We start from the raw sequence: 72089 nt of genomic DNA on the forward strand, positions 1-72089 counted from the left end.
TTCTTTTGTCTTATAAAAAAATAAAAAAAGTACCTGTTCCTTTTTTCAAAGCGATTTAAAATGAGTACACTAATTAATTATGGCACCTAATTTGAGAAGTTTATCAGATTAGTTTTATCTTTTTCTTATTCCCGTATAGAAGAATGTATAACGATTTTATTTTTTGAATTATTTATTTTAAAACAGTAGTTTTCTCGAGCTCTCAAATCTAAGCAAAAAATGGTTTTTCTAGAAAATCAGGTAAAATGTCATTAATTTTTTTGTTTCATTTCGTGTTTAAACTAATTGCTATTTCATGATTCAAAAAAATGCATTAAAAAAAGGGAAGATAAAACTTTTATAAAGCTATTTGGAAAATATTAGATATGACGTGAAGAAAATATATTAATATGCTAAGAAAAATAAGTATTTTCTATAATTTGCTTCAGTATGCTGTAAATACTGTTAAAATAATAAATGATCTTTTAAATAATAGGATATATATACAAGGTGCGGCAAAAAACTCGGACAAAGTTATTGCATCATAGAATAGAAGTTAACTAATTTCTTTTAAATTTGTGTTCATTTCTTTTTGTCTGCCACTTCAATTACAAGATGTTTTATAATGTATCTTTTAGTTTACATATTGTTTTTTTGGCTTTTTTACAATGTCAAGCAAAATATCTGCTATTTTAGAACAAGGAAAAAGACAGTACGAGATCGTTCGTTTGCTTAATGTGTCTCGGCAAATGGAGTCAGAGGCAATCTGTCGTTTCAAAGAACTTGGTAATGATGGTCGGAGTCCAGGAAGTGAACGAAAACTGACGGTAGGTGCTTTCAGTAGCCACAAGGCCATTTAAAGGCGAGTTCAATCAAATTCGAGGGTTTCCCTGAGAAAGATCATTCGTAAAATGGAAATAAGTGACCGATCAGTGTGACGAAAGGCAAAAACAGAGCTTCGACTATAGCCTTACAAGTTCCAAAATGTTCAGCTTCTCACTAAAGAAAACAAACTGGTTAGACTCCAAAAATGCCGAAACTTTTTGAGACGAGCAGCATGTCAGAGCTGGGAGAGATTTCTTTTCATTAATGAGAAACTCTTTATTGTCCAATGAACTCATAACTCCCAAAACGATAGGATCTGATCTGTAGACACTCCAAGCACCTCGGCAATTGTTGAACTTCCGAAGTCGATCTTTGTCAGGGGCAGAATCTGAGCAAGCGGCAAAACACCTCTGGTTTTTTGTGGATGACGGCGTTATAATAAATAAAAAAAGTGCACTATCAGGGCATTCTAGAACCGATTGTACTTCCATGAGAAAAAATGCACTTAAGCAAAGTAAAGTGGACGTTTCAACAAGACTCCTCACCAGATCACAAGGCCAAAAAGACACAAGAGTGGTGCAAGGCGCATTTTACAGACGAGGTATCATCTGGAAAGTGGGCACAAAACACGCCAAATCTCAATCTTATGAATTACAGTGTATGATCCATTTCGGAGTCTAAGGCTTGAACTAAACCACATAAAAGTTTGGAAATTTGGACTTTCTAGAGCAATCGCTTCGATAAGAATGTTGTAAATTATATATATATATTACATATATATTTTATATTATTATTTATATTTTTATTAATATTACTTATTTATTTTAATTTAGGAACTATACTTATTCAAAATTAAGGGAATGCAAATAGTAAAAAGCATTTCAGAAATTAAATTCATACTTTTCGTTTATAAAGTGGGTTTCAAAAAGGAGCATTGAGGGATTTACCATAATTTTCTATTCAATTAATTTATTTTCTTATTCTTTTTTACATCAGATGTATTTATTTTGGAATATTTTAAACTAAATAAATTCATATAATGTATCCTTGTTTCAACAGCTTTCATAATACATAAAAGAAAAAAAAATTAGAAATATATATATAGTATTTTCATATATCCTTTTATAAAACAATTCTTAACAATTCGTGATTATATTGAAAACCGACGCTAATATTTTACTAGCTTAATCTCTATAATAATTAATCTAGAATATTATTAGACTCAGAAATCTAAAGTAATCAAGTATTTCGGTAATTCCTTTTGAAATATGGAGTTTAATATAAATCAATTCCATCTACTGAGTTCCTGTATAAATCCTGGAAAATAAATCTCACTGCCAGAGTCATATTAATTTCGTAAATCTTTTCACGGTTGCTTTCGGCTTGCTACACCTTTCGCGCCTGCGTCACAATAGCAATATAGACGGTTGCTATTATAATATTTATAGATTGCATTGACTTCTAAATTATTATTAAGAAGAGATGAATTATTTTCATCCAATATTTAGGAGTTCCCAAGAAATGATAATTATATAGAGTTAATTCTGTAGAGATGATGAATTTTGTAGAGATTCTATGATTTTCATTTATGTAGAATGAATTACAGGATTTATATAGCTTGATTTGCTATAAAGCTTAATATTATTTAAATTTATATAATATTTATTATTAAAATAAGTAAGTAGGCATGGCTGCATAATAAAATCGAGAAAAATTAGGGCTGAGCGATTAAGACCAGAAGGACAATGCTTTCTTTATATGTATAAAAAATGATTCGAAAAATAGACCGAAAGAAGACGCTAACACGGCATATTCAGAAGCCTTTTGTTTATCAGACTAGAAATTAAAATTTTGGCTGGAAATTAATTCGTCAATCTACCCCAGCACCATGCTATTGTTACCAGATCATGCATTGGTGGTTGTACCTTTTTACAAAAACGGTGAATTCAAAATTGCACTGCGAAGATTTTGAAGAGAAATGGATTGAAGATGGAAAAAAAACAACAACTTATTTTTGTTGAATGAGATACTGAATTTAGCACGAAGCTCTCTGAGAAACAGGGGAATTTGCAGAATCGACCACGAAGTGGCAAGCCATCTTTTAGAACGAACGGCGTCTATGTTGCATAAATTATCATGGAATTGGCAGCCATGCCTTAAGGTGAAGTAGCAATGCTCGTGAAGCTAGGAAAATAACATAGATTTTGGAATCTTTGATTCGGCATATTCTGCACTGAATCTTGGATTTGGAATTGTACACAGATGAAAGAATAAATTTTGCTACGAGGCCGTAAGCACAAATGGAACGTGACTCACAATGGTTGCTGAATGTCCCTGTTTCCTGAGCTGACGTAGACTTTTCACTAAATGGTGACTTTAATACGTAAAGCTGTGGTATTTAGGCGATGTTAGTCCCTTGTGAATATTTGACCAAGCCACTACGTTTTCTTCATGCAGTTTTTCTGCCTTTTCTTTTCTGGACTTTTCTTTTTTGAAGAGCATAGTCTTGTACCCAAAGAGAAAACTTGTGCATTCACTGCAGAATGGTTTGTTTTGCTTTTCTATGACCTCGTTGTGCATGTATTGGAAGAAAGACATGCATTTCCTATCTTCCCCTTCATGCAGGATGTACTCTATCTCACTTTACACGCATATTTCTTTTGGATTCTTTCACTGAAGACGAAGTGATAAACTTAGGTTGTAAGTTTAAATGGTTTTCACGATCACCAAATTTGACCTCGGCACATTTATTTCGGTTGCGGGAATACTTAATGCCTGGGTGTACCGGGACTACCCAGTCACTTTGATGGACAGAAAAATGCTATTCGATGGACCGTCGGAGGCATTGTTGCCAACATCAGCGTTTCTCAACCTTTCAATATTCACGGCCCAGTTTTCAATCATATTTTTCATCGCCACCCCCGCTTACAATAAAATTTATACAACAATAAAATATATTGAGTATTTTAGATTCTGTTTTTAAATTATTTTTAACTAACTGCCAAAACAAGAGTAAAAGTGAGCCAACGTTGGCGAGAAACCACATTTGGCATTTTGCCATGCGGGCGGTTAACAGATAAAGCGAATGAAAGCTGGGAAAATTTAAATATTATATTTGAAAAGAAAGCCAAACAGGGAGATAACGTTTAAAGAATATGAAAGTAGAAAAATTCGCTAATGAAAGTTAACTTAGACGGGGTGAGCTAAATTTAGAAATACATTTTTTTCGAATAATAAATAATAAAAGAAATAAAACAGAAGCATGACTAAACAAAAGAGAAAAAAATCAAGCAATGTTTGTGGAAGGGAATCCACATGACCGATGCCGTCTCGAGCATGCGCAGAGAAAATATTTTCTCATATGAGTAAAGAAAATGTTCGATAACGCAAGTTTCAATTCCAGCCAGTGGATCCTTCTATCGCTATCGAATCTATCGTGAATGTGTATGTTATATATGTTTTCGTGTTAATTGCAACTCACCATATTAAATATTCACGGCAGTAGATTTATGCAGACTCATGGATAAATTTTTAAGCGGAAGTAAGTGAGCATTAAACAACAATCAAGCATCAACAAGTACACAGATGAGCGTGGTTCCGAAAATAAAATCAAGAAAATATTCTCAAGCATATTTAAATTTTGGATTTACCAGTACTGAAGTAAATAAAGATGAAATACCCCTGTGTACAATTTGCCCAAAAATGTTGGTCGCAGACAGCATGAAACCTAATAAACTTAAACGATATTTGGAAACGCTTTATAGTGAGTACGTCAACAAACCCAGAGAATTCTTCGAATTAAAATTAAAATCATATAAAAAGCAAAAATCATTTTTTAAAGAAACTTTGTCTGTGAATAAAAAAGGTTTAATTACATCTTACGAAATTTCATATAAATTGGCCAGATGTAAAAAAACCTCACACCATTGGTGAAGAGCTTATTTTGCCATCAGCAATTGAGATTGTAGAAACTATGTTCGGAGATAATTTTTCAAAACAATTGCAGTCCATACCTCTTTCAAATGCTACTGTTGCTCGTCGAGTTGGTTATATAACTGAAGATGTATAGTGTCAGCTTTTCTCGAAGTTGGGTGACAAATTGTTTTCATTACAGCTTGATGAAGCATTAGATAGTAATAAAGACGCTCTTTTAAGTGCCTATGTTAGATTTTGTGATAACATGTCAGTAGTAGAACTACTTTTCTGCAAACCAATAGAACTCAAAACAACAGCGCTTCCATTATTTGCTATTTTAAATGATTTCATGAAAGAGGTAAACATAGAATGGAAAAACTGCGTCGGAATATGCACAGATGGGGCTCGTTCAATGCCTGGAAGATTCCAAGGTATACAAGCACTTGTAAAACTAAAATCGCCTCTGTGCGTCTGGACACATTGCATGATCCACAGAGAAGCTTTGGCTTCGAAAAAATGAGGTCTGAATATTGTGTTAACTACGGTTGTAAGCGTAGTAAATTATATAAAAATGAGACCATTGAAATCGATAACCTTTTCCGCACTTTTAAAGACATGGGTTCAGTACATTCAGCGTTACTATTTTATAGTGAGGCAAGATGGTTATCACGTGGGAAATTTTTACAACGTGTTTATGAATTAAGAGAAGAAATCGTCATTTTCCTAGAAGTAAACAGACCGGAGGCCGAGAATTTTCACGATGGTTTATTTGTGATGAAATTGAGCTATTTGGTCGACGTATTCGAGAAATTAAATAACTTGAATCTTCAACTCCAAGGAGCAAATACATATATGATGGATACGAGTGAAAAAGTTAATGCTTTTTGTAGAAAATTGGAATTATGGAGCAGAAATTTAAAGCAAAAAAAAACAAAAACATAACAATGTTTGCAAATGTGAATGATTGTGCTAAAATTTACAACGCTGAAGAAGAACATGTAAAAGTTGTTTTGTAATCATTGAAAATTATTTAGCCATGCTGACAAAGAATTTTAAAAAAGTATTTTCTTGCTGACGACAAACTGATAGAAAGTTACGAGTGGGTTAGGGATCTATTTCATAAGACTGCCGAAGACTCTCAATTGATGAGGAAGAAAAATTCATAGACTTCACGACAAGTGGAGGAACTAAAAGGTAATTTAGTAATAAATCACTATTTGAATTTTGGGCAGGAATAGAGGATGATTTTTCTGCACTAATCACAGGGGCATTTCGCATTCTATTACCATTTTCAACATCCTACCTTTCTGAAACTGGATTTTCTGCTGTGGTTTCTTTGAAGACAAAATGTAGATCTCGGCTAAATATATAAACATAACTGAGAGTGGCTATTTGTAATATTAAGCCTTCCTTCGAAAAACTTTGCTCTGTAAGACAGGCCCAAGGAAGTCACTAATAATTATTAAATTTGTTTTTAATTTAGTATGTTTTGATTAAGTAAGTTTTGATTTAGTAAGTTGTTTTACTTTAATAAGTTATAAAATATGTCAAAATGTATTTTGCTTTCTATGTGTATGTGTGCTTTCCTTTCAATCAGTTAATCAATTTTTTAAATGATATTTTCTCTTGGATATTCTCACGCCCCCTTCTAGTATGCTCGCGTCCCCCTAGGGGGCGCGCCCCACAGGTTGAGAGTCGCTTGTCTACATGATGGACTCAGCTATAAGAATCGTAGTGAGGTGCCTCACTTGTCTGGTTCCTTATGGTGATGGTCATGTTGAAGATCTTTTACCTTAAAGTAAATGCACAGTGTCATATTATTGTGATTTGTTTCATTGCCTGTTTGTGTTAGCCTGATTTGCATAAAAATACTTCAGTATGACTTGAGAGCACCTTTTTTCGATTACCTCTGCCTCTGGTCAAATTTTCTCAAATATACATTCTATCCTAGCAATATTTCTTTATTACGAATTTTTGAAGTTTGCGCGAATTTATGTATATTGAACTTTGTATATTGAATGAATTATATGATTTATCCATCTTTGATTACAATAAAACTTAATATTATTCAATTAAAAAATGAAACACAATATAACAAACGCTAAGAGAATAAAGTAAAAGAATCTAAAAAATAAAAGATAGATAAAGATATAGTAATACCTAGCAAATTAGTGAGTGAGTCAAGAAGTAACTCAGTGAAGACGCTCCTTAAACTTTATAGGTACGGGTTTCCTTTTTTGTTTATATATATATTTATTTATATATAAAATTCGGGAAGATAAAAATACAGTATAGTATCATCGATTTATAGTATATTCAAGATCATGTCAATACTTTCTAATAATTTTCATGCACAGGTTACGAAGGAAAAAAGATCTTTTAACTCTGCAAAGTAATTGTTTATGATAGAACTGCATCAATTATATAATGCTTATTAGATGACCTGCTTTTTTTTATTTAATTAGAAATTGTTCCACATCGTTTGAAAACAACTAAAATCAGTTCCACACCCTCTTTTTTTATCTTCTTGCAACAATTTTTAAGATGATAGGAAAAATCATATATGATATTTACTTTCTCCTTCGATTACTAACTGAGCTGGAATATTATGTTTACTTTATTAGGTTAGATTCTGCTTTATAAATAGTTACTTTCTCATTTTATTACAATTTTGTTATTTTTTTAAATCTTTAGTGTTGTAATTACTTATCAGTATTAATTAGTAAGGACTTGTTTCCTGTTTTGTTATAATTAATAAATATGCAAATACTGTGTACCGAAGTATCCTGTTATTTTTTTTTATGTTTGTTTTTATACCAAAAGGAATGAAATATATTTTGGGAACAAAAATATAATTATTCACATTTTGCGGCAAGTGAAAATAATATATTTTATTTGCTTCAAAACGTGCTTACTCAAAAAGAGTTTCAGATAAGGATGAATATCTCTTAATATATTTTCGAGCGCTTTTCATTCGATAGAAATACTAAAAAAATAAATAAATAAAAAGGAGACGGTTTTATAGCATAAAATAATACAAACTGTTCATTCTGAAATACTTACGGTTTAAAAAAATCAACATTTAAATTAATTACATTACAATTTATTAAATAGTCATTTTAATTCATCATTTAAATTTATTCAGAAATTTAATGAGTTCTTTTAAATTAAATCCAATTTATTTCATAAAAATTATTTTCAACATTTTTTTAAAGTTAAATGAAATAGTATTATAGGAAAAATAAACGAAAATATATTTTAGAACGACTAAAAATTTTGTAAGGACAATGTGTATCTACTCCTCAAGTAATATATACTGCACATAATTCAATTAATCTCTCAATTAATTTTCTTCTTCAAATTTTTTTGAAAATATTTTTAAAAGGAAGTAATGAGATTCATCTTCTACAATTTAATACATTGTTTTTATTAGTATTCTGTGACTTTCACTGAATATTTAATATTGTACTTTTATTAAAGCCTTATAATTTTCTATATGAAAAAAGGTCGAGTTCCGTTTAATTTAAGACTGCTAAAAATATCTTATTCGAATGAAATTTTGTTATATTTAAATGGGAATGAGATAAATTTTAACTACATTTTAGTTCTTTTAAAGGAAGTTTTCTAACGTTCTAAAGGCGAAAATGATGATTTCTAAATAGAAAAAAAAGATTTTAAATATTGAAAAAATATAAAAAATTAAAACTTCAGTTTTAATGTTTTATATTTTTTATATTTAATGTTATATATTTTTTATAATGTAATAAAGTCTGTTTTTTTTCGATTGTAGAGTTGCCGAGAAGAATTCTTATATTGAAACTTGTCATAAATTTAAATTTTATACATCCCTTAATTTCAAAAGTTTGAAAAACACTATAGTAAAAAGTACACTATACAAAACTGCATTTGTAGTCACTAAATCCCATACCAAATTTGATATATTTAAGTCATTGCGTTTTTGAATTATTGTGTTTAAATGTTTCTGAAAGCACAGACCGAAAGATAGTCAATCGTAGCTGAATTTGGCTACACTATATTTTTTACACTATAGATGTTAAATCTCTATACCAAATTTAATCTATATAGCTTTCATCATTTTGTAATTATTGTGTTAACTTATATTTGAACAGTCGGACAGATGGACTTCTTCTGAACAGATTTGACTTTAAATTTGATAGAAATCTGCATATTTCATGTAAAGACCGTGTACCAAATTTCAACAATCTAACTCAAAGACTTTTTGAGTTATCTTTCACAGACAGACAGACGGACGGATATTTCCTGAAAATGTATTTTTCGAATGCAGGGAAGTCTGAAAGAGAGATTAGTCAAAATCTCGTGTTCGAATTTTTTGACGATTGCTGTACTTTCTTAATACTACGTAAAAGAGAAAGTAAAAAGTGGTTCACTTTAAAAAGGTTTTCATTTATTTTATTCATTGTGCAGTTATTTATTCATTATGCATTTTTATATAATATATGATAAATCACAAATCTCACATATTTCAAAGTTTATTTACATTTGTCCAACATGTTTCTATAGCATTTTTTATCTGTTTTGTCTTAAAATGCAGTATTTGTGTAAATGAAATATTTTGATTTAAAGGAAAATTACTCTTAAGATTTCTATTTATATCACGTGGTCTATGCAGATTACTAATATGTGAGGGCAATAAATAAAATGAATGGTACATCTCAGTTGTGAAGAACAAGTCTCGAAACTTATTTTTTTGATTTTCTTTTTAAATCTAATAACTAACTTTTAAATATAACAATTTCCAAGCTTTTTTTCCACTAAGTGAAAAATTTTGTAAAATACTGCAATAAAAATAAAAATTTCTTTAAAAATATGTACGTTGATAATAAGGCACTCATAATCTTTTTTATTTTATCCAAGTTGTTTTCTGCCCTGTAAATTTGGTTTAATAATTTTATTAATAAGAAAACTTTATTTCGGAAAAAGAAAAGAACGCAAGATACTACTTTTAATCCAATATACTAATAATAAAACTATATAATTGATTGTGATATTCTCGTTGGTTAATGCTTAACGTTAGTAATATGACTTTCATAGTTACATTTTGTCAATAAAACTTATATTGCGTTAGCTACATCAACATTATTTATAGAAATAAACACATTTATGTCCGCATACATGAGAAAGTTGTCAGATAAAATGCTATTAAGATAGCAACAGTTTTATGCAATTGGTTTGTTTTAATGATGTTTATACGATAGTAATGTTTATGTAGAATCATATTATTATTGGAAAATCACATCATGAAACTTATTTGTAGAATGTGATTATTATGCATTTTACTATTGATAAAATACAAAGTTCTGCTTTTTTTGTATAATATAAAAGCCAGAAAATCATACTTGACATTAAATTTTTTTTCATTTTGTATCCATCAAGAAATCTATCTTCTCAGAGCTAGAAAAACAATATATTGAATACACTTTGATAATGTTTATCAAATTTTTATGTGAAAAATAGATCAGACGGAATTATTTAGCTTGATAATGAAATAAAAAAAGTTTTACAGATTTAAACATTAAATTTTCAAATTAGACAGTCTAGTTTTTTCATTTGTTAGACCAAAAACAAATTTTTAATGAGGAAAAGCAACATTAATAAATGTAGATTCATGTCCGGTTGTATGCACCATCAGTATATATAATTTTCTAGCGATGTTTGTGACGCTCCTTAGCGTCTAACCAACTTCTGTTTTGGCGTTTAGCAAGTGACTTACATAGGTTTGTGCGCGAATGAAAAATAATTAATTATAGGATCGTAAACTTCACGTTTTATTTCATTTTACTTAGAAGAGTTTATAATAGCTCTATTACAGGACTTAATATAACCTTACTTGCTACTCCGACCCCCCTGAAGGCACAAGGGAAAATCTGAATGACCGGGCCACCGCAACAGCAAGGGCCGTCAACGGTCACTGTACGACTCTTCCCGTGGGAAGTGCATCCTGTCATCGGTAGGAGATAGCCGACCACGACTATTTCTGCACGCGTCAGGGCGGCGAGAACCACCCACCACACCGGAAACTTTTCATTCTCATTTCTGAAGTGCCCCGCGGTGGGAGAAGGACTTAATATAAGACAAGCGATGAAATTTCCAATTGGTATGAATGTTATTAGATTGCGGTTCCATATTGCAACTTATTAGATTCTCGTTTCATGGAGCAAATTTAAGTTATTTCGATTATTTGTCACAAAAGTTTATGAACTGAGATCTTTTGATTCATATTATTTTAATGTTTTCTTTCAGCATTATTTTTATTTTTTTGTTTGTCACTGCTTTTATTTCTGTTAATTGATCACAATTTGTTTCAAATCTATTTTAATAATTAGTTTTGATTCGGGTATTCTTGAACATCACTCCAAAAATAACCAAATTTTTAATGTAGCTATATGTTTGCGTGTTAACTTACTGCAAATTATATTCTTATTTTATTTTGTAAGCACTCTATCAATGTGTATGATATTTTCTATCGCAACTTTCGTTATTCAATGTATGTCCACCATATACGAGACATTGTTAACAATATAACATATCGTCTAGACGGGATCATCGTCTAGTCCATAAAAAAATATCCTAGCACATTTTCAAAAAAAAAAAAAAAGTGAATGCAGTGTTAAAGGGAAATATATATTTGTTTATTTTTCTTTATATTCTTAGATCATTTTTAAATTTCGAGGACTAATAAAAAATAAACTATTTTGAGTTGGCTTCATTCACGCTCAACAGCCATTTACCACTGAATAAATTTACAAAGTTGACTGTGGATACTTGATTTTCCCGAGATATATGATAAAACTATATAAAGATATGATTTCATGATGTTATTCCAAGTTTATTTAGGTCAGAACAGACTAAAAGGAAACATAAATCTAAATCTAAAATTTAAGAAAAAAGCAGACTTACCACTTGACATCAAATTAACTTGACATGAAATTTTACTCCCTTTTATGACCTCTATTATGAAATTTTGCTCTCTTTTATATAATATAATGAAAAAAATTATTTATACCTCACAAAGATAATTTTTGACATAGTACAATATCTGATGTACTTAAAAGATAAATTTAGGCTTCAATCAATTTAACAAAGAATTTAACAAATTTTTATCTTGCAATCAGAACTTTTGTTCAGTGCATGCTGTGTGACTCACGAAAAGTTCTTAAATATTTTGTAAGCAAAAGAATACATTAACAGACAATATAATAAAAAGAATCTTAAATGCATTAAGTTAATTTTGAGGTAAAGGACAGCATATATTTTACTAATTGGCAGTCTACATTAGTAACGAAATCATTTTCATGATTAATTTATGTAAGTAAGAGCTTATCGCTGAAAGAAAGACTAACGTTATAAGGAATTAAAAAAAATTCTTTGCACACGTAGTAATCGAAAGGTTTGTAAAATAGGCAACAGAAGCGTTTAAGCACGTTTGGTATTTTAAACAATTAGATAGGTTCGTTAAATCAAGATTGCTGAGAAGAAAATACTTTCCAAGAATTGAAATGAAAAGTCTCTACAAATCTGCAACAACAATCAGGAATAAAAGACTAATTAGACTACTTTCTAATACAGTATTTTGATTTATTAAGTCACGATTTTAATCAATCAAGTTTGTATTTACACTTTTGCTTTAATATTTTACAAAAATTGTATGAGTTTTAGAATGGGAATAGAATTTAAAATGTTCATTTTCTTGTTTTAATCATGAAATGTCTTCCTCCTTCGACATTATCGAATATTTCCATAACATGGAGCATTTTGCATTTAGTTTCACTGTTTAGTATGGGGATTCAAATATGTATTTTGGAAATGTATCTTTGCTCATTCATTGATTAGCGACAAATTTTGACACAAATCAATGATTTAGGTATCAAAACAGTATATGAAACATCCGATTCCACAAAAGAATCGGATCTGGTGCAATCAGTCGGTGTCAAATATCCTTCCGCTGGTGTGGCGTGGAAGTTTGGAGAGGGGGTTGCCTGCTCAGGTATCGTCCCCGTCATTTGATTGAGGCTCAAAATTATGAGGTCTGTTACAAAATAGTCCTGTGTTGCTTTAAAAACGAGACGTTAATATAACTAAACTAAATATAATTTCTTTAGACCCAAGAAATCGGGATTAATTATAATCTGTCTTAGTGTTTTTTTAAGCTCACAGTACTTTCCTTTATTTATAAGCAAAGCGCGAAGAAATTGCGAGAGAGTGTTCCAATCCCATCAACACTGATCATTCCATCAATCATTGATAATAGTGAAAAAAATCGTTTTTTTTTTTTTTTTTCTACAGAAAAAAAATTGAACTATAAATTGAATTAATTTTGGATATTAATAATAAGTGCGTACATTATAACATGGATATGATTTTAATATAATAAAATTAGCTAAGGCTTCGGATCTAATTAACTCACGTACTGGAGTTAATTGACCTATAATTAAAAATGGTTCAATTAACTACTTCTTATCATTCACAAAAGTACCTCATAAAAAATATAAGAATATGATATATGCTAACTACGAAAAAAATTTTATCGTTGAAAGAACTTTACAAGTCTTTTACAGGCAAAAAATAATATTCTTCTAAATTACTGCATTTTTTTTTCAACTAGAAGTATTTTTCGCAAATTTTTTTTTCTTGTGGTCTCTTCTTTATTTTCATTACTTTTACGTAAGTCTTTTATTCACATTTTTACTTCTGAAATAATTTACTTCATTAAAGTTCGATAATTAAAATTTCCTACGCAACGCTTTTTAATCCCTAATTGGAAACTGTGCTTTACTCTATATTGAGTATAAGGACTTTAAAACAAACGATCATTCTGTGTATTGTAGTAAATATTCTTTATCTTCATTTTTAAAATAATGATTATTTTGTGTTTTATTTTTCGATGATTTTGCTAGATTTATTTACAATTATTTTTTTAAATTAAAATTTTAATAACAGTTTAGTTTGTGTTTTTCGTGCATGATTATATATCTTATGCTATAACCAACATTATTTTTTTGTTTGTTTTGCAAGTCAATGTTAAGGAATCTCAATCAATTTTATTTAAAATTATTTGGGAACTAAATTAACTATAGTTGCTGCATTCTCAGAGGAAACTATTACTTTAAAAATAAAAGGAAATGCGTTTGATCATTTGTTACTAATGGAATAAATATGAACGAAAGTTTATTTTTATCTCTTAGCATTTTTTTTTATCTTTATAAAATTGACAAAAATGCCACAAAACTTATTAGTTAATTCTACTGAAAGAGCAAATATTCAATTAAGTATTCTTTTTCATTTGAGCTGAATGAAAGAATTCTGACAAAAAGTTTAAACTGTTAAAATGCCAAACAGGTTTCATGAAAGAATGACTACAGATAAATTTATGTTATAGATTACTAATTTATTTAAATGTAAGTTAATAACGCATAAGTTGAAATGGAAGTTTCCTTACATTACTCAAATACAGTAAATTATAAACTAAATAAATATATATAACAATATTAATTCTTTTTTATTAAAATGTTCACTTAATATAAGTTTGGTTTTTTTTTTTAAATTTAAATCAAAACATCGAATAAATGACAAGACAAGTAAATTTCAACAAAATAAACTCGAAATAGTGAAATAATTTAATTAACTTCATGAATCTTACTCGAATATTATAATACATATAATCCAGACATTAGACAGCATTTTTGAAATGTACTCGCTTTAAAATTGTATCAAATTGTTTTGCGATAACCTATTCACTATTTTCCTGATGTGTTAGGAGATGGGCATGATAGTTATTTGACAGAGCTCGATAGGCAGTTTAAATATGACTTAGTTTTTACATTCTGAATTATTTTCAAGGTGACCACATAAAACAATATTGATTAAAATATGAGATTGATCATTATTGACGAAAAACATTTTTTGTTGAAAGCAAATTCTAGAATTTGAAATTCAAGCAAATCTTTTTCATTTATATTTCATAATAAATTTTTTCATACTTTGATAATAAGTATATGAAATGATTGAAAATTTTTATTACGGTTTTAATTTTGCACCTACATCTATCATCTGGCGAATTCAGAACAAGGTATTGTATAGGTATTAAAAAGAGAATAAATCAGAGCAAGGTACTAACATATTAATAAACCAGCTAGAGTGGTCTCACGAAAACTTTCTCGCATGCCCTCTAATAAATAGGTTATCTCAGAGAATGCCTTGCATGGCACTAACTACAATAATTACGAAATATTAACCTTTGGTGTGAATTTTGAATTTTTACAAAATCTGTCGTATTATCCTTGGTGAGTTTTTTGGCGATTAATCCCTGGCTGCTGTTATAGTATTCAAAAATCAAATTTCTATTTTATACGTGTTTCGCCAATCGATTAACCCAAAAATTTGACATAAAATTACATTTATAGTAACAAAATCACATACAAAATGTGATATATTGAAGTCTTTTGTTATTATCGCGTTTACGTATTTCTGAAAATACAGATCGACAGACGGTCAAAATGTTGAGGTACCCCGATAATTTAATATTATATAGGTGTCTGCTCTATAAATATTAAATCTGCGACCGGATTTTATTTATATGGTTTTCTTTGTTTTGTGATTATCGTATTAAAGTATATTTGAGGATCGACAACAGACTTCATCTGAATGGATTTTGTGCAATGAAAATTTACTTTGTCCGTCATAAATTGATAGATCAGTGAGACCTTATAAAAATGAAACAAAATTTTTACTGAAATTTTATTTATATAGATGCCTCTGCAAGGCTTAAATAATGAAAGTTATTTTACTCTGCATTTAATTAACGAAAGGAATAGCAAATCAAAATTGAAGCTATTGAGATTTATTGATGAATGGAACTGCTGTCTGGAGATTGGTTCCTTTTCAGGAATAAATTAAAGGGGATTTAACTCAAAGAGATTTTGCTCTGCATTAATCAAATTATGTTTCTTAGAAATTAAGGATTTCTGCTTGTTTCGTTAAATCTACGTCGGAAGCACAGATGGGACTGGAATTCATTATAAATTTATGTGTTAAATTCAATCCCCTATGGATAAACTTAATTAATTTTCGCACAATAAACTTATAAAAATGAAACTTTTATTATGCTTGATATTAAGTAATATTTTGCTTAACAGCATTTATTTGATGATTAAAAAAATAGAAATATGAGAACATTAATGTTTACATGATTCAAGGTGTTATATTAAGAAGTGATTTTAAATCTGAAATACATTTATATAAAGAAGGTTTTGTGTAATCTCAAAATATCTGGACATTAGTTAGAAATATAAGGGATTTTTTTTGGAACTTTTATTGAATGAAGAAGGAATTCAAAAATTACCTTTTTCGTTTAATATATAATAAATTTAATCATAATAATTCAATTTTCTTTAATTAATAGTTCCTTCACTTAAGAAAAATTTCGAAATTTGCCAAACAGCCAACTAAATAACGGTTTTTAAAGACATTACTGAATGGTTGGTCGATTTTTCATCAGTTCTGTCTAGCATATATACTGGGAGTAGGGATTGCAATACCGGACCAAAATTTCAGTACCGGTATTCGGTATTTTTTAAATCTTAATACCGGGATACCGGTTTTAATACCGGTATTAGAAATTTTAGAAAAAGAAAGAAAACACAGGTGTTTCTTTGTTTTATTTGCCAGTTTTGTTAGAGAGTGTAAATGTCACAAAAAATAATTTATAACTTATAAATTATAGCAGTATATAATTACAAAAAAGTAAAGAAACATCTTATTTATTTAAATCTCAAAAAAAGTGTAAATATCACTATTCAATCTGTGGTACTTTTACAAAGTTTTGAAATGTGATCTTAAAAAACATAATGCATCAATTGTACTGTCATTAAGCCTGGAAACTAATTTTGAGTAAAAATTACCAGCTGTCGAAAACGCTCTTTCGGCATCTACGCTAGTTTGTGGTACTGTTAGCAAGGCGCGATATATTTCCAAGTATTTATCTCTAAATCCCTTATCTTCAAATAAAATAAATCGATTTATCGTCGGATGATTTTGGATATAGCTGATTTCTGTATTGTATTTTGGTTCGTTAAAATTTTTTTATTTATCGCTAATTCTAATTTTTGTTCAAGAGACAATTCCTTTTCACTATCGACAGTAGTGACATCATAATCTTCAATCATTGAACCGAATTCTTCTGAATCTGGATAGGTTTGTGTGTAAAAAATTTTAAGAAAATTTACTCTAAACTTAATCAGATTTGAATTGGTTATTTTCTTTTCTTCATTTTCATTTTTAAAATCATTATAATTATGTAAATACCATAAGACATTTTCTATTTCGGTATGCCTATCTTCTGTGCGATTTTTCAATGTAATATATAATTCTTCAGATAGTGATGTGTGCTGTTCTTTCAATGACTGCAACATGAAATTTATTGTTGCATTAGATGTTAATAAATTAGAATCTCTCAGACATAATGCCTCAATAGTCAGTTTTATTACAAATAGAGCTGATATAGTTCTGGATATTAAGTCGAATTCACTATCTGAAAAATTAATTTACATGTTTAAGTCGATTATTGGATATTTGGATTGGATTTCTCAGTTTCAAAAATCGTTCCATCATTAGGAGTAAACTGTTCCAACGTGTTTTAGAATCTAATATTAACATATATTCTGTTTTATTTTCAGTTAGTATATATTTAAGTAATATATCTTTTTTATAGGGGAACGTTTAAATGTCTTAACAATTTTTCGAACTTTATAAATTATAGGAAGCATTTCTTGATAGGTTAATATTTCATCCTCATTAGCAATATCTTCTTCAACAATTACATTGTCATTATCTTCATTGTCAATATCACTCTCACTCTTACTATTTTCAAAGTTGGAATCCGAAATTTCTATATCCACAGTATTTGGATTCTTCTGTTCTTTATTTTTTTGATATAATACATCTATTACTCCTAAACTTTTTTCATAATTGTTGCCCCATCAGTCGTTATGGTCGTTACAATATTTTCTTGTAGGGATAATCAATGTTTCACTAATTTAGATTTAAGCAATTTATTAAGCCATTAATTAGCTAATTAATTTTGACAGTTAGGGAGACATAAAAACAAAAACGTATACTATTTTGCTATGTTTCGCGATACCTGAACATATAGTGAAGACCATTTTAAAAATTTCTAGTAAATACCGAAAAACCGGTATTTAAACTTGTGAATACCGGTTTTACGAAATTGTACAAATGGCTCGAAATACCGGTATACCGGTATTGCAATCCCTAAACACATCTATTACTCCTAATTGAATTCCATGTGCATAGCACAACTGCTGATTTGCACCAATCAACTTTCCAACTTTTTTCATAATTGTTGCTCCATCAGTCGTTATGGATACAATATTTTCTTTCAGGGATAATCCATGTTTCGCTCATTTAGATTTAAGCAATTAATTAAGCCGTTAATTAACTAATTAATTTCGCCCGTTATGGAGACATAAAAACAAAAACGTATACTATTTTGCTATGTTCGCGATACCTGAACATATAGTGGAGACCATTTTAAAAATTTCTAGTAAATACCGAAAATCCGGTATTTAAACTTGTGAATACCGGTATCACGAAATTGTACAAATAGCTCATAATACCGGTATTCGGTATCCCGGTATACCGGTATTGCAATCCCTAACTGGGAGTTATATTGGCTTTTTTTGGTCATCCATTAATTTAGTATATGAATAAGTAGCCTAAAGTATCAGGTAGAATTACTTCTAATCTCCGAAAGAAAAAGATCAATAGTTAATACATATTAAAACCTCCAGATTTAAATTATGTCTATATGTATTTATTATTTTCGAAAGACATTTATTCCCTTTTTCAATTTTACAATTTCTGATTTATTGTCTCTTTATCTTTTATTTTTAATTTAATTCGGATATGAATTGAAGTTTTTAATTTCCTTTACCACTAATTTTAATCTTACTCAAATTTCTCGCATAGAAATAATTGAAGCAATCATTTTATAAGGCTGATTTATAATTAGCCTCTTGAAATTTAAATGTTAAGAAAGAGTTCTTAATTAGAAAAATAAAAATCTATTATTGTGGTAAAGCATATGCGTAGGTTACAACCGTGGCGAACATCGACAACCAAACATCTGTTGCCAACATTCGTTTTCACAAGTTAACATAAGCTAAACGATTACAATTCTTTCATCGATACACAAAGTGAACCTTACATTCGGCCCCGCTCAATATAAAATTTAGACAGACAGAAGAAATTTTAAATTGAAGCGTAAAAATAAAAGAAACAAAGTTTTTGATGAAATCATAGTTCAAGTCTCTGGGGAACACAGACAAGTTAATATCTTTTTGATGATGGCTCAGTTTCTCTCATTCTCTTCGTCTGTGCTGCTTTCCTCGATGGTTGGTGAATTTCGTTTAAAGTAAGGGCGAAGATGTTGTACGTGGACAACCTTGATAAATTTGTTCTGCTGTGTTGTAGACTTGATCTCGTAGCACACGGCCCCGACTGGACGTATAATCACAAATGGTCCTTTGAAAATAGGAGAAAGTTTGTGATCTCCTTTTTTCGGCCAGTCGTACAATACGAGATCTCCTGCCTTGAAGGAATGGGATCTGCGATGGAGATCAAATCGTTTCTTGTTCTCCAAATGTGTTTCATACACATTATTTGCTGCTTCGGCCCTGGCCAAAGTTAAAAGGTCTAGTTGGTCTTCACGTGGCGTGTCATCTATGAAGCTACCAATGTGAAGTTCCCGTGGAAGGCGTGGCTCATATCCATGAAGTAAATAAAATGGCGATTTCTTAGTAGAATTTTGTTTTGTGGTGTTAATTGCGAGTAAGGCATTTGGAAGTAATTCGTCCCATTTATTCGGGTTTTTGTCAATCATTTTTTTCAAAGAGGACACAATGATGCCGTTGGCTCGTTCAACGATACTATTAGCTTGTGGTGAATAAGGTGGTGTCGTTGATCGTGTGATTCCATATTTTTGAAGAAACCGCTGAGTGTGACGTGCGGTAAATGCTGTTCCTCCATCTGATAAATACATATTTGGCGGTCCATATCTAAGTATTATATTATGATACAGAGCATCAGTCACTGTATGAGCGGCAAGAGATGCAGAAGGTGTTGCAATTACATAGCGTGTGGCGTGGTCAATTTGGACAAGCATATTTGTATTTCCATTTCTTGTTTCTGGCAAACAGATTATGTGGTCAGCAGATACAATTTCCCAAGGTGTGGATGGAATCGGCAATTGCTGCAAAAGACCATAGGCATTAGCAGTACGTCGGTTGACAATTTGGCATTTATGACAGCTTCGAACATATGCTTTACAGTCCTTGCGCATATTTGGCCACCAATAACGTAATTGCAAATTGTGAAGAGTTTTTTTTGCGTCCATATGTCCAACATCATCGTGACAAGCGATCAGAGTTTTCTCTCTCATTGACTTTGGAATCACTACTACAGATTTCGAATTATTATCTTTAACTCGCACAAGAGTGTTGTTATCGATATTGTAATTGCATATGATTGACATTGTCCTTTTGTTTGGATTTTTTTCTCTGAGTAAGCGAAAAATATACTGACAAAAGTCATCTCTTTTCTGTTTCACACAAATGTCTGATTCATAACTTGCAGTAACTGTTAAACAAACAGGTGGTGTTGGAAAATGTGAAAGGTGATCAGCGATGACATTTTGCTTTCCGGGTCGGTGCTCAGTTGTGAAATCAAATTGAGCCAAATCCACTAAATATCGTGCAAATTTTCGATTAATTGCAGATTTTGCAACTACATAAGCGGTTGTATAGTTGTCTGTGATGAGTTGAAACTTGTGACCTAGGAGATAGAGTCGAAATTTTTCAGTTAGGGCCCAATGTACAGCAGTACATTCCAGTTCGTTACTGTGGTAGCGTGTTTCAGCATCTTTTAAGGTACGTGAAGCATATTCAATGACACGACGCTTTCCATTCTGTTCTTGAGATAAAACTGCTCCTAGTCCAGAATAAGATGCATCAGTTTCTACAAAGGTTGGTAATCCTTGTTTGAAATACGAAAGAATTGGAGCAGTAGTAATTGCAGTTTTTAAAGATTCAAATGTACGCTGTTAGTCATCTGTTAAAACTATGGGAGCATTGTTGGTCTTCTTTTCTAAACCTTTTAAAACGCTTGTTAAAGGTTTAGCAATAACAGCATAGTTACGAATATACTTACGAAACTGATTAGCAAATCCAAGGAAACTACGAACTTCATGAATTGATTTGAGAGTTAGATAACGTTAAATTGCTGCTATGCGTTCCGGATCAGGACGAACACTATCTTGAGAAATAATTCGACCAAAAAGAGTCATTTCTGATACTGCAAATTGCGTTTTTTCTCGTGTCAGCTTGAAGCCAGCTTTTTGAGTTGCTTCAAAGATTTCATATATCACTTTGAGATGATAATTGAAGTCATCATGAGAAGTTGATATATCATCAATGTATGTGTTGACATTGTGGTGTGCCAGATGATTGTAGGCTAATTTAATCGCTCTTGTCATTGTAGATGGGCCATTTGTGACACCAAAAGGCATTCGAAGAAATTCATAATGTCCGTCAGGAGTGACAAATCCAGTTTTGTAGGTGTCAATGTCTCTTATGGGAATGCAGTGAAATGCAGATTTTACATCCATTTTAGAATTGTAGCTCTTGCCTGCCATGCGTTGAATAACGTCTTCCATTTGGTCGATTGGATGCGGATCAATATTTGTGATAGGATTAATAGTGCGAGAGAAATCTACCACAACTCGCCTAGGAGTACTTTCATGAAAGGGCTTCTCCACAATGAAAGCTGGTGCTGCGTACGGTGAGTTGGAATGACGGCAAATTCCTTGTTTTAACCATTTTTCAATTTGCGTTTTTAGAAATTGGCGATCAGGCTCTGAAAGTCTATAAGGTCTACATCTAATAGGCTTTTCATGTCGCAATTCAATTTTGAATTCCACATATGGACATAGTCCAATGTTATCATCATTCGAATAAAAAACATCAGTAAATTTTCCAATTACTGCATCAAGTTGAGCTTGTTGAGTTGCAGAGAGTCCTGCGGATTTAGGGATAAGGTTTGTTTCGGATGAAATTATATTGGGTATTGCTTCTGGCAAAGTAACATCATCTAATGATGGTAGTGAGGGTGGATGAAGAGCGACACAGTTGATGCTGGGTTTCGAAGCATGAATACATTCGTACAAATGAAATGAAGTTGGAGTAGAAATACATAATGAGCCATTAGGGTCGTAAGTGCATCTAGCTTGAACTTGTTGTTGCCAATCGAATCCTAAAATAAGCTTAAATGGAAGCTGGGTGCACACTCCAATTTTAGGCATCATATGTTCCAAATTACCAACAATTATGTTTAAAGAAATCCAACCTATTGGCTTTATTTCATGGTCAACAACTTGGAACTGTCCATCAGTCCACGGGTTAATAACAATATCATTTGGAACACAAGATTGTTGAATGACTGTGATATCTGCACATGGATCACAGAGGGCTTGAATTTCTGTATCATTGTTGATAATAACAGGTATTAAGGCACGTCTGTTAGTTTCAGTTCTAATACAATTTATGGAATTATTATTTGCACTATTTGCGGTTGTAGATCTTCCATATGTCGAGTTGAGATTGTTGTTGTTGCGGCGGGAATTTGAAGAGTTCAAACTTATAGTTTTGACTACTGTGTTATTATCAGAACTAGTTGAACTGCTAGAAGATGGGATTTGGGCATTAGTTTGACTGTTGGTATATTGATTTTGTTGTGACGTGTTTCTTGGTTGAGCTATGGTTGAACCACGTGGAGGAGGTGGTAAACTGCACATAAAAGATGCATGGCCTTTGTTTCCACATCTCCAACAAGTAATATCACGAACATCGTCAGTTACCGGATTGTATTTACGACGTTGTTCATCATGTGTATAAGAAGATCGAATTTGAGATTTCGGAGAATGTTTCTTATGCTCTTGTTTTGCACTGCGAATAGCATCAAGTGCAGTTGCCCTGTCAATTAATTCTTCAACAGTATTCGTATTTTGAGTAGCTAATGCAATTTGCCATTTTTCCTCGGTAATATCACCTATGATCATAGAAATACGGTCAGGTTGGGGAATGGTGAAGGGAGCTTTTTCCAAAAGAGCGTCTTTTGAATAAATATAATCTACTAAACTTTCATTATGCCTCAACTTTCGTTCACTTTGGTGAGCCAAAAATTCTTGCATTGTAATACGCCTTTTAAATCTTGAGGCGAGAGCATTTTTCCAAGTAATCCAATCATTAAAATTTTTTCCTGTTGTTAATTGCCAATTTTTTGCAGATCCTGAGAGGCGAGAAATAGCATTAGTTAATTTTAATTCGTCGGACCAGTTAGCTAAAGTTGAAATTCTTTCAACTTCCTTTAACCATTCAAGTGCATTTTCAATTATATCACCTTTAAATATTTGGATTGAATTTGCAGTGTCATTTGTAGATGTGATTTGAATCACATTTGGATTTACTTGTCTTTCTAAAAATTGTTTTTGCGTTTCCATTAATGTAGAAAGAACAGCTGCGATATTCGGATCTATTTGAGAGGTCGGAGGCATAGGAAGTGGCGATTGTGTAGAAGAATTACTTAAAAGTTCTACTTGTTTTCGCAGAGATTCAATCTCTGTCAATAAATGTGCATTATCAGAAATTGTCTCCTCAACGTTATTAAGATTCTGCGCTCGAAGAACATTTAATTCTTCCAAAGTTCCTTCACTATTTCTTTTAGTATTATCCTCTACAGTACGCAAAATTAGTTCATTCTTATTTCCAGTTAGCGAAAGATTTCTGAAACGTAATTCTTTTTTCAGTTGAACTATCGTTAAAGTTTGTAGCGGTTGCGAGTCTAAAGAATTAAAAATGATGTCATCTTTTGTTGACATTTTTTTTTTATTTCTGTTCACTGTTCTTGACGAACGAAATAAATTAGCGAAGATTGCTTGGCGACGTTCTTGTTTAAAAAGCGAAGATTGCTTGGCGACGTTCTCGTTTAAAAAGCGAAGATTGCTTGGCGATGTTCTTGTTTATAAAGTGAATATTGCTTGGCGATGTTTTTGTTTAAAAAGCAAGCAATAAATTTTTTGCAAACAGAATAATTTTTTTGAAGGTAATGCGAAATCAATATTCAACATTCGTTAGAATACTCGCACTGATTTGTACAAGGTTTTATCACAAGTAAAATGAAAGTATATAAAGTATCTCATAAACTTCACTTACTATGCGTGGGCGATTTTTGGAATACGTTCAGGCAGAAACAATCTTGGCGAGATTATCATTCCTTGGCGAGGATTCTGAAAGTTCCAAAGAAGGCTTAACTAGTGCGATGTTTTTTTTATAAAATATTATTTGAAATTCCTTTTGCAAGTCCATTAGATTCCGGCTGCGCCATATAAGGCTGATTTATAATTAGCCTCTTGAAATTTAAATGTTAAGAAAGAGTTCTTAATTAGAAAAATAAAAATCTATTATTGTGGTAAAGCATATGCGTAGGTTACAACCGTGGCGAACATCGACAACCAAACATCTGTTGCCAACATTCGTTTTCACAAGTTAACATAAGCTAAACGATTACAATTCTTTCATCGATACACAAAGTGAACCTTACAATTTGAATAATCCTTAATGTTTTAATATATTGATAAAAAAACTTTTTGTAAGCATTAAACTGGAAAATATTAATGAAATATTGCTAAAAAATTTACAAAGGTTTGTCTTCTGAAATCTGTGACCTCAGTGTACATCAGATATATTTGAAAATTAAATAAAGCATATTATATTTTACAACAAATCAAGACTTCTGAAAGAATTGCAATTCTTCATTTTTTTCTGCAAGAACTTTTGTCATTACATTTCCAATTATAATTTCAAGTTACTACGGTTGCCATTGTTTCAAATTTTATTTCTTTTTTAATCTGTTGCTAACGCAATGTAGTTTCGCCATTGTTTTCTAAACAATAAGAGTACATATTTTGAATGAATATTTAATCTCGAATTTAAAGTTTACTTATCAAAAATATCTTAGTATGGTTATTATTTGATACATCATCTACTTTTCAAAAAAGAGTGAATTAAGAACAAATGAATTGTTCTCTGTCTTATGTAACTGTAGTTTTCTATCTTTTCCTTACTTTTTCGAGCAACAACAAGAAAATATTAACTCCAAGTGACTGAAATTTGAAAGTTCGCGCGAATCAAAGTGCTAAAAATAGAAGTACTAGAGCATTATTAATGTACAATTTAAAAAAAATAAATATTGACATGTTGGTTTTAGTTAAGCGCTATATTTTGTTGCTTATTCAAGGAAGTATAGTAATTAATTAAATATTTTTAGTTACTTTCAGGAAATAAGCTTAAAACTCTCATTGTGCTTTTTAATATTTTCATATGGCCATAAAAATCTCTTTTGTAATACTTCAATTGTTCTTATTTTGCTTAAGATAAACGTCTTTCTATTTAATTTTAAAATGAAAAATATGTTTTTATAGGTTCATATAAAACATGCAATAATTAGAAGTCTTTACATAGTTAAAAGTTTAATTTAATATTAGAAAATTCAATACCAAAGAATGAAATTCTTTAAGTTTAGTTTCTAAAGAAATTTTTTTGTTAATACCCTTATTGCTTATGCAACAAAGGATATAATTCTTTAGGAGAAAAGATTAAAAGTATTGTTAGAATTAAGACTTTTTACTTGTTTTATAGACCGTTTCATTCAAATTAGGATAAAACAGAATGTTCAGTGAACGTTGAGAACCATCATCGTCGCATACTATAAATTTTATCCAGTAGAAAGGTTATGATGTATTCATTGATCGCGATGAATCCGTGAAGTTCTCCAACAATTAACAGAAGTTTTATTTATCTTAATAACAATTTTTTTTTATCTACAGATTTAAAGCATTTAAGTCCTATAGCTTCCTTTTCACACGATAGTATTTCGAAAGCAAAGGGTGGCGACAGTTACAGATAAGTAAATGAAAGAAAAAAAAAACTGGATAGCATGATTAAGTTTATTTATTTTAACACATTAGCTAGGAAATTATGTTTGGAACAATATGGAGATACATAGTTTCAGTAATTTATAAGAAATACATGACGCTTCAGCATTCAATCAGACTACTTTTTAATCTTTCTTAACATATTTATTTATTGAGCTCTCTCTTATAATTTTCTTTCAAATTATTAGATATGCACTGAACAGGAGTTATTGCTGTTATGTGTTTGATCATATGATCTACCGATTGTGAAACCTTGTCGAATTAAATCGCCTGAATTTACTTAGTCATTAATAATATGTCTCATTTCATCAATGGCCTCAAAAATTAAAGTTTGGCATGGTTGAGGAATTTGAATGGGAGCGATTTAATTTAATTATATTTAGTTTTAATTTCGAAGCAATGTGAGGCCTATTTGGGAATTATTTTCCACACAAAACCAGAGGGATCAAATTTAATTTTTGATACATACACAAAGGTTCTTTGGTGGAATCGTGTTTCGAACTTTGAACCCTACGAAATCGAAGCCCAGACTTGAGCTATGAATTGAACATCCATTAGATGCGCTCTAAACAGACGTTATTAAAAAAAAAAAAAAAAAAAAACAAGAAGTGTGGTATGATATTTATTAAAGAATTGAAAGGTACACCTAAACTAGTTCCTGGAAGTTTTCTCAAACGGAAACACTAATAAAATAAATTTCACATAAAGATTTCCATGAAGACAACTTATTGCAGTAGATCAAAATCGGACATTTACTTCATATAAGTTCAGTATTACTTTGAAAAATAGAGCCCGCTGGTGTAGTGGAGAAGTTTTAAGAAGGTAGTATTACTTTGACAAATAGATCCCGCTGGTGTGGTGGGGAAGTTTGAAGAGGGGTTGTTAGTTCAGATGTCGTCCTCATCATCTGATAGCCGTTCGAAATTACGATAACCAAACCAAAATAGCCCTAGTTTTGCTTTAAAACTGGATGTTAATATAGCTAAACTAAACCAAACTAAATTTGAACAATGGAGATGTTACACCACTTTTCTAATATGTTTAATTGGATCATAATTTGGCTAGATATAGTAAATGAAATTGGATTAAAATATTAAATTTACAATAAAATGTATCATCTCATTTAAATGTAATTTTTGTTTTTAACTTATTCTTCATTCAAAGATTAAGCTATTCACTTTTGAAACGAACATGTTATTATTTGTTCTTTTACATTACATAATTCTTTAATTATTCTCCAAAAAAATTCAACAAAGTACAGTAATGAAGTCAGATCAAGTTGCTTAAATCATTTTTTTGATGGAAGAAATAAAGTTTAATCCCTGGAGATCAAGTTCATAACAACTTAATTTGATGTCTTGCTATGGATTGTGGAACAAGATAAATTTGGCGTAACTATCATAATTGATTTCTAGTATATTGATTTGTTGATTCATGAAGAAGTTATGAATACTAATTTTATAAACCCCAAATCTTCCGGAGTGTATAATCATGAAAGGTTCTTGGAATGATATAACAGGAATTAAATCAAACGAGAGTGAACAGAATTGAATAAATATTTATTTTAAAAAAGAATCGAATAGTTCAAACTGGAAGTAAAAATAATTTATTTCTATAGAAATCTGGTGATAATTTTTTTTGACTAAAGATTTTATTTCTTATATATAGGCGAGATTTACTTAAAGACAAATTAAACAAGAGAAATTATTTTTAACGAATTTTTAAACAAAGATAATGAAATAACTGGATTAGAATAGAACAATAGAGTTATGTATTTGCTTGCTTTTCATTTACTGTCGATATTTTTGTCATCGCCAAAGATATTTTGTCATCGAATGGTGCCAAAGAAGCAGCAAGTCGAGAATTTGTTTTATACATATGACTTTGTTGGAGAAAAATCAACATTATGAACACAGAATCTTAAAAGCATAGTTGTGTCGAAGTAGTAAACATCATTTGAATTTTTAATTCTTTCAATTATGTTTTTCAAATTAGTAAAAAAATAACAATTTTTAAACAATTATAAGCCTAATATTTGTGATTTTACTTTATTTGATAATTATTAGTATCTTTCTTAATATGCAGAAGGTTTCTTAGAGAAAATCAAGATTTTCTTTATATTCATACTATGATTTATTTTAGATTTTAAAACTGATTAACTGAATTCGTAGAATAAGTTCTCATTGTTGATGCTTAAAGAGAGATCATTTGAAACGCTTGCTTTTTAATGCATGCACACATGCACACACACACACACACACACACACACACACACATGCAAAATGAATGCTTTCCCTCATTATAATTCCCGCTGAGGGGCACCTCGTAATTGAGGTTTAGAAACTTCCGGCATGGTGGTTGGTTTACTCCACCTAGGTGGGTACAGAAAAAGGTAGGGGTTGACTCCTCCAGCCAATGACGAGACGTACTTCTCAAGGGAAGGATTGTACTGTGGCCGGTGATGGTCTTTAGGACTCAACCGAAATTCCCGCCAGTGTTGCTTTCGTAGCAGTCCGATCATTCAGATTTTTCCGTATGACTTCGGGCGGATCTGAGTAGTTAGTTGAGGTTCCATTATTTTAAAGAATTAATTGTGTCCGTATTAATCGTGTGACCATTATTTTGAATCGTTTGGTTTTTAAAATTCATACACACTCATGCAAGCATGCACTAAACGAATGTTTTCCCTCATTAAGAAGATTAAATTGTTTACCCATTAATCATACGAAAGTTATTTTGAAACATTTGATTTGTTTTAATTCACACACACACACATGCAACGAATGTTTTCCATCGTTATTTAAGAATAAATTGTTTCCTCATTAATCGTGTGACCATTATTTTTAATCGTTTGGTTTTTAAAATTCATACACACTCATGCAAGCATGCACCAAAAGAATGTTTTCCTTCATTAAGAAGATTAAATTGTTTACCCATTAATCATACGAAAATTATTTTGAAACATTTGATTTTTTTTTAATTCACACACACACACATACAACGAATGTTTTCCATCATTATTAAGAATAAATTGTTTTCTCATTAATCGTGTGACGATTATTTTGAAACGCTTGGTTGATTTTTTACTCACACACACCGTTTTGAGGAATATAAATCGAAGGAAGAAAATAATAAGTTTTAACTTTGATATAATATCAGAATAGATTCGATGTGTTCTTGAGCAACATTTTACTCAGGTTGAATGTTAGGGTCAGGTTTCCTTCAAGAAAAGCACCATCGTGGATCAATTTCCATTCGATTTTCTTCTCGATTGGAAATTTGCATTCGCATATAGATGTTAAATTTGGATTTAGATGCATTGCTTCTTTACTCCAAATAATTTTCAGGAATTGAAGGTGACCTATATTTGCTTATGATAAATCTTCAACATACAGGCTTAGCTAGAAATAAATTGGAGTAAATGTAGTAAATTTGAATTTAGATGCAAAGCTTCTTTTCTCCAAATAATTTTCAGGAAAATTGAAGGTGACCTATATTTGCTTATGATAAATCTTCAACATACGGGCTTAGCTAGAAATAAATTGGAGTAAATGTAGTAAATTTGAATTTAGATGCAAAGCTTCTTTTCTCCAAATAATTTTCAGGAATTGAAGGTGACCTATATTTGCTTATGATAAATCTTCAACATATGGGCTTAGCTAGAAATAAATTAGAGTAAATGTAGTAAATTTGAATTTAGATGCAAAGCTTCTTTTCTCCAAATAATTTTCAGGAAAATTGAAGGTGACCTATATTTGCTTATGATAAATCTTCAACATATGGGCTTAGCTAGAAATAAATTGGAGTAAATGTAGTAAATTTGAATTTAAATGCAAAGCTTCTTTTCTCCAAATAATTTTCAGGAATTGAAGGTGACCTATATTTGCTTATGATAAATCTTCAACATATGGGCTTAGCTAGAAATAAATTGGAGTAAATGTAGTAAATTTGAATTTAGATGCAAAGCTTCTTTTCTCCAAATAATTTTCAGGAAAATTGAAGGTGACCTATATTTGCTTATGATAAATCTTCAACATACGGGCTTAGCTAGAAATAAATTGGAGTAAATGTAGTAAATTTGAATTTAGATGCAAAGCTTCTTTTCTCCAAATAATTTTCAGGAAAATTGAAGGTGACCTATATTTGCTTATGATAAATCTTCAACATATGGGCTTAGCTAGAAATAAATTGGAGTAAATGTAGTTTCACTTATTATTTTATAGATTTATTCAAGTACATATTCAAATGTTTGAAATTCAGAAAACGATAAAATATTTCATGTATTATATTCTTGCAATTTGGATTATTTGTTGATGTAATAAATATCTGTGATTTACTGGTTATACATTGATGATAGTTTTACTGGTTATAAGTTTTATATATTCAAATATATCTGTGATATAAAACAATTTTCAAGTATTTATAATAATGAAATTGTGAAACAATATTTCAGCAATGAGCTAGATAAAATAATACATTTCCAATATTTGAGCACAATTCAAATTTGGTATAAATAAAATAGAAATGAAATGATGATATGATTATTAGTTAAATTTGACCATTTATTTATCACAATAATATTTTTATTATTATTTTCATTAAAAGGGATTATTTTAAAAACAATAATTTCGTAAAGAAAATAATATGCATCACATATTTTTTAGAATATATTCCAAAATAATGTGCTATAAAAATTTTGTTTCAACTATTTTTTGTAGCAAAAAATAAATAAATAGAAGCTAAAAACAAAAAAACCTTAACTTGAAAATACTGAAAAGTGTGTCCAAAATTCAGAAAATACCCCTTGGAAATTATAGAGAATGTAATTCTTACAAGCGTTTGCAATTTCATAGTTTTGTCCTACATTATCAAATTTGCACTGTAAGAAATTTAATTAGAATAAAGAGCTTTAGCTCGAGTTCATTATTAATAGGAAAAAGCTCTTGACATTGAAATGAGATTGAAACAGGAATAGTTGGGCGAAAATCTGTGAGTATGTTACTGTCAATGAAGATAACTGGAATTAAGGGAATACTGAATTCTCCCTGAAACAATTTCCGGAGAAGACGGAGTTTAGACATGACCTTACATAATAACTAAGCCTATCCTCATTTCTGAGCACTGCGGGGCTATAAATACAACTTAGTAGAAGAAAGCTCGCCTCTCTTTGGAGGAAATAACCTCTGTTTCACGTTTCAACAGATCCTTTCTTACGACATTCAGGACTTCTGGTAGCACTATAAGTAAATTTCAGTAACATCGGAGATGAATAAAAGGATCTGGGAAAGAGTAATTGTACTGATATTTATCGATAATGGTTGCGCATAAACCAAGTACGGTTAATATTAATGCCACGAAGAATTGCTGTTATTGCATTAAAATATGCCAGAGTATTATATATTTTGTAAAAGCTTTAATGTTATTATTGAGTGTTTTTTCAACAATAAAATAGAAGTTAATGTTTGAATCATAGTGAGAATTTGATTTTGTTAGTTTTGTTTATCTTGATTCATAATAAAGACATGATTGTAAATATACAGCAAATATATATGTGAATTCAGTCATTGATTGACAATGAAAAACACATGGAAACATTTTTATTAAATTGCTGTTAAATTTGTAATTTTTAATAAATAAATAAGTTATTGAATAGGCTGTCAAAAGTGTGCTAAAAGGATTCAGAAAACAGTAATTCTACTGATATTTATAGATAATGGTTGCGCATATACCAAGTACTGTTAATATTAACGTCGCGAAGAATTGCTGTTATTGTATTAAAAATGCCAGAGTATTATATATTTTGTAAAAGCTTTAATGTTATTATTGAATGTTTTTTCAAGAATAAAATAGAATTTAATGACTGAATCATAGTGAGAATTTGATTTTGTAAGTTTTGTTTATATTGATTCATAATAAAGACATGATTGTAAATATACAATAAATATATATGCAAATTCAGTCATTGATTCGCATAGAAAAACACATAATAATATTTTTATTAAATTATTGTTAAAGTTGTGATTTATTTTTGAAAATAAGTTGCGGGGTTGGTCATCGAAAGCTAGCCACTAAATCACAGAAAGGAATATCGAATCAAATAGAGCAAATTTTAGAAAAAATTCAAGTTTAAATAATTAGCTCTTGACTTAAGAGAAAAAATATAAGAAAGTTACAGGTATTAAAATACATAAAAAGTAAAATTAGTTAAATGTTAAATAACTTCATTAGGTTAGAAATAAATTTAAAATTCTATTGGGATCTATCTATAATCTATCCAATTCTATTGGGATCTAAAAATCTATTGGGTGTAATTTTAAATTTGTATTGTCAAAATAGTTGAGCGAAATTTTGAAATTCCATTTAGGCGCGCATTATAGAGAAACGAATATCTGGTAAAAATTTCAGATAAATATTTACACTATTTTTTGAAAAAGGCACATTGTAGGAAGATTAACTTTCTCTGACAATCCATGATCCAAAGATAGTTCACGTGGATGGACAGGTAAATTAAAAGATTTCAGTGTTAATGGGGAAAGAAATTTCAGAATTTACACTGCCTCACTGCGAATTCCAAGCTATGCTAATTTTCAGATGTTCGAACAGATCACAAATCCCAATGATATCGCTTGAAATTTCAAGAAAAGAAATTGATAAGTTTCTACTTCACGATTGTGAACTCTTCTTTCTCAAACTTTTGTTTACTAAATACAGAATGAAATTTATTTTGAAACCATACATTTTTAATGCCATACATAACTACGTACATAGGGATATCGTTTCTGACTGTTATCCAAAAAAAGAACCCTGGGATAAACGCATTTCTGCATAAAAAGTGAGTGATTCAATAATTTTTTGAGTAGAATATTCTTTAAGAGACATCATGATAAGAAATGTAAATTAAGATTTGTTTTATGAGCTGTTCTAAGTTAGATGTATGCATTCAAACACTTGTCTATAATATTACATCCATATAAATAAAACGATTTCAAATTCGTATATAATATACCCTAGAAGCACCAAAGACAAAATTTGTCATTTAATACTATTAAAAATTTAATAAGTAAAATAACACTTAATTTTAAATTTGCATTTAGTTTTATTACGTTTTTTTCTTCTCTGTTTTTATATAGCTCTTCATGCCAAATATGTAATTTTTTTAATGCATTAATATAAAAACTCACACTTATTGAACGTCGTTTATCAGAAAGAAATATTTAACACAATTATTCAAGAGACTTTTCTTTCAATTAGCTCGTTGCATTGCATACATAAGTATCTAAAGTTTAATAGAAAACTATTGGATAGTCTAGAAGATCATATGCATGAAGTTTAATTTATTTTCATTATCAAATATTTGCTTTTCTCTCAAGAATTTATTAAGTGTTGCTACTCAATAAAAATGTTTGTTTTGATTTGAACCAATAGAAATTTTTTAATTGAAATGATCTCAGATCAAAGAAAAAAGTTTCGAAAAATGTTACTTTCATATTGTTTTTTTTTTCTTAAATGTTCTTTGAAAAATCCTCGTCTGCTTTTCTTATCCGAACCCCCCGAGAATAATAATGTATTGTTTGTTCTCAGGTTGTGTTGTTCTAAATAAACTTTATTCAAAAGAAATTTGGTAGATCGATTCTACTTTTGGAGAAACTTCTTGCTATTGTCTGATTTATTACAAAGAAAGGAAATTCCTTCAGGAAGAAAGTGTACCAATCATATTTAAGAACTATTTTACAGTTCTAGTTCACCTACAACCAGCTGTGGATCATTAGACCAGAAATGAGCAGTGCTGCTAAAAACTCTATAATAAAATAAGCCAGCGAATTACGTAATGTGGGCGGAGAAAAAAAAAATTCATGCCCTATTGGTCTGCGTCATTAGTAGATGCAGAAATTTCAACTGATTTATGCATGCATTAAGCAACTCAAACAGCTTTATCTATGTTTAAATCAACTAATTTATCGTAGTGCGGATAAAGCTAAACATGAATAATAATTAGTTATTGAACCATTTAATTATTTTCATTTTTTTATGAAAATAAACAAAAGACCATGAGCAGCTGAGGTCAGGATTTTTTTTTTCGTAATTTTATATTTATGCTGATTCATTACTTTCTCATTTCATGGGCCAATTGGAGATAGTATAATATTTTCTTTTAACGTTTTTTAAAAATTTTATTCGCCATTCCATTTTCTATTCCAACACTTGTCCATAATATTACATCCATATGAATAAAACGATTTCAAATTCGTATATAATATACCCTAGAAGCACCAAAGACAAAATTTGTCATTTAATACTACTAAAAATTTAATAAGTAAAATAACACTTAATTTTAAATTTGCATTTAGTTTTATTAAGTTTTTTTCTTCTCTGTTTTATATAGCTCTTCATGTCAAATATGTAATTTTTTGAATGCATTAATATAAAAACTCACACTTATTGAACGTTGTTTATCAGAAAGAAATATTTAACACAATTATTCAAGGCACTTTTCTTTCAATTAGTTCGTTGCATTGCATACATAAGTATCTAAAGTTTAATAGAAAACTATTGGATAGTCTAGAAGATCCTATGCAAGTTCAATTTATTTTTATCATCAAATATTTGCTTTTCTCTCAAGAATTTATTAAGTGTTGCTACTCAATAAAAATGTTTGTTTTGATTTGAACCAATAGAAATTTTTTAATTGAAATGATCTCAGATCAAAGAAAAAAGGTTCAAAAAATGTTACTTTCATATTGTTTTTTTTTCTTAAATGTTCTTTGAAAAATCCTCGTCTGCTTTTCTTATCCCAACCCCCTGAGAATAATAAAGTATTGTTTGTTCTCAGGTTGTGTTCTAAATAAACTTTATTAAAAAAAAATGTGGTAGATCGATTCTACTTTTGGAGAAACTTCTTGCCATTGTCATATTTATTACAAAGAAAGGAAATTCCTTCAGGAAGAAAGTGTACCAATCATATTTAAGAACTATTTTACAGTTCTAGTTCACCTACAACCAGCTGTGGATCATTAGACCAGAAATGAGCAGTGCTGCAAAAAACTCTATAATAGAATAAGCCAGCGAATTACGTAATGTGGGCGGAGGAAAAAAAATTCATGCCCTATTGGTCTGCGTCATTAGTAGATGCAGAAATTTCAACTGATTTATGCATGCATTAAGCAACTCAAACAGCTTTATCTATGTTTAAATCAACTAATTTATCGTAGTGCGGATAAAGCTAAACATGAATAATAATTATTTATTGGACCATTTAATTATTTTCATTTTTTATCAAAATAAACAAAGGACCATGAGCAGCTGAGGTCAGGATTTTTTTTTGTAATTTTATATTTATGCTGATTTATTACTTTCTCATTTCATGGGCCAAATGGAGATAGTAGAATATTTTCTTTTAACGTTTTTTAAAAATTTTATTCGCCATTCCATTTTCTTTTTTCTCTTATTTGATTACTATTTGTTTTGGTCAGATTTTTGTGATTAGTTTTGATTTATGGATGAAGTGAAATTATGGACTAAGAAGATTGTTTGAAATTTGTTTAGTTTATTGAATACCGATCCTTTAATGTTGATGATACCCTTTATTTTAGTTTTGATGTTACTATATATTTAGAACTAATAACAAGGTAAATAATAAAATGTACTATAAATGATAAGTTTTTAAAAATTCTTATAATATTTCTTAAGTACTCTGTCAGTATGTATGAAACTTTTTATGCAAATTTTGTTAATAAATCCTGCAATCAGATCTTAAATGTTGTTAACAGGATAACAATCCATCTAGATTGGTAAATTTTCTAGAATGTATTAGGTGATTGGAATTTTAAAAATGTTACCTTAACCCATAAATTTTAAGAATTTTAATTTCAAAGCCATTTATAAAAATTTTTTCATTCCCAAAATTTTAAATAACAAGTATATGATATAAATTCCTTGTAGTTTAGTCAATAGAATATATAAATGTTGAAATGATAATTCAGCAGAGTAAGACACTTTCGTCTTCGCTCAGTCAATTCCATAATGATTGTCCAAAAACGAATATCAAATAAGAGTGCAGTAAATGATTTGTAACGTTCATCTATTATAATATAATAATAATAATAATAATTCAACCTTTTCAATGCAATTTTTATCTGAATTGCATTTTATAAATATATTTATATATATTTTTTGAAAATCGTAAAAAAAAAAAGAAAATCCCCCAAAATAAACGTGTTTTTGTTTTGACAGCAAGAAATGAAAATAAAACTCATTAATGACCAATGACTGAAAAAATGCTGAGAACTCAAAGGTGATATTTAGATATGAAGGGGAGATAGAAGAAATCAATTTGTCTCGTTCCGAATCAAGGTTATTTTTAATTGCAGCTTTTATATCTACAAAGTCAAAGGTGATTTGCTTTTGGTTCCCAATCAATCAATGCATTTGATATTTATGTTGATGGACTGCTATCCGGCAACTCCAATTTGCGCTTATCTTGCTGTTATTTTTCCTTATTTTCTTTTCACCATTTTGTTTGTTTCAAGTTCTTGGTTTATTCATCTTTTTTCTGTTTTTCTTTATCACCGCATCCATGAAAGGCAAAGTAAACACAGAATCGAAAAGTGAGAAAATAAGCTAATTATGTAAAAAAAAGAAAATGCATCCATAAAATTTAATTTCAGATTATGTTGCAATTGTGTAGTCAGAATTGGATTGTGTATTATCAAGGTGCTATATAATCACTTAAATCAATAAAAAATACTTGCTGTCAGGAATTTACAATTCATTGAATTAGCTAGGTACTTGACAACAAATGGAACAACAAGCATCACATAAGAGAAATCTGAGCAACGAAAGCATGAATCTAAGAGTAGAATTTTTTTTAAAGTATTTAAACATTTTTATTTAATTAATACTCAATATATTTGCAATTATTTAAAAGAAAATGTTTTTATTTAAAAAATCATTATGAAAACTGGAATGGATATTTGGAATAAATCAGGTCATTATTTATCTCAAAGTATAGGAGCATATTGTTTTAGAATTTTCGGAGACTAACATTTTAAAGAATTGAAATATTCATGGATTTACTACAAATTTTATTTACATCAGCAAAATTGCAGTTGCAAATTAAACATGAATAATGGTAATTATTTTTGAATTGACATCAGATATTCATACTTAAGAAAATTTTTAAAGTTGAATTTTATAAGAAAGTAAAGGATTGAAAAAAAAAAATTAAATGTTTGAACAAAAATATTAACTAATTAGCAAAATATTTGCAATAAAATTTCCTGTAACTTAGTAATAAATCACAAAAGTATATAGTATGAGAAAAATTGTTTAAAAGAAGTTATTTATTCAGTGCTTATCTATATACTTATAATAAAGCTCAATGTGTGTGTGTGTGTGTGTGTGTGTGTGTTGGCGCTCTACAGGCCAGGTCATTTGACATACAGCTACCAAATTTGGTACATGTATACCTTAGAGGCCGGGAATGTGCACCTGGGATCTCTTTTTTTGAAATTTTAATTATTAATTAAAAACTAACTTTCCCGCCAAAAAAATCTTCCATTTTCCCCACCGCCAACTTTTTCGCCAAAATAATCTTCCATTTTCCCCAACGCCAAATGATTTAGGCTTTAGTTCTTTTTTTCTCCCAACAGTAATGAGGCTAGGGTTAAGATTTTTCGGCGGATTATTTCAAACGACTCTGTTTATTTTCTTAATGTTTTATGCATTTAAAATTAAACATTGTTAATTAATCCATGTTTCAGATTCATTCTGAAGTACTTTTGAATTAAAATAACACAGAATAAAGGAAATTAAAAATGTATAATTTGCATAGCGTTACCCCAACTGGCGTAGAAAAATTCACGCATTTGCGTTACCGTAAAAGGCGAAGAAAATTCACGCATGCGCACTGTGTTCTGATTGTTGGCATGGCAACCATTAACAACGGACGATTTAAATTACTTTTAGGTTAGTTGTATGCTTTTGTAAGTAAATTGTATTTATGTTAGTTATATATTTTTTTGTATATGCTTATAGTTTTAAGTACATCGTTTTTTAAGTAGTTTTTTTTAACCTGTTTTCAATGATTTAAATTATTTTTAGGCTAATTGCATGCTTTTGTAATTAAATTGTATTTATGTTAGTTATATATTTTTTGATATATGCTTATAGTTTTAAGTACTTTTTTTAAACCTGTTTTTTAAGTAGTTTTTTTAAACCTGTTTTCGACCGATTATTTTAAACGATTCATTTTATTTTCTTAGTGTTTGATGCATTTAAAATGAAACATTGTTAATGAATCGATCCGTTCATGATGAATCTGAGAAAATTTTGTTGACGAATTCTTGAGATATTATATAAATTAAGAAAGATATTCTTTAGTGCCCATAAAGTTTAAACGCCCAGTGACTCTATTATCAGTAATCATATTATTAAAAAAAATGCTTTGTTTCAGTAAAAAATATTATTATATTAATTGCAGATTAATCCTTTACACTTTAATTTAAAGCATAAATTCAGGGGTAACAGAAAATTAGAGAGATACATATCACGTTATGACTGAAGGCCTTTATAATATTATGAGTGAATTATATGACTATCAAAATTTGAAGTTTTAAAATATTTTGCTGAAGAATCTATTAAAGTTGGAATTGCATAAAATATTTAATTATTAAAATTTTAAAGAACATTAAGATTGGCGAACCGGCTGGTCGCCAAAGGCGGCTAGTTAATTTTATATAGGATAAAAGTTGTTTCAATTCTTAAAAAAACGTTTTCTATCGTTGCACGCTCAATAGCAGTTATTTCGTTTAATTTATAGATATAAAATCAATGATTTTTGCAGTTTCATTCACATAGATTAACATGAGTTCTTTATTCTGGAATTAAACTTCAATTTCGTAAGTTTTCTTAAATTTATCAATATATTAGGGTGTCCCATAAGTTTCTTTCCTATTCCTAATATGAAATGAATACACAATATTTACTGTTTAATATATTATATATTTTATTATACAATAACCCTTTTGCTCTATTACCTTCTTCCATCTCTCAAAAAACTTCATTGCACCTTCTTTTTGTGTGTTTTGGACAAGAAATAATCCTCGAGGGGCGCTTTTATTTCGCTGATGGATTTAAAGTGCTTATCGCGAAGATAATTTTTTAAGGACAGAAAGAAGTAATAATCAGTTGGTGTGAGATCTGGAGAGTATGTAGGATGCGGTAAAACATCCCAATCAAACTGTTAGAGCTTTTCTCTTACGACTAATGCAATATGTGGTCTCGTGTTGTCATGATGAAAAATAACGCCTCATCGGTTCATTAATTTTGGCCATTTTTTTGCTATGGCTGCTTTCAATTGATCCAGTTGATGACAGTATTTAATAGAATTTATTTTTCACCTTGAGGGAGGAGATCTTAGAAAATATTACGCCTTTCCAACTCCACCTGGAATTGGAAAGTTGAACTTTTTTGGAGAACTCTCCTGGAAGAAAAAGAGAGTGACACAAACGAAACGTACTGTAAAAGAGCTCTGGTATGACTGAAACCGATGACATAGACGGCTAATAGATAATCCTGTATGTTTGCACAAGCAGAGCCAATAAATAATAATAAATAATTTTGGGACACCCTAATATAACAAAACTAAAATCCTCCGCTATAAAAAAAAGAGTATATTCTAGATCAAAAGTAATCTCTTTGAAGATGTAGTATTTCATTTCATATTCAAACTATCTGAAGTTGAGGGAGTCACAATGAAGAAAAGTCATTCATTTTAAGAGAAAAAAAGGCCCTTTAAAAAGAAAAGAAAAAAAAAGCGAAGAATATGAGTAAAAGTATAAGAAATTAAATTATTCCAGCTATCAAATTCCAAATCAATTAATTTTAATTCAATAACTTGGAAATAATTTCGTTAAAATAAAATTTCATAAAGAAACAAGGATCTTATTTTAGTTTTTATCACAAAGCATAACTCTTAAAAATAATGCGTCATACTTTACGTTGAAATAAGTTTATTAATTTTTAAAATGAATATATTAATTTATGTATTAATTCAAACATCTCATTTATGTTCGATGTAAAAATCTCTGTATTCTAATTATTTTGAAAATTAATATATACAGTAAATGCTACTTTATACAGAGAGTTTTAACTATCAAAATAAAGGGTATAAGAAACAAAATAATCAAAATTATATTTGTATACAATTTTTTTATACTTCTAATTTATATTATGTTTACAAAATTTGATTCATAAACTCTTTTATTCCTAAAAACCTTATTAAATTCGAAATTTGTCTAATCATATAAAAAAAGTCTTATTCAATTGCTAAATGTTAAAACTTGGTTTATTATTAAGTTTCCTAAATATTTCTGCTCCAAGTAATTAAAAATAAATTTCTGATTCCAAGAAATGTATAGATATGAAGAATGCAGATATATAATTTGTTTTTTATCCTACAACAATATGAAAATGATGTTGCATAAACATAGAAATGCAAACAAAATCGGAATAAACTATCAAATAAGATATATTTGCAACGTAATCAAGTTTCACAACTTAATTTTACATCTTCATTAGTCTGCTTAATTGTTCATTATTGCTAATCATTAATTGCTAAGACATATTGCTAATCATCAATTGCCCTAAATGTTATATAAAATAGTGTCGTTGCCCTTTGAAATAATTAATGCAATACTTAAAATATTTTTTATTATTTAAGAATTTATTACTGATTTATTAGTTAAAATTTTTTGATATATTAAATTATTGTAGCCTCTCTATAATTGGACCTTTCTTTTAACTAGCATTTTCAATGTGAGTTTGGGGTTTAAACTCAAGCCAGTGTTTATCTTGGGGCTAGATAAATTATAAAATACTGCTCATATTTTGAATTTCTTTAGATTTCAAAATATGAGCAGTAAATAATTTTCGTTAGAATCCTGAGTATTTTGTAATATTTTATTCAATAATCGTAGATTTTGCAGTTAAAAGCATCTTTTCAAATGAATGATTATTAATAAAGCTAAATCTTCAGTATGATATCATCGGAAATATTTAAAATATTGTACAGAAAATAATTTAATTTAATAATTGATTATAATATATTTCATTTGTTATATTCAGAAGAAAATTAGGTAACTAATGATATTCAGTTTAAAGCATAAAAATATTTTCTGCGTATTAGAAAAAAATGCTTTTAATTTATAGAAAATGATAAAATTTGAAATTCTTTCAAACGACAAAAGCAAGTTCTACTAGTTAAGTTCTTAAGATCAATTTATTTTATCTAGTTGAAATAAAAATAAAGGATATTATTACATTTTGAGCACTTATGAAATATACGTTCATTAATGGACAGTTTTATACATTTTTAGATTTGCAAAGATATACCATTTTTACTTGTGGACAGTATAAAATTCAGAAGTTATTAACTTAAAAATACCAAAACGATTTATTTTGTTCTAAAGGAAATTTCAAAGATCAAATATGAAAAAAGAGAGAAATTACCCTATAAAATACCAAAAATATATGTATAAATAATATTAGAATTATAACATATATTTTTTATTTAAGATTATTTTTCATAGAGGATAAGAGATTCTTCTATACCGGCAATATTTTAAAAAACGCAAACGAGATATATGCAAAACTGTTCTACTGTACTGTTTTTTAAAATAATATGAATGAAACGTTATAAAAATTCTTGATAAATATTTTATTACATTTTGTGAGACTATAATAATTTATTTTATTGTATGTTTATAACATACTTATTATAAACAGGCTGTCTGTTGAAATTTATTATTTTTATTTTCGGAATATTTCAGCCTTAAGTATTGGGTAACAAAATCGGAAATATTCTTCTGAAACTAAGAAAAAGGCGAACTATTTTTCCATAAGGGATTTTACTGGCGTGATAAGAAATCCAATTCAAAATAAGATATAGAAAACGATTGCCATGGCTTACAAACACTTTTTTCAGTATGGTAACATCAAAGCAATTTATTTGCATGTAAATATAAATTCCCATTGTTTATTTGGTATTTTTTTTCATCGCTTCTCTTATATTTAGAATGAGCTTTGTTATGTATACTTGATATCAAACAACTATGTTACTGATTGGGTATGAAAGCAATATTCTTCAGCGAAAAACATATATTTGAGATATCAGTTACAAGCAGAATTATTTATATTGTGTATTTTTATTACAAATTATTAGATGTACCTGTCTTAGAAGATGTTGCAACGCATATTTTCGAAGATGGTGATTTGATGTGCAAACAAATAATTCATAAATACATAACTCAAATTTTGAACATGAAATATTATTTCGCCAAATTGTTGAAATATTATTTCGCAAACTTGCATCATATTATTAAAATATAAAAGAAGAAAATATACTGTCACAATTCTTTTACTGCAAGAAGATCAAAGGAATTTAAAATTATTAATATTATGAACTATTCCTATTATGGATTTTCTTTTATTGTTATGTATACCAATTAATAACTACCTCTTCGTTGGCCCGCTTTTATATCTTTTATAAGTTACAAAAGAAACAGATAATGCACATTTATGTAAACTTACAAAAAAATTGTAAATATGATGAATAAGATGATATTGCTAAATAATCATAGATTTAAATTATTCACGTTCTTGAGAGCTTAATAAAACAAATTCCTTGAAAATATAATTTAAAAAAATAAGAGGGTTTTATATATTAAATACCAACTTCCGATTGATTAAAATTCAACTTCTACTTTTCAGAATCGGTTCAGATATTAAACACATCTGTTTCTAATTCCTGTAAAGTCAAAGACAAATCAGAGTTATAAAGGTAAACAAATGTGTAGCCATTAGAAAATAATGTGATTTTTGGGCCGAAAACGGATTTTTCACCTTGTTCGAACACTTTATTGTGATTTGAAATGTAAGCCAAAAAACTGTGTCTCTAACTAGCACCATTTTATGTTGTCTACAACTCTTGGCCAATCATATTGAAAACAGAGGGTATCCATTATAAAACAAATAAATTTTGTGCCAAACTATAAGTAAATTATTCCTTAAAGGGACACTAACAACTATTGAGAAAAGAATTTTAATTTTTTTTTTATTTCATTTTATTTTGTCCGCAGAAATGCATATCCCGCATGGCAAATTCTATTTTTAACGATTATTAAAATTTCCTATTTTTCTAAGAAATTTGTCTGTAGAATTTTTTACGAAAGATTAATCAGAAAACTAAGTAACCAAAGTACCATGCAAGATATCAAGCTTGCTATTCAAGTGCATTCTACTTGTTTCCTTATTTGACAAGTTGTACAATATTTAAATGCTTTATTGAACATTAGAATTAAATATTGCATTAATAATAATGCAGAATAATTAAATGCATCATTTAGTTCTAAGAAACACATGTGACAAATTTAGTTCAAATTCATCACACCATGAAGAAAAAAGCAGGGCACATCATTTTCAGAAAAAAATTATCTTAATTTCTACAAGATTTCAATATAGAATAATGGAAGATCTGAAACAAGAAAATGAATAATTTTTTTTTTAAATGATATGTTTGTATTAACAGGTTTGAAAAAACCATACTTTAAGGGGACAGTGAACTTTATTTGACACTTTTGGGAATTATTCAATAAGGGTTATGAAATTTTTTATACATATGTTTTAAAATAAAAATAAAAAATAAATAATAATAAAATTAAAATAAAATTTCTTTAAAGAACATTTTAAAGCGAAATGTACTATTTTAAAATATTTAAAAAATATATAATATTTAAAAATTTTAAAATATTTCAGGCGACTTAATTTTTAATTTTTTCTCATTACCCAGTGTAAATTGATTTGGAGAAAAACTACGTATAATTTTGTAATTCCAATTAAATGCTAATTTTTTAGAAATATTTTCATGCACGCTTACTGAATTTTCATAGGAATTTCGTGTTTTTCTGAACTAAAATTGACTTTTAACAAGCTAAAAAAACAACAACCTGGAGACATAAAATGCATACCTTATTTTCTTTTAATGCTTGACCGAAATCTTTATTATCAATTTCATTTAATTTGTACAAAAATTAAGACACCTGGAACATTTCAAAGATATTTAAATCTAATTACAATATCATTTGAAAAATCATTAAGATGTACTTTTTTTCCTTTTAACACTTCAAATCTTTATTTTACTAAACAATGCATTTTATAACGCTATTTTAGTATAATATAAACAAGATATTTTGGTGATGAAGCGATAAAAATAAAATTGCACGTTTTCGTCCATTTTTGCTTATTTTAAAGTCCGTTGTTCCCTTAAAAAATAAAAACACATGAAGGAATAAAAAAATAATAAGTAAGCGCACTAGTTTGAAAAAATTAGGATATCAATAAATTGTAAATTAATAGAGAAATTGATGAAAAATGTCTTATAAAAAAAGGAAACAAGAACATTGAAAAACTGACGATTTAGTGCATTGCAGAGTATATTGAAATTTCTCATATACAGTGGTGGCCAAAATTGTGGACACTTTTGAAAATCGTTATGTTTTCTACCTTTGTATGCTTATAGAAAATGTTACATTTCCCAAAATGTTAATTCTTACATATAATTTTAAAGCGAATTAAATGCTAATTTCAAAACAAAATGCAAAATTCAAATATTTGTAATACAAAAAAATTATTCTTACTTTAATTTGAATAACAAGCAAAGTGATGAAGTGGATTGTAAATTCTAACTTTCCTGGCAAATCACTATTTTTGTTCCGGGAACCAATCAAATGTTAATAACTGCTGGTAGAAGCTGACATCATGTTTAAAGTTGGAACAAGTCATTGTTGTGCTTTTTCTGTAGAAGTATGACTGCTTTTTATGTAATTAAATTGCAAGTTAGAAGTTTTTTAAACTTTTTAATACACAGGTTGGAATTTTTGTAAATACTTCTAATATTTACACATGAATCAATGACATCATATAAAAGAATATATTGGGCTCATTCCTATGCTGAAATTGAAAGACAGGTGGGTGGTTCAGCGATTATATCTGGAATCCGAAATTTGGTTTACGCTGTCAGGAGATAAATTCAATAAAAAACAAAGCATAAAATGGCTGATAAAGGTGAACCACATCCGTTGATGACAGAAAAATAAAAAGACTATTTCTCTAAGATAGAAGAATATCATCAGCGACCATCAGAAATCAATTGAATGATGTTGGCATTTATGTCAGTTCAAAAACAATCAGGAGAAAATTATTAGATGTTGGATTAAGAGATAGAATTGAACGAAAAAAAAATCCTTATCTCAATTTAAGCAGCGTATAAAAAGATTACATTGGGCAAAGGAACGCATTAATTGGACCGCTGATCAGTGATCTCAAGTTATACGGAGTGATGAAACAAAGATATTGTTATTCGGTAGTGATGACGAAAATATGCAAGACATAGAATAGGTGAAGAGTTACATCCTGACTGCATTCAGGCAACTATGAAGAACTCAATTAGTGTTATGACTTGGTCATGCATGTCAGCAGATGGTATTGGTCTCCTTCATGTTATCTATGGGACATTATATGCAAGAAAATACATTGACACTATTCTAGAACCAAAAACTTGCAAATTCCGTCAGTGATCTATTTCCCAACAACACATAATTTATTTTTCATCAGGATTCAGCTCTTTGTTAGATAGCAAAAATACCGAAAGAGTGCTTTAGTACAAAGAGCATTGAATTTTTATCATGGCCAGGATATAGCCCTGACTTCAAAATTATTGAGAATTTATGGCACCATTTGAAAACTCTTGTACATATGAAGCATTCATCAAGTAAAAGATAATTAATTGAGGCTATAATTGTTTGCTGGGATCCTGTAATAACGAAGGAAAACTCTAGTAGATCAATGAAATATCAAATTGAAGCTATAATAAAAAATAAAGGCTACCCTATTAAGTAGGGGAGGCCGGGGTTAGTTGGCACCCGGGGCAAAACGGCACTTTGCTAATAGCGCATTTAAAAAACACTAGATGGCAGTAAAAACAGGAGCACAGTAAACAGGAAGTATGACTTCATACGCTCAGAAGTTTTCACTCAGTTTCATTTGTATCAACAGATGTTAAAAGTCAAATTGTTTTTCTTTTTTTTTGCTTCGAAAAGTAAGTATTACTACTCACTTGATTTTATTCTAAAATATACAATATTAACAATGAAAATTCTCACATGTTACATTTAGTATTTTGATATTCATGAATGTATTTTTGAGAAAGCATCTTTTAATTAATTAAATATTTCTGAATCAAAAATGGAATCAAAATCAAACTGGCGTGACGGGGCATGTTGGCACCAAGCCAGGCGGGGCACGTTGGCCTCGCGCTTTTAATGATGCCAATGATTTATTTGTCTAATATTTTTTTTCAGAGCCATGGTTAGAAACAGAAAGAGGACTACAAACCGAGCTTCGCCCCCCCCCCGGGTCGTTATTGTGGAAGCAGTAAAAGTGATATTGCATGAAGAATTGTCTTATTCAAAGGCTGCTGAAAAGTATGGGACACCTTTGCGATCCCTAAAACCTACTGCCACAAAGATTCAAAAGAAGGGGGTTATTATCCTCTGACTTTCAGTTATATGACAACAGGAAAAATTTTCATCTTTAAGGAGGAAGAAGATCTCGCAGAATATGTAAAACGAGTGTCAGATGTTTATTTTGGTCTTGAGTATTTGAGTCCGAAAGAAGTACGGGAATTTGCATGCCAGTTTGATATTTCATTAAAACGGAAAGTGACTATTTCATGGGAAGAAAATCAACAAGCAGGCGAGGACTGGTTCAGCTTATTTTTAAAAAGGAACTCTTCTTTATCCATTAGAGGGCCAGAAGCAACGAGTCTCAGCCAGGCGACCTCCTCTAATAAAACAAACGTTGCCGCATTTTTTAAACTTTTGACGCAGTGTTACGACAAGTACAGTTTCGGACCTGAGGATATATGGAATATGGATAAGACAGGGCTCTCAACTGTTCAAAAGCTCGACCGAGTGGTAGCTCGGAGGGGATTTAAACAGATTGGCAAAATGACATCTGCAGAAAGAGGAACTCTTGTCACGTTGGCTGTTGCTGCATCTGCTATAGGAAACAAGATTCCTCTCTTCATTTTTCCACGTGTGAATTTCAGAGATCACTTCCTCAATAGGGCACCTAAAGGCAGCACTGGATGTTGCAATCCATCAGGATGGATGAAAAAAGAGCATTTTATGCACTTTGCTGAACATTTCGTCGACAAAAGAAAGACCTACACTACTACTACTGGACAATCATGACTCTCATCTTTCGATTTCAGCACTCAATTATTTGAAAGCGAACGGAGTTGTGGTGCTGAGTTTTCCACCTCACTGTCGCCATAAGCTGCAATTTCTGGATAACAGTGTGTATGGCTCGCTAAAGAAATACGCGAACAGTGCATGTGATTCATGGCATAGAAACAATCCTGGAAAAACAATGGAGATTTACGATATTCCAGGTATCATAGCGACTGCTCTCCCACTGGCTACCACCGAGAGCAATATAACAGCCGGATTTGAAGCTACTGGAATCCACTGAATCCAGACAAATTTCTCGATTCAGAATTTCTTCCCAGTTACGTTACAGACCGTCCTCGAGCCTAATTTAATATATCTCAGAGTGATTCTTCAGCTTTCGATTACATTTGTTCTAATCTGATGCCTACTGATCCCGATGAAATTTCTGAAGCAGAGCATGAAAGAAATGGCACTCAACCACTACAGATTTTATCATCTCTTGATCCCGAAGTTTTGATCCCGCATACTGTTTCACCATTGGAAGAACTATGGCTATAACCAAAGGCTGGCACAAGACAAGGAATAAGAAAAGGGCGAAGGAAGAGGCAGGCTGCTATTTTGACAGATAACTCGGGGAAGGACACACTTCAGACAGAGAAACAAGCAGTTAAGATGAAAAAATTAAAAATAATTGTGAAAATCAAGACTAATGTACTACACAATAAAAATGTAAAAAGAAAGACCAAAAAAGAGGAAAGTTGCCAAAGACTAAATGCAGATAAAGAAAACTAAAGAAAACATTGGAGCGACCAAGAGACAAAAACATTTTGGCAATGTTAAGTCCATCTGAGTTAGTTGCACCTTGGTTAAATGTTCTTATATCCCCCCCCCCGAACGTAAATTTTTTGTTAAATTTAATTATTTTAATTTTAATTCAATAAAAGTTCCTAGATAAAATATTTATTTTTTTATTTCCTTTTTAGATAAATACCTACAGTATGATAAGGAAAAATACAAATATAAAATGCCAACCTGCCCCGAGAATAGTGCCAACGTACCCCGGCACCGGGGTACGTTGACGCCGATGGAGTTAACTCATTCAACTCGATATTGCCCGCTTATTTTTTAACCAAACTGTTATTAATTCCGATTTATACTAGCCAAAGGATGTAAGAATATTGCCGCATTGAAAAGAGAGTGTGGACTCTCCATGGCCGAATGGTCATAGCACTGCTCTTATAATCAAGAGATCGTAAATTTGAATCCCGTTAGAGACAATGCGATTCACAGTCTGTGTAAATATTTAATTCTTTGATTTTATGATTTCCTTTATTTCATGTTCCAGAAAATTCTGAACATTTCTTCAGTTCACCAGACAAGTGTTCTGGACTTTTCTTACTGTCTCCAGAAAAGTATTCTGGAACTTTCCCTGCTAGCATAAAAGCAGAAAATCTGCCAGCCATTGTGTTCTCAGTTGAGTTAATAAATTGGTTTAGCTCTACTTCTTGTGTGTGTCATTGAGTTCCACACTAAAGAACCTACGTGACAATATATTGATAAACATAAAATTTTTTCTTAATAGTAAATACTTTTCTTTAATTATTGAAAACTATTTAGAATCTTTTATAATGTATTGATTACCAATTTCGTTTAAAATAATCATCACAATTTTCTTTTCAAAATTCAAAGAGAAAATAATGTAATTCAATTATTTTTTATTTCTTATTTAGCAGCATTTTTTTAGCGTTAAAATTCTCATATATTTAAAACATTTTTGAGATACATTTTTTTTATGTTAATTTTTTTCAAACAAATTTAAATAGGGTTTCATATAATTTTTCCCACAAGAAATTAGCCAGCAAGTATGATTTAAAGTGAAGCATTACTTCCCGAGTCAATATTCATCTTAATATAATTTTTTGTAGTTTGAAATAAAACAGCGTTGCAGTATTTTCTTATTTTAATTTTTAATGTGCTTTAAAAAAATTTATGATTCAAAAAATGCTCATCTGGTATTACTTACTGAGTGATCGTTTCTTTTTATGAGCAATGTATTTTATCAGGGAGGGTTTCAGGATGCGCAGAAGAAATAATTTTTTTTAATGCTGAAATATATATTAAAAATTTCTTTTGGTTTATGACATCATGATGACTTATAGTGTTTTAAAGTTCTTTAATAATATATATGCTAAATATATATTGAAAATATGTATAAAAATAGATAAATTTAAAGTACTTTACGAAAGTAAGCATTATCTTTAAGTATCGATTTCCCTCGCCCACTACCAGAAAAAAAATCTAATGTAAAGAATATGCTTTTTTTATTTTTCGGAATATCTTATTAAAACTGTATTGAGGCAAAATTCCCAAAATTTCATTTCCAAATTGCTGTAGTAAATAAAAAATGTTTCATACACACAAGATATGGCTTTAAAAATTAATAGAAAAGTACAATTTTTCCCTAGAAACATAAAAAAAAAATCAAGAATAGTTTCAAGGACATTTTGAAAGAACACTAAGCTCTAAAATCGTTCTTAAAACATATAAATTTGGAAATATACATAAAATTGGAAACCGAAATAAGATATACAAAAATGAATAGCAAAATGTTAGTATAAAAATATACAAATGCAATAAATATAGTTTAGAAGAATTAAATTGTATATTAGAACAAAATGGATAAAAAGGCTATTCTAGAAGAACTTTTCCTCATTGATTGGTATAAATGCTGTACTGAATATGTACTAGTTAGCGCTTCTGATTTCATTCTTCACATCATTATAAATAAAATGTTAAAATACATATCGGCAAGAAATATAATCCCTTTTCTAAGTTTATTCTGGGAAAAAAATAGTAATATCCTTTGTTTAGTCATAATTTCTTAGTCATAGCTTGCTGCTATAATCGTTTTGAGTGAAACATTTTTTTTTCTCTCTTTCAAAATAAAAGAAAAATGATGGCCATATTCATCCTCAAATTAATTTAAAAATGAGTTAATCAGAGAAAGGTACACCGTGAAATCACATAGAAAAAATTTGTCTTTATTTGACAAAACTAGCTTTTAGCAATGGGTAGTTTTATACGGATCATTCAAGAGAGTGGTCATTTGATTCTGTCTCTGCTATGTTACCAACATTTGAAATATACAAGTGTGCTGTTAGAGAAGTTTTAGAAGCTTCTAATTTAATCAAATGGATATATTTTCATGACTGATAATGACGTATATTTTCTTTCAATGTGTTAATTTTTTTTAATTTTGTAGAGTATCCCTTATTTTTTATGCGCATAATGAAGTTTTAAATGATGTTAGGATTCATATTTGTATTTTGATTATTATAAACATTGCACATTGCATTTTAAAGACACGTATTTTAATTCAAAAGAGTGTTTTTCGGTAGATCAACCAATTATTAATAAACCACAAAGTAAAATTTCGTGAAAATTAACTCTCTGCCTGGAAAATCATTTGAATTCCCATTTACTAGGATAAAGTCATAAAATAAATTGCAATTTCTTTTCCCAGGTTCTGATAATACTGCTATTATCCAACTCTGAATTAGTCTAGTCGGCAACACTTCTATGCTACATGTCACTCTTATTCTCGCATTAATCATTGGAGTATAGCAGACCGACAAATATGGTAAATACATTGTTGATCCGCACCAAAGAGGAAATGAGGGCAGTGATTCGCTTTTTGTTTGCTGAAGGTGTTAAACCTACAGAAATTATACGACGAATGCAAGCGCAGTATGATGACGGCTGTGAATCGCGAAGCAAGATATACGAATGGATAGAGCGCTTCAAACAGGAATGAATGTCTTTATGTGACGACGAAAGATCAGGAAGGACATCAACAACAACCACCGAGGACAATTTGAAAGTCGTTGAGAGTTTGGTGATGGAAAATAGACGAATCAATATGTCGTGCAAAGTTGCGAAACGGTGTCATCCTGCGGCAAGATAACTCAAGGCCACATTCTGCATAACGGCCGGCAGAAACAGTAATGGAGTTGGGATTCAAAGTTCTGGAACACTCGCCATGCAGCCCAGATCTGTCTCCAAGCGATTTTCATACGTTTGGACCACTGAAGAAAGTACTAAGGGAAAGAAAGTTTGCAACCGCTGAAGAAATCAGTGATGCCGTGCATAATTAGTTAAACTTTTTTTCGAAAAACTGGTCAAAAATCTTTTTTTCCCCCGTGACCAAAAAAAAAAAAAAAAAAAAAACTTGTGAAACATTAGGAATGGGTATTGAAGTCCAAGGCGGTTATGTAGAAAAATAATGTAAGTTTCAATTTTTTCTCATTAGAATAAATACACCTTTCCTCAAATGTCTCTTTACTTTTAAACTCTTCCTCATAATTAACATGCTTTTTAGAGATTATAATGGCCGACATTTTGGTAAGTGGTTTAAACAAAAGGTAAAACTCTAAAAAGGATTGATTCGCTAATCCTATCAATGGTAATTAGATATAAAAAGTGGTTTTTTAAAAATGTATTTTCATTCCTTGATCTAAAGTTTCAGCTTCCAGTACAAATTTTTTATTTAATTTCAATATAACATATTTGATAAAATTTTTTAAAACAGACTACAGACTCTTTTATAACACATTTGAATGATAATAATTCAGAAATGACAGGATACGGAATCAGGAGTTCCACTGCTGATTATAATATTTAGTTATAAAAATGGTACTTTTCACGATAAATGCAAAACAAAATCTAATATTTTCCCTATACCATGCTTGATATGTGATACTGATACTATTATTATAAAAATGTTTTCTTTAATTACTTTAATTTTTTTTATATACGCTAATCGATTATTCTTTCTAAGGATTTTGCAGTTGCGAGAATGTTAAATTTACCATTCGTTAAGTGATTCGTTTATATATATCATAGATTTCTAGACAATATGCAAAAGTTGTAGCAAGACTCTTAGTTTTGAAAATTATCTCTATTTGTTTTAAAACCCAATATCGAAGACTTATTTGTCAACGAAATGAAATATTATGTTAGCAAATATTGTTTCATTGAAATGAAAAGATACTATATTCATAGAATATGTACATTAGAATGCAAAATTTAGCATTTGAAACTAAATATATAAATATGTTATTTCTTACTATAATTTCACAATGCATTTATTGTGTTAAATTGAATATTCCTATTGTAATAATTCATTCAATAGTTTCCAATTTTCCAACCGATTAACGACAATCTATTTCCTCGCATTTTGTTTTAATTCTTATCAGTACTTTTGGAATCTTAGAATCTTATATAATTCCACTAATTATGTAAGATCTGAACTAATGTGTTCCTAATTAAAAAAAGATGCAATTTTCCCAATCTTTTAAATTATTCAAGAAAGTTAATTTTTAAATTACAAAATATGTTAAGTGGCTATTATATATCAATAAGTCTTACATTTATACCCAAATGTTTTATATTGAAATTTCTCAGCACCAGAGAAAAGACCAATTGAATCCTAGCATTTGAGAAGCCTTTTATTATGTTTAGCCATATTTTCTTATTTATTATTCCATTGTCTCCAATTGAGCGTTTTGATTATTTAAGGTGTACTGTTGTAGAGATGTACTAGTATTGTATTGGGTTGTCTCATAGCAGCGTCAATCGACGTCCGCATAGCTTCAATTAGAACGGAATAAAATTCTGCGCACTTCTTGTTTAATTCTTATATCCTTACAGAAATTAGTTAATAGATTATTTCAAAATCCTTACTATTCAATACCCCCTTGTGTGATGGGTATTTGATTTAGAATGATGGGAAATAAAATTCCAATTGATGCTGAAATAATTGAAGAGAAGATAACCATTAACATATCTTCCTTATAGTGCATTAAACTCTTCTTATTCCTTGGAATGAAGGAAAAAAAAACATTCAGTTTTTCTGTCAAAGCTTCAAAGTAAGAAGTTTCTGAGGTTTTAATTTCATTTGGCATCTAATGGTCAGTTAAAGTTAAAAATATATCACCAAATTATAAAACCTTTAAAGAATAAAATCGCATTCATTCTTTTAAAATGCAAAGTACGTTAATTGTATATTTACTTAAGTTATTTGTTACTTTTTATTAATATGGTGCAGACAGAATAATTCAATCCGAATGATATGTGACAAATTTATGTAATGATAATATGCAAAGAAGCAAACTTTTTTCATGAAATTATGTATTGAATTTTATTATTACATATTATGCATGAAATTTTCATTATGCTTTGACTCACATACATCTTAACACAACGATATACCGTATCATCAGTTATAATGATCATGTTGTTCCAATTCATTTCGTCGTGTATGTTGCAAACTTTGATTAATCGAAGAAGAAGAAAAAAGCTCACTATATCAAAATGAACAGAGAAAAATTAAATTGATCATAAATGTAAAAATTATGGAATACAAGAATTTATAAAAGAATAATGAGATCTATTTGGAATACTAGAGTTCAATGTAAAATGTCAACTGAGTTTGAACTGAAAATGGCATGAATTTTATCATTCTTGAATACTCATCTCCAAGCATTGTTACAAATTCATTATGTATTCATTCAGCACCAGATTCATTATGTATTACGAAAACGTAAAATATTTCAACGAATTAATTGTTAAATTCCCTTAATTAAGTAAATTATATTTCCATTTAAAGAACTAATGAATTAGATCTTTTTATAACAATAGACAACAATCATTCTTTCAAGGTAACTATGAATAACATTTTTACCTAGATGGTTAATGTTTTTCTCATAAACTCAGCATAGAGAAATTTCTAACTCTTAGAGAATGGAAGTATCCAAACAACTTCTACAAACCTTAGTTTTAGAGAAAATCACATTCAAAAATCGATTTAAAGCTAGTTTTTTCGTATAGTTCCAACAATCCATTTGCAAGTTCAGTGCATGCATTAAAATATTCAGCACTTCCCATTAGAAATAGATACGTTCTTTGTTGGGCGATATATTACCATAGTATAAACGATTTGCACTCTTCTCATTATGTATAACCAGCTGAGATTTAGCATGGGTTTGAGCGCAACTGCATAGGTTCAATCAGAAAACAGCCGCCAGTTTGTTGACTTACTTTAAAAGGCTTCTAAAGTCCAAAAGAATTTTTCACAAAGAAAAATCTTATATCGATCATTCTAATTTTAAACGAATCGAAAGAGAAAGTCACGTTTCGTCTTCGTTTATAAATATGTTTATCTGACTTGGGTGTTAAATTCATGAGCAAATAAGTAAATGAGTAAGTTCTGTAACACTCAGTAAGTTTTGAAATTCCTTAGTGATATAAATCGAAGCCAAAATATATTACTTTCTTTAGAATAAAAGATCTTCTAAAACTTGAATGAACGTGCTTTCACTTAATATACTTTTAAGTATGTCTAGAATGTTTCATCAAAAGTTCTAGTTCAATGTTTAAAATCAAGTCTTGTTAATAAGTGTATTTGAAATCAAATTTATCAGAACCTTCAAAAATTAAATGATTAATGCATATGAATTTTTTTAATCATATTTGAGGAGATATATTAACATTAGAAAGCATCATAAGATATAAATGAAAAATAGTCTATGGTGAATCAACATTGACTTAAATTTCCATTAGATAGCAAGGCAAAAGATTAAAACTTTTTTTTTTATTCATTTGATATGTTTCGTCGCACACTGTTCGGTTTAATAATCATTCTTAAAATCTCGAAATGCTTAAATCTCAAAATGGTAATGAAAATCATTCATACACTGAATAAAATAATATATTGTTGAAATAAATTTCTTCTGTAAAACTCTTTTTTTTTGTATTCCTTCATATGTTTGCTAGCATCCTGTTCAGTTTAATAATCTCTCTCTCTTTATATATATATATATATATATATATATATATATATATATATATATATATATATATATATATATATGTGTGTGTGTGTGTGTATAGAAGATTTTTCAGGCATCTAATTATCTCTATCTATAAATTAATAATCAAATATAATTAAACAATAACTATATACGATATTTATGGAAAATTCGATCTGTTCCTAATATCTACATGCGAAAGTGTTTTATTCAAAGAAAATTAAATTTTATAAAATCAAAAACTAAAAATTTTCTAGATAAGCGGTTTAAAATTTTGTTAACATAATTTGTTTCATTACAAATTGCAGTTAAATTTATAGCTTAAATATAAGATATCTGCTATTTAGTATCTGAGGATAAAACTGACTTTAGATTACAGTTTTCGATGTGAAAAACCTAAGCATGTTGTTTTTGATTGGATTTTGAAATAATTTATTACAGAAGATCATAGAATAGAAGTTATTACAGAAGGCATTTTATTTTCCAAAATCCTCAGTTTTAAGTATAGCAAAATCATTTTAAAATAAATTTCTCCCCCAAAAATTATTTCGTTTTAAATAATTTGAATTTTAATACTTTTTTTGTGAAGATTTTGTTTTATTTTTGAGCTACCAATAAAACTTTGCTTCTAGGGATAGGGACAATGTTGAGTTTATCATCTTGAATTTTTCTTGTATTTTTCTTGAGTGTATCATCTTGAATTTTTTTAATTGCAACTTGTAATATAAAGAAATTTTTTATGCTCCTTTGGAGTTTAAATGATGCAAAAGTTGAGATAAAAATTTGATTGCAATCTTAATGGTATTTAGTCTGTTATCGATAGCTAGTTTTAATCACAAACGTCTGATCATATTGATTAGAATCTTGCATTGATCACATTCATTTTCAGCGAAGGGCTAGTTCAAACCTGCTAGACAGCAAATTCTTTATGCATATTCGTCATTGTTAAGTATGATTATTTTCAAATTTACATTTCAACAAACTTCTTCATGTCGAAATCTGTTTCCCCCCTTTGTTACTGCTTTATGCGATGTAAAAACTGAGATGTAATAATTACAAATATATTGCAGTAACATTGCCATCAATACGTATGCCATTTGAAATAGTAATAAGTAACAGTAAGAACAACATAAGTGTTTTGAAATGTTAAGATATTTCTTAATATACTAACTCTTTCTTTAATTTTAAATGGAACATATTTAATAGAAGCACTTTCTTTAAAGTGTAAAAGTAATTTCTTTATTTAAACTATTCCGCAATTTCCAGCCTTTTATCCAACATTCATTCTGATAAATATCATAGAATTTTAGATGAGTTTTTTTTTTATATTTCCTAATATGTTGTTCCAAATTTACGAAATCAAATTTTAAATGAATTAATCTATTAACTGATAACTAAGTTCTGTAAATATTAAAATAGTAAATTCTATTGAAAACAGTCAAGTAGACAAATTTTCAAAACTCTAGCATCCAAGAGTGGGAATTAAATCCGATTACAAAATTCCATCTCAACGAAACTGAGACAAGTCAAATTTCATAAGATTATATAGCAGCAACAGACGTGCGACAAATGCAAAAGCTTTTACGATCGAGAAAGCTCTACAATCCATTCGTTTGTTTTTCAAATGGGAATTACATAATTTATGTACAGATAAATTGTCAACGTGGAAAATCTGTGAAAGCAGGATTGGTTCTGCTCTTACTCACGATAAGCAAAGATTTGTCTTTGCTGAAAATCCTCTTGGGAATTGGAAGTCTTTTATAGTGAGACAGCAAACAAGATGATTTTTGATTGAGCTTACGTTATTGCACCGGAATCCATGCAGATTCATTTCCCGTGGGGTTAAGATAATGGAAAGACTTCAAACCGTTTACATTATCATAATAGACTCCACAATAAGCGGATGCGCTTTTATGATTGTAACGAATTCGGTATTGGCTTGTACAAATTGCATGTATGAACCTGTATAAAACTATTTTAAAACAAAGAGAATTGTTTCCAAGATGCTTATTTCCCGTTGTTTTAGTGTATCATTAATTAAGATACAAACTTTAAGAGCATTCCATTAACAATTATTTTGAAAGAATGATTGTAGATGATGGTTATAATTGTTTTCATAATTCCTTTTATCATTCTTTTATGTTTTTTTTAAAGAGGTAATGCTTCTTAAGCTGAAACCTCACCGAAAGTCTGAATGTCTCTTATTTTTTACTCTCTTTTTGCATTCTGTTACTAAAGTTGTTTGCTATTTTATATTAAAAAATTTATGACCCCACATCAATAATTAATAACCGAAGATAAACATTATTAATCTTATAAATTTAAAAGAGTAATTCTTATATATATATGTGAATTTATTTATTTCGTATATTTTGGAAACGGCTCTAACAATTTGGGATCAAATTTTATCTTCAAATAATGTTTTTACTTTTTAAGTTTATCTATACAGGGTGTTGCCGAATTCGACCGAGAAATTCAGAGGGGTGATAGTAGGCATCAAGAGGATAAAGAATCCCCATACAACATGGGGTCCCCAACGACGTTTAAGGGGTGAAGATCGCAAAAATATAGGGAGTCGGAGAACTGTAAAAAATTAATAAAAAAATAAAAAATGGTGTTTCAACTATGAATTTTTTAAAAATGAAAGCATATTCTTAAAGGCTCGTTTTCATGAAAGTAACATGCTGATTTGAGGAACCAGGGGGTCGTAAATTATCAAAAATGGAAAAGTATTTTATTACCCTTATCTGCAAAAATATTAAAACTTTAAGAAAAATAAAAGCTTGAAAATAAGGAATTTTATACTCCTTAATTTGATATAAGTCTGTAGTGTGAAAACTGAGAAGGTTTTAAGATATTCAATAAAAACTAAAATGTTTGCCGGAAACATCGCTGCAACATCGGCACCGATGTTTACGGAAGGCATTGCAAAATTCAAGAAAAAATTATGAGTAGTGGTAGCAGGCATCAAGGCGATAAAAATTTCCAAATAAATATAAAGTCGCAAACGACGGTGAAAATTTATTTGGTGGAATTCAGATACAGCATACATTTACAGCACAGACATTTTAACATAAGAGAGGAAACGATGAGAAACTTTTATAAAAATTGCTCAATGTTGCGGTCGCGAAGGTCATTACACAACTGACACCGATGTTTAAAGGACAGCCGGACGCGCTGAAACATACCAGGTGTGCTTGCGATTTCTCCAGCAACGACGGCGATCCATGCTACGAGATCTTTCACTGTATCCAAAGGTGTCTGATAAACCAGAGATTTCATGTGGCCCCTGAAGAAGAAATTCAAGGGATTGTAGTCCGGGGAACGTGGAGGCCAATCAACAGGTCCGTAGCGTCAAATCCACCTCCCGGATATGTATTATCTAGGTAGTTACGCACAAAATTCGAAAAATTCGCTGGTGCACCATTGCATTAACCACATGCAATGGCCGGTATACCCGGCAGTAACTCCTGAAGGACGTGCTACAAGAAAACAAGGTACTTTGAGTCACTGGGCATAAGATACGGTCCGAACAGATGATCCCCGAGAATTCTGCCAGATGTTAATACTAAATTTGTGTTGCACGTTCGACGAGAGAGTGATATGGGAATTTTTGGATGACCAAATATGCGCATTGTGCGTGTTGAAGACGCCTTCTCAAGTAAAGCAGGCTTTATCTGAGAATAAAATCCTTGAAGGAAAGAGGGCATCATCCTGTGTGGCACCAAGCATCCATCCGACCAAGCATCCATCCGTGAAGTCCATCCGACGTGGGAAATCGTCATCGCAAAGGAGTTGGACTTTCTGCAAGTGGAAGGGGTACACGCTTTCAGCGCGCATGACTTTCCCCACCATTTCGTACCGAATACCCAATTCAGCAGCAACTGATCGCGTGCTTGTCCATGAGATATTCACAAAGTGCTGCAAAACTCGGTTTTCTGTTTCAGGTGTGCGCATACTGCATTCTTGCCCTGCATTTGGCCTCATTATTTTGAAGGATCCTGTCTCCCGCAGCCATCGATCAATATATGCAAAGCTGCTGTGGTGTGAACAACGCTTACTTGGATATTGCTTTTGGTATATTCTTTGTGCTAGCCGTCCATTACAGTCCGCTCTGCTGTAAATCAAATGCATATCAGCATATTCATCATTCGTGAAATCTGACATGTTGTTTGCGAATGAAACTTATCAATTCTGCACTGCTCTTTAATGAATACGAGCTGCTTTTATACTCCTCGAACCATTAATTCTGCAATGCTTGCTGCTTTTATATTCCTCGAACACATGCAAAATTTACATACGAGAAAGATTCTTTTTCTCGACTAAATTGTTCCAAATCCTCGCATACATAAAACCATTCTCTTCGCCAGACTAATTGTCTCTTCGATGTCTGTTTTTGCGATTTTCACAGAATAAATGTCTCCTGCGACCCTATGTTTTATGATAAATTTTCATCTCCTTAATGCCTACTATCACTCCTATAAATTTACCTTCCGAATTTGGCAACACCCTCTGTAAACATCGGTACCGATTTTGCAGCGATGTTTTCCTGCAAACATTTTAGTTTTTATTGAATATCTTAAAACCTCCTTAGTTTTCACACTATCGACTTATATCAAATTAAAAAGCATAAAATTCCTTATATTTTCAAGCTTTTATTTTTCTTAAATTTTTATATTTTTGCAGATAAGTGTTCTAAACTACTTTTCCGTTTTCAATAATTTATGACCCCCTGGTTCATCAAATCAGCATGTTACTTTGATGAAAAATAGCCTTTATGAATGTGCTTTCACTTAAAAAAATTCATAATTAAAACACCATTTGTTATTATTATTAATTTTTTACAGTTCCCAACAGTTGTCCGACTCCCTATAGTTTTGCGATTTTCACCCCCTAAACGTCGTTTGGGACCCAATGTTGTGTGGCGATTCTTTATCCTCTTGATGCCTACTATCACCCCTTTGAATTTGTCGGTCGAATTCAGCAACACTCTGTATAGGCGCCTTTCCTCAAAAAACGCGTTTTTACGCAACTCCCAATTTATTTTTTTTATAACTAAGTATTACAGCCTTTTACTAAGTGCTCTCATGCTGACAATAGTGCCATCTATTAAATTATTGTGGTACTTGTAGTGTTGTCGTAGGATGACAACCTACTGGTACTTCAAAATTTTGTGAGATGGCGCTGAGGGATATGAGATGAAGTAAGATTAAAAAATGTTTATATGTTATCGGTATGTGATTATATTTTCTCAAAAAAAATTAAAAACTAAATATTTTGGGTGAAGCTTAGTCTCCCAGAAAGATATGAAAGATATGTTCCTAAAGGAAGATATGCAGTTCGCCCTAAGATTAATCATTTTAGATCAATTAAATAACATTTAATAATTTGCAATAAATGCATAATGTAATTAATTGCATGGGGCCATATTATATTTACATTAAACTATTCATTTTCCCTACGGTAAAATTTGGATCGATTTCTTGAGAAGTGAGAGATAATATAAAAAGCTGAAAAATAGTTATTTGTGATGAAACATAGATATATAATTCTGCAATAGTTATATGCAAATTTCAAAAAATAAGATGTTGAAAAAACATATGCATTCATTTTACTAGCTATAGAAAAAAAAAAAAAAAACTAGATGCAAATTTTAGCATCAACGATTATTTCTGTTCAAGACGAATCAAAAATTAAAGAGAATCTATTTTTATATTCATGAGGTAAACGATTTTAAATTTGTGAAAGGAAGGTTTTTTTAATAATGAAGTCCAAATTAATGGTACAGATATGAGATCATAAAGTAATTGAGATAATTGAACAAAATATTTATTATCTTGAAAAATGTTTTAATTACTTTACTTACTTTATCATCTAATTTTGAATATTGCTATAGGAAAAATTCTAAGCGAGAAGAAAAACAAGTTCGTACTGAATATCTAAAGCAACTTAAAAATAGACTTTATTTAAATTCTGATACTAATTTGCTTGCATCTTTACATTACTATCCAAAAATGTATCTGTTTTTGTGCATACTATGTTGACATAAGTTTATTGCATGAATTCTGATATATTCCAGAATTCAGTTTCACAAATTATTAATAAATGTTAGGAAAAAAATAATATAATCATCTACATGGTAATTATATTTCAGATAATGTTTGAAATTTTGAATAAAATTGCAATTGATGAAGTGTTTAAAAATGCACTTGCAAAGAAATTATCTGTTGGCAGAAAATTTTACTACTGTTTGTCATCCATTTCAAAGACATGTTATATATTGAAATCTTAAAAAAAAAGTTACAATTTTAGAAATTATACATGGAAATGAACCAATAGACAAAAGTCAATGCGTATTTTAAAAGAAAAATGATTTGTACAATACTCTGCTTTACTTAGTGGTTGAAAAAGTTTAAATATAACTTTAAGTATACAAACATAGAGGTTATTTCTTCTAAACGATCAAAAACTATTTCAGATAAAATATATTGTTCATAAAATCTCAAGTATCCCTCCGTTATTATTCTCCGGAGAATAATGCTTTGGTAATAAAATATATCTGGATTACATGTACCTTTCCTATCAAAATATGACGAAAAAGTCTTCACAGATACCTTATTAAAGAGGTGAAAAAAAAGCACCAACATAAAATGAAATAAAAGTAGAGTCTAAATAATAATTCAAGGATGTACACTTGGAATTAGAAATATAATATCTAAGCATTTTTCAAACATCAAGAACAATGCTTTGAGTAAAACTTAAAATATTAAGAATCCTTTTCAAAATACTGCCTCATCCATTTGACATATTTCATTCAAAATTTGAAGTATGAAAACAGGAGGAGCAATTTTGATGACTCACTAATACTAATAATTTTAACAATATATTTGTTATTTATCATTTTCTTTCCAACAAACAGGTCATCACACAAACCTAAATCTTAATTTTCTTTTGGGGATAAAAGAAATTCTACATAAAAAAATTGTAAATTCTTAAAATCTGATTTTTGTGTATTATAATAGATTCTCCATGTAAGTTCTATGTACGAGAGTATATAATCAAAAATAAAAATTTAGAATTACATAGGCATATAGGCAATTACAAAGGCATACTATACTATTTTATTGGCAAAGGGAGCCAACCAAAGACACACACACACACACACACACACATATATATATATATATTCTAAATAATACATTTTTTTAAATTTTAACATCTTATTTGCATTGAGTTTGTATGCTCTATTTGAGATATGATTGTATTAAATTCTTACGCGAAATTACTGTTTCAAGAAAATTTAAAAGTTTAGGTTTTTGTGAACTAAGGCTATTTTCTTTATAGAATGGTTTCTGAGTATAAAGTCTGACCTTTTTATGGATTTTTTTTTGCCTTCTTTTAAAAATAAATATATGGCATTTTCAAGATCATTACATTTCTTTTCTTCAATCACTGCGATTTTACTTCATGTTTACGGAAGACAACTATAATATTTCAATGATATTCAAATATCAGAAATCTCATTTTGTTTTTCTATTTTTAGAGTTATATATCTTATTTAAGAATAATGAATTTATATAATTATTCGTCTAAGATTTATAAAGTTGAAGGATCAGATAATTGGATGTATTCAATACAAAGCAGTTACATAAATAATTTCGCTATGCATATGAATTTCCCCATTTGTATTTTTTTATTCATATGGGAAATTATGATCTCTTATATTGATATATAATAATTGTACAGCAACTGTAAGTGAAACAAAAGAGAAATTCGAACAAAATAAAACTCTATATTTTTGAAAATTGGAAAGCAATTTAAATTTTTATTTTAATTTTAAAAAATCTAATTACACTGAGATATTTTTTTAAATAAAAATTTAAGTGCAATCAGATTTTTATTTTTATTTTGCTAGAACTTTACAAATTTAACTTTGGTTCTACTAAAACTTTTTGCTTTCTACAAATTTTGGGCGACACTTAATATTGTTCCTGAGTTTAATACTGATTACTTTTATTCAACATTTATACTGACAAATTTATGACATTAAACTGTTTCATATTTTTAAATTCACAGTTCTGCAGTGTACAATTATACTTCAAAGCAACCTTTTAAAACCCGAAATGCAGTTCTCTTAATGTTGTTGGTTGTTTTACCTTTTCCCGCAACAATAAACTTAGCCGTTATTAAAGACCACTCCCTCTTAGTCCAAAATATTGTATGATATTTCCTCACTATTATTCGATATTTTGAAGACCGAATAACATCTTGAAAGTATCGTAAGAATGATGTTAGACATTTTTTGCTGTATTTTTTGATACTGTAGTGGACATTTTCGTTTATCTAAACCTTCATAATTGATAATGATAAAATAAATAATAATTTCGCTGTGTACAGATAATGTGTACAAAGAATTTGATTGCATGTTTTTATAAAGTTTGATTCCAATTTGTTTTATGTTTGAAAAGATGAAATTTTCAAAAAAAAAAAAAAAAAAAAAAAAAAACAATTTTTTAATAATTTTTGTTGAGCTAGAAATTTGAAATTTTGTACTATTCTTTTTCTATATCATTGATAACAATACTCTATAATATCTAATTTGTTGCTTTCAATGAGGAAACGTAACACATTTGCACACATATTTGTTGAAAGAAACATTTTGCTCTTATTTCATTTTAAACAAAAAACAAAAAACAAAAAAATGAAATCAGTCATATCAGATTTGACATAAAGAATAATAAAAATTATATAGGAAAATACATCAAGAAATTAAATTATAGTTTTTATGTACCTGTATAACAGCAATTTAAACAATGTAAAAGATTACAAAAAAAGTAATTTTAATTTTTTTTTTATTATCGGATGAAAATAAAAAAAAAAATGAATTGAAATCTCTAAGCCCATAAAATATGTCGGTCTCGTCAAGGAAAAAAAAAGAAAATGAAAACACTGAAAGACTTTTTTAGCAGATGTTCCAAAACAAACAACAGCGTTTCGTTGATTGACATTGCGTAGGTAAGTTCGGTATTTCGAAAAAAAAAAAAAAAAAAAAAAAAAGAAATTAAAGATATAGCAAAAAGGCTGATTTAACATTCAGTGAAAATAAAGGAAACATGAATAAGAAAGAACAACAACAAAATAATTCTTGGAATTTTGATCATGTTAAGGATTTTGAAAAAAGATAGGATTAGTAATTGTCAAAATTTAAGAATAAAAAATGGCGGCTTAGTACTAAAATAAAAAAAGTAAGGCTTTTCTGTAAAAACTTTTTAAGATGTTAAGAGAATCTATAAAGAAAATATTTATATATTATTTGAAACAGCTGTTTAGAGTTAATACATAAAAACATTTATAATGTGAGCATCATGATGTTACGGTAAGGAATTGTGATGAAAAAAAATAGTAGATGCATGTTGAAATAAGCTAGATAAAAAGTATGAAAAATATGATGGCGAAAAAAAAAATTAATTAATGCCTTACAGAAATCTGTGTTTGTATCGATTTTTCTTTTAACAAATATAAAAAGGAATATATGATAAATGTTGAGAAGGAAAATATTTGAGATATTCAAAAGGAGAACTTTAATTGTTTAAAATAAAAAATAAATTTTCAAATTAAGAAGTTGGGAACCAACCCTTGTTATTGTTTTTAGTCTAAAATAATAATGCTTAAAATGTTTAGTAAAACTTCCTTATTAAAAACCATTAAGAATGGTGAGATAATTACAGGCAATTATTGTTTCATTTTCCTTTTAAGTGTAGTAGCTTAATAATTTAGAGAAATAACACACTTCTTTATTTTTAGAATTATTAGTCTGATAAAATCAAGCCAATTCTTTCAATTTTCTAATGATGCACAATCCATTAGATTCCGTTCAGTTTTAGTAGACTTTATAAAGTGTATTTCTCCCACTCATTAACTAATTTTATATGAAGTGCCCACACTTTTTTAAAATTAAAGTTATAGAAGAAATAAATATTTATTAAAATGAAGAAGGAGACACACATTAGTTGATACTTTTTATTTAATTAAACAAATTGCATTGAAAAGTTCTAAATGATTTATTTTATTTAAATTAATAGAATAAAAGTTATATATATATATATATACATAGGGGTATATGGTAGGCAAAGTTGAGTTGCTTTTTCCTGCGTCGCCCCTACCCCCTAGTCGAGTTGAGTTGTTTCCCTTATGATTTGAGTGTTTAGATCCTGCATCTCTGTATTACGTCATCGTGGAGTAAAGTTGTTATTATGTTACTTTACGTCTTTAAAAAGACTTAGACATGAGTTGTTTGTTGCTGTTGACCTGAAATGAACCTATGGATTCAGAAGAAAAGAAGGAAAGAGAAGTCTGTGACGTCATATTTGGAAACTTATGCTTCTCTTAGTGGCAGCAAGTATGTGATCATGTTTGTGCAGGAATGGACAGGTGGCATGACGTCATTCAGACTTGAGGCTTTTATTGGTTTTCGAAAAATGGGTTCAGCTGTTTACCTTCTACTTGCTGTTTGTTTCTAACATTCTTATTAGCTGATATAAAGAAATGAAATGAATTGAGCAATGTCAATTTCTTGATGGACTCCTCCTAATTTTTTGAAGAAGATCACTTCATTTTGGAGCTTGCTTCTAGACTGCGGTGAGACTTCCTTTCAGTTGTGGACTGATATGATTTATGAAGTTTTATCTGTCTAAGGCTGGTGGAATTTCAAAACGCAAGAGGGAACATCAAGATAAAAAGCCTTAAAAAATGTGTTTTAACGATCGTGTGGACGAAGAAATAACTACGGATACTTTACCCAAGTATATGGTACATCTTGATGATGATTTATTCATTTTAGTGAATACATTTCAAAAGGAAACTCGAGTATATATTCGAGTCTATTCGACAGATGGAAACGGTGTTTTACATCCAACGAAAGAAGGAATGTCTTTGAAACCAGAAGTGTGGAATTCCTTAGTGTCTTTGGTGAAAAAAGACGTGTGCGTTTTTAATCTTACGGTGAGCTCTGAAAAGTGCGTGAGCCTTCAAAGATTCTCCCAGAAAAAAAACGGCTCCTTTCAACTTGTTCCAGAAAGAGTCTTATTAAAAGGTGTCCAAATTAATCGACTGTGCTAATTATGCAACAAGATATTTAATAGTGTTAACACCCGTTTTTAACGTATACACTAGTAGAACGTGTAAGAGTCGAAATAAGTAAATATCCTGATGATGGACGTTGGAAAGGATGGGATGTAGATACAACTCAAAGGTTTGAAGTACTGAGTAATTCATTGTGTAAGTGTTTGTTAAATTTCATTTCTCACAATATAACTATGCTTTTAAAAACAGAGTGTATTGACTGTAAGCATGGAATATGAAAATGCATGAATGTATCTCTACAAACAAGAAGGATAATTTTGTCACCTATTTTGTAAAGGTTCTTTACAATATTGATTGAGATTCTTTGGCTTCCAAATTGGGAAAAGTAAACATGAATAGACCATACCTCCGATGGTTTGAAAATAAATTATTTTCAGAAATTAATACTGAAAAAATGTTTTTAAAAATCGAAGAAATGCATGTAAGTGAAAAAACGGATGCAACTTCATTATTCTTAGAGATCTGATTTTTTTCAATAAAAGTGTTTTTTTTTTAGTTTTGTTTAGTTTTATCTGTGTTTCATTTTCTTTTTTTTTCACACAACCATATATAAAGGTTTTCTGTAAGTTCGTAAATGCGTTCTCATTAGGAATATGTGAGTGAAAGAAAAAAACTTTTATTCAATATTACTAATTTTTAATCAAAAATGGCACGGCAATTTCTTAAAAAAGTTTTATAAAAATCGTGAGCATCTAGCAAGTTTTACAGGCTCAAATGCTTTGAGCAGGTCTATAGGAAACGGTATAAAGAGTAAAGACATTAAAAAATATTTAGAGTATAAAGAGTCTTGCACTCCACATAATGCAGCAAGACAAAATTTTAAAAGGAATCAAATGATTGTAGGTGGAATAGATGAACAATTTCAGGCGGATTTGTTAAACATGCAGTCTCTGAGTAAATTTAATAAAGAATACAAAAAATGGTTCAGATGCATAGACGTGTTTTCAAAATATGCTTGGGCAAGCCCTTGAAGGATGAAACGGGTCATAGTATTCTAAATGGCTTTCAAAAAGTATTCAAAGAACGTACCCTGCAGTTACTGCAAACGGATAAAGGAACGGAATTCAAAAATAAGATGGTCCAAAATTATCTAAAGAAAATGAATGTACATTTTTTACGACAATAATGAAACTAAAGCTAAAATTTTCAAACGCTTTCAGAGAACTCTAATGTCAAAATTGACGAGATTACAAAATTACAGAATATAACACACGAAAGTACATCGATGTGATTCAAAAATTAATATCTAGTTATGATCCTACGTGGCACTGAAGTATCAAAATGACACCATCTTCTGTAAATATTGACAACCAAGCAGAAGTTTGGCAAAATTTATTTAACAGTCTTTCTCAGCAGAAATCAGGAAAATCCTCTTTTAAAGTAGATAATACGGTTCGTATTAGTAAGTGGAAAGGGAGATTTGAAAATGGGTACGAAAATAATTGGTCTAGAGAAAAATTTACTATTTACAAGATTCTTCCAAGAACCCCGATTGTTTATAAGCTGAAAGATTTTAACAATATTATTGAAGGAATATTTTACGAGGAAGAAATGTAAAAGGTTGAAGATTCCGGTTATTATCCTGTAGAAAAAGTGATTAAAAAAAGAAGCAAAAATGGAAAATTGGAATATTTTATGAAATTTCTGGGTTATTCAGAACAATTAAATGAGTGAGGTTAAATTATTATAAAATGCGAATTTCTTTTAAAATATATAATCAGTATATTAAAAAAATGTCATTCTATCTGATACTTCCCTCCGATAGCTCACTTTATTATTTCCCCGATAGCAAAATTTCAGGATTTGTAGCTCAAATTCCTACACCCTTATTATTAGAAGGAAAATGGAAGTCGGTTTAACAGAAATAATTTACCCACATACGTGGTATAATATAAACGAGAAGAACAATAACTTTGGTTTTGATTTAGATGAGGGAAAGTTAATTACCAGAAAAATTCCACCGGGTTCTTATGAAACTGTTCCAGATGTTTTAAAAGCAATGTTGTTGCCTTCGAAAGAAGATTGAATCAGTTTTAAATTTAATACTAACAGCAAGGGGGTGATAATAAAAACAGAAACGAAATCAAGAGTTGTCTTACAAAAAGGTTTGGGCAATCTCTTAGGTTTTTATCCTCATATTGTGGAAGGAGTTGAAGAAAGCTCATTCGTAGCTGATTCACAAGCAGCTTTCCCAGTATTTTATGAATACAGCAATATACTGCAGCCTGTCGTTGTAGGACATGTTGAAACACCCCTTTTAAGATTTGTGAGAATTTCCGGGAAAGGCGGAAATGTATCAGCGCTCATTCTGACCTGCCTATTTATGCGCCCGTGATTCGACATTCCTTTTGGTTCCATTTGAAAGGAGAAAAGTAATTATCGTTTTGCGTTTTTGAATGCGACAGATCCTATAAATAGGCGGGATTTCTTAGTGTAGGCATTAATTTTAATATTTTGATTTGAAAGATGAGTTTTATTACAAAAGTGCCGTATGCTTGCTGCTCAACGAAATTCAAGGAATATTATACGAGTCACAAAGGTTCTGGAATTCCGTATTATGAGGGAGTGTCTTTTCAAAAAGGATATGGATTAGGTGGAATATTTCACCATTGGTTTCGAGCAGCATTACTATTACTAGTGAAAGGAGGCAAAGGAATTAGAAAAGACGCTCTCATCTCAGGAATGAATGTGATGATAGCGATGTTGTTTCTTGGGAAATTATCAAAATCGCTGCAAAAAAAAAAAAAAGAAGTAAAGAAGATGAAAAAATCTGGCTCGAAAAACTATTGGTCATGTACAATCAATGATGGGAAAAGGAAAATATAAAAGGAAGAGAAAACAACAGAAAGAAATAATTTAATCTAAGGTACGAAAGAGAAGAGTTCGAGACATATTTGACTCTTAATGGCTTACATTTTGAAAAAATCTCCAGAACGTGACAAATCGGAACTGGAACTTTTTATTTACTTCCAACTCTAAACAGCAGTAGAAAATGGTCAGTTGGTTGGATATATGTATATATATATATATATATATATATATATATATATATAACCAAAAATATTAGCATTAGGTAATTAAAACCCTATAAATGAAACAATCTAAAATTAAAAATATTTTGAAAACGAATCTAAATTATTTCGGAATCGCAATTATGATTCAAACTAAAACTAAAACATGAAAAGAAAAAACACCATATTATTGCCGGATTCTTATTTTATTTGGTACTTTTTTCCTATAAACTTGGTTTTTATTACTATTGTATATATATATATATAGAGAGAGAGAGAGAAATTTCAATAGATAGAAAAAAAATCAGGACCTGTTTTTGTATCTTATGCATATATTTCTGTTTTAAAAATTATGTCTCGCAAATTTAGCTGTTTTAGAATGAAGTTTTGCGGCATATAAAATGAAACAATATATTGTGTTGTGAATAAATTCACGAGCCTTTTCATTTCAAATTAACAAATTGTGCAGAAATAAAATGCAATGGCAAAGGTTTTATATTACGTGAAAAGAGAATTTATTGCGAATAAGATATTGTCTTTTAATTTTTTAATTTTATTATTTTTGTGAATTTTGAATCATTAAAATGAAATATCAAGTAGGGGAAAACTAAGCAAATTTAATAATGTTTTCCTCTTCAATTTAATTCAGTGACTTTATTTGCTATATTTCTATTGTACGCGGCGAAGGAACAATTTGTATTTTTGAACTTCGTGTATCAATAAATAAATAAAGAATACGCAATGTAAAAAGCACATTTAAAAAATAATTCAAGAGATTTAAAAAATAAATTTTCAAATTTAGAATTTATTTGGAGGAGCTCCTGAGTATTCCATAATTCAATAACAAATATTTTGAAATTTTCTATTTAGTATATATTGATAGGCTGTTTTGAAGCATTCTTATTAAATAAAAAACTTTATATGGCATAACCATTACTTCCTTATGCATTATTTTGAATGAAAGTTCAAGTAATTCTGTTGAGATGACTTATGAAAAGAGTGATTCGCTTTCTTTTCGTCATAGATTCATCTTCTAATCTGCAAATTTGAGTATTGTCATCCTAGGTTTATCGCAAAGAACTATAAATACTCGATTCTCTGAAGATAGTTTATGGTTTCATTTCTAAGAAGTAATTTATTTTGAGAAAAATCAATTAGTCATGAAATCTCAAAATTTAAAAGCACTTATATATTTTCCAAAAAAAAAAAAAGGAACAATGAAATACTGTTGGCATTACTAGAGCACTGATAGCCTTAGAAAGCTTTTTTTTTACTATTATTGCAATGCCTAAGCAAAAAAATATTTTTGCATAAAAATTAGAAAATGTAAATATGCCCTTCGTAAAATTTTTTTTACAAAAGTTTATTTTCACATGAAAAGCTGTTTTGAGAATAGAATTCATGAGCAAATTCTTTCGTTGCACGTTTGATAATTTATAATTATTTTTTACTGAGATATAGAAACTGAAACAAGCTCAATATTTTAAAAATATTATTTCATAAATAGTATACTGGTTGTAGGTAAATCATACTTTATTCTGATAAATCTCAGGATATATGAAGTTACAAATTAGTATGTTCAAATTCAGTTATTTTATAAATTTAATTAATTAAATAACTGTAAAAAATGTGAATGTGTTCCATAATGTTTGAAGTAAATATAATCCTTGTTTGAAGAATAAAATGGAATTTTTGCACTTATGCATTTAATTTATTATTAAAATCCGGAAAACTCATATCGGTAGACCAATGTTATTTCAAGATAAAAGAATATTTTAATGAAAATGTATCTTTTTTTTAAAATTTCAAACGAATAATTACTTGCTTTAAGCTTTTCAAGAATTTTAATTATTTAGTGTAAAAAAATATATTATATACCTTCGTTACAAAATTAAAAGATACCAAATCGAAAATTTAAAAAAAGTTACCACGTTTTTATGATTTTGAAATATTTGTTACGTAATGGAAACAATTATTGCTTATATTAATACATAAACAGTATGTATTGCATACTGATGATACATTGATATGTGGAATTCTTTTTGTTAAAGTGATGGTATTTCAAAATAACGTGAGAACATTAACATGCGTCCCATTTTTCTTCGATATGGTTATTATTAATACTTTACTTAAGATATATATATTAAATTACTAAAGATACATATAAAGATATATTAAATGACAAATTCTTTTCTATTTAAAATAATTAAAGGGGCAAAATCTTGAAATCAAATATCTCATAAATAAATCTTCGAATAGAATATATCAAAATCGTTTTAACGTTAACAATTTCTGAGATATATTTCAATACATAAATTCTTTGTGAGATCTTGACAGAGTTCTCTAGCCTCAATCACTAAATATTCAATAAACGGATTATGCCAATTTTTATCACGTTAGAAATTCACAACTGTTAAATTGTGGTCCCAGAACCCCACTTCATCAAATACTTTAAATGATAATATCCTATAGAAATATTGTGCAAATAATGTATAATGTCATTGAATAGAAACAGTATTGTAGATTATTAATAGTGCAAAATGAAATTTAGAGGGAATCCTCAACTTCAACAGCAAGATCGATTTTGCCAGTTTCTTTCCCAAATGATTTCACTGCTTAACTATCCAATAAAAATGCTCATTGTTATACAGTCATAATTTAAAATTATTATTTTTTTTCTTTCGGTTTGATACTTCCTAAAAATTATGAGCATAATCATTTTTATGGCCTCCAAAGAATTTAGTATCAGTGAGAATATTTTAGTCATGTTAGCCATCTTTGATAAGCGACATCTTATCAAAAAAATGTTAAATAAAAATATATATATAGAATACAAGTTAAATTTACCCAAAATGAGGTAGCAGCTTGTTTGCTTAGCTATACTTCAAAGTGGCAAAAGTGTAAATTTTGCAACGGTAATTGGTAACTTCTCCATTGTTGAGACTGAGACTTGTGCTTG

Source organism: Argiope bruennichi, chromosome 2 (genome assembly GCF_947563725.1).
Source record: "Argiope bruennichi chromosome 2, qqArgBrue1.1, whole genome shotgun sequence".
In the NCBI taxonomy this organism is placed as follows: domain Eukaryota; kingdom Metazoa; phylum Arthropoda; class Arachnida; order Araneae; family Araneidae; genus Argiope; species Argiope bruennichi.